This window comes from Staurois parvus, unplaced genomic scaffold, assembly GCF_062004578.1.
Source record: "Staurois parvus isolate SC_StPar_1 unplaced genomic scaffold, SC_StPar_1.0 ptg000612l, whole genome shotgun sequence".
NCBI classification, from domain to species: domain Eukaryota; kingdom Metazoa; phylum Chordata; class Amphibia; order Anura; family Ranidae; genus Staurois; species Staurois parvus.
Window position 1 is genome coordinate 1,111,337 of NW_028318408.1, and position 72,089 is coordinate 1,183,425.

Consider the following 72,089-nt stretch of genomic DNA (forward strand, 5'->3'; position numbering starts at 1 on the left):
GAGGTGGAATGAATCCTGCATAGTGTGCTGAGGGTTTGGTGGTGGTGGGGGGATGTGTGTAGATCCTTCATCCCGGGTGAGGATTGGTGTTCCCGGGGTTTGGATTTTCAGGTTTTATTGGTTCCTGTAGGATCTCAGGCCCGGCTCACACATGTGTGTCTTGTAGAAACACCCTACAGTCCATTCTACATGGCTTCCTATGGATCTAGCTCATATCGGTGCGTCTTGAGCCGGTGCATATTTTTGGAAAGGGTCATGGACTTTTTTTTTTTTTTTTTTTTTTTTTTTTCTTTCCCTCTAGCAAATTGTGTTTAGCATGTAATAGACATCACTGGCCCCGCACCAAAATACAAGTGTGGCATTTCTGATGCATTTTGCATTTTTTTTTTTTTATTTTTTTTTTTTTTTTTTTTTTTAATTTTTTGGCTAATTGGAAAGTTCTGTTCATGCGGTGTGACTTTGATGTGACTTTACACTCCCTGGCACTCAAGAAGCTCAGGAACCTTTGTGTCCAAAGTCTTTTTTTTTACTAATTAGAACGTATGCCCATTCTGTTCCTGTAGGCTGCATTCACATTTGAGCATTTTATAGCCTTGAGCTTAAAAAAAAAAAAAAAAAAAAAACCTCAAACAAAAATAACAATCAATGGTTCTCTATGATGCCGGTTTTCACCTGACCGTGCAGACTGGCACCATAGAGAGTAATTGCCTTTTTTTTTTTTTCTTTATTACGTGAGTTTTTGGAGATTTACGCTTCAGGCTACAAAACATTCCAGTGTGAACGCAGCCTTAGTGCTACTCTGATGCTATGAGTGCCAGAGAGTCGCATCAAAGTTTCACTACATGAACAGAACGCTCATACTTTCCTATTGGCCAAAAACTCCCATCATGCAAAAAGAACGCATCAACTGCAACCTGCATAGATGTGACCCTAGCCTTCATTCTGTTGTGGTCTGCAGTTCCATGGGAGATCTTTCACTGAGTCCCGGGCCTCCCCAATGGGACCCGATCTGTTCCAATCAGGTGCATCGAAGTAGAACCAGGAACCCCATTGGATGTGGAAGCCACCCAATGGTATGATGTGAGGTCCGGATTATACGAGGCTGGAGGCTCCCGCACCTCCCAATAGACCTTCCCACCCACACGTCTACCATCGGCTGATTTCTGCTCCATCTCCATCTTGTGTATCTGAGATGAGCTCCTCACACGTCTTACTGCTGCATTTTTGTTTTCTCAGATTTGCACATTGGGAGATCAGCGGCGACCGATCTTAGTCTCCAATGGCGGGCTATCAGGTGAGCGACTTTATCATTTCATCCAAATGGCCCAACAAGCCGAGCGAAGAGCTCATAGCAGCCAATCACATTGCATCCAGCACTGGTCTGGGGTCTTCAAAAAAAGAACCTTGTGCTGGTTTGGCCGTGTTGAGTTAATAAATATGACATTGATCTGTCCTCAGAATCCTGTGAGCTTGTGAAACCAGAAAACCCAGAATTGTCCATGGAACCCACATGGAAGAAAAACATTTCAAATATATTTTTAAAATATTCTTCCCAAATTGACATATATTTGAAATCCTACAATTTTGGTGCATCTATATTACAAAATATCTGAGAAATCTAATTTTATTTATATATATATATATATATATATATATATATATATATATATATATATATATATATATATATCTGCTTTCCATATATGTAGATTAAATGTATTTCGAAAAATGTCATATTTGTAAAATATGAAAAACAAATTTCAACTTTCTATGTATTTGTATGTATCTTATTTTTCTATGCTAAAATATAGTAGTATTTCAAATGTCATATTTTGGGAATGTTTTTAAAATACATTTTTTTTTTTCATGTGGGAAGCTGCATTGCAAATTTAAAAAAAAAAAAAAAAAAAAAAAAAAGCATGGGGGTTCCTCCACAACCCTACCAGGTCCTTTGTGTCTGGTATGGATTTTAAGGGGGAGGGGGGGGGGGGCAATACCAAACAGAAATTGGTGTGATGTCCCCAGAAATTCCAGGCCATGTGGCTTGGTATGGTTCAAGAGGGAAGGGCATACACTCATTTGCCCCCCTCCCCCTTTCCTGGCCTGCCAGGCTCCTGCTCAGATAAGTGCCTGGTAGGGATTTTGGGGTGAACCTCGTGCTCCTTTTTTTGGTGTTGGGGACCCCTAAAATACAGGCTAAACCCAAAGGCCCTGGTATGTGTTGTGGGGTAACCCCCATACCTTCCCTGCCATCCACTTTTATAACCAACCGAGCCATGTTCTGATTGGCTGCTGAGGTTTGCGTTCACCAAATTGATTTAGCCAAAGGATGACTACAGTGAGGTTCATCCAGTTCTGGGACGACATCCTCCCAGAAGTGCAACTCGAAGTGAACATCCCCAGTCTGATCGATGTTTATAAGGTCACATTGTTTATAAACATCGATCAGATGGATGATAGAGAGATACAATGTTACTTTTGTATCTCTGTGTGTCCTATAGACTCCTAAAATCGAATGAAATGACTGGAAAATCCCTTATGATTAAGACACCAGGTGTCTCCATATCAGGGGCGGACTGACAACTCATGGGGCCCCAGGCAACAGGGGATCATGGGGCCCCTGAGTCCTTGCCCAAACTCAAAAAAAGCCTATGAAAAAGGTACCAGGGGCATCTCATGGGGGCCCCCTACTGACCCTGGGCCCTTGGGCAGTGCCCGAATTTCCAAATGGTCAGTCCGCCCCTGCTCCATATGCACATTTTCCCCCATGGACCATAAGAAAGGAAGGAAGAAACACTGCAGAGTACAGAATTACAGGCCTATTTATTAAAAAATGTTATACTCTCAATCTGTAGTTAAAAGGCATTGAAAATGATTGGATGCCACTTTGCTCATTGCAGCAAGCATGATGACGTCAACTAATTTTTAGCTCTTTCCAAAACCTTTCGTAACAATTGACACGGTCAGGGGCCGGGGGAAGTTTTGTTTGCTTTCATGATTATTCTGGGTTCCTTTCCGTGAACGTACTGCTGGCTATTTTGTCATTCCCAATAATTTGTGGAGATAAAAAGGAGTGGAAGAAAAGCTGCCATACATGAGCCTTAAACTGTGAAATGACCCTTAGGGTCACAAGAACTTGACGTTTATTTCTGCAAAAAAAAAAATTGTGTTTTGGTTTGCATCACCAGATTGCTTCTGAACCTCACAATGTGTCATTTTTGTGTTCTCACAGGAAAATATCGACCTTGTAGACGGGTAAGTACAGTCATGGTGACTGATTTGTGTCTTCATACAGTGTGTGGCTTGTATTTGCTGTCCCTTTTGTAGACCTATATAGATAGAACCTCCACAGTCGGGGGGTGTTGGCCACACAGGTCTGTCATCCCGCAACTCAAAAATAAATCTCCGATTATTTGCAGAACGTAATCGGATTCAGAAATAATTCATTATCCTTCCAACCCGGAGATTGATCTTCTTTATAAATACTGTATAATAATATATAAAGCGCCAATAGTTCGCTCAGCGCTGTACATTAACAATACAAAACATGAGGGGATCGAGGACCCTGATCCTTGGAGCTTACAATCTAGGAGGGAGGGGATGGTGGCACAGGAGGGGATAGCTGTGGGGGATGGAGTGGTAGGAAGAGTGGAGGAGGTCGGCAATTAGCAGGGGGTGGGGTAGGCTTCCCTGAAGAGGTGGGTTTTCAGGGTGTGCCTAAAGGAGAGGAGAGTAGGTGATAATCTGATGGGTTGGGGCAGGGAGTTCCAGAGGATGGGTGACACCCTGGAGAAGTCCTGGAGGCGGGCATGGGAGGAGGAGACCAGGGAACTAGAGAGGAGGTCTTGTGAGGAGCGGAGTGTGCGTGTTGGGTGGTACTTGGATATTAGGTCAGTGATGTAGTATGGGGCAGTATGGTGGACAGCTTTGTATGTCAGTGTTAGGATTTTGAATATTTTTGTGATTGCTACAGTATAGGTGATTGAAAAGCTATTTGCAAAAAAAATCACAACCCACCAAAATCCATAAAACACATAAATCCCAATTGGTCCAAAAACTGGGAACAAGTTTAAATCCCAAAAAGATCAGGACATGAATTATAAAGGGCTTGTAGAAATGGAAGGATCCAAAGATCCGATGGAGAGCAGCTTTACAACTTATGGAGAAGACAAACAGAAATGTATAATCAGTGTAGCCCCTGTACTAATGGCACTGGGCAGGAAGGGGTGAACATGAGGGGTGATCAAAGGGCTAACTGTGTGCTGGGAGTGGTGTCTGTGTGCTTCACTGTACTCACACTGTGCAGTCATCCAGAGCAGTGTGCCTGAGTGGACAGAGGATGACTTGTTAGTACACAAAACAGTCGTCCTCCCCTTCAAAGATCCTCTGAAATCACCGGAAGAGCGCCCCCTACCCAGAAATGCAAAATCGAGTGTTCAGGATTTATATAGCGCCAACAGGTTGCTCAGCGCTTTACAATATAAAAGGAGACAATACAGCAACAATACAAGAGGGTTAGGAGGGCCTGATCCTCGGAGCTTACAATCTAAGAGATGGGTAATGATTTTGCACACCTGTGCCACCCTGTAGGGAAGCAGTTAACAAACAGGACTTACCTGCTCTGTAATGGTTTTGCACAGAGCAGGCCCGATCCTCATCTTCTCGGGTCCCCCACCAGTGTTCCTGGTCCCCCTCTTGCCGAGTTTCCCCAGAGCAACGAGCTTGGTATGGGAGCACCCAAGCAGGCTCACTCCTGAGCCACTGCTCTGTCCATTCACACAGTCGTGGCTCAGCCATTCCCTCTCTCCTCCTAATGGCTCACTGACTGTGATTGACAGCAGCGGGAACCAGAGGCTCCTGTGCACATTGCTGGATCGTGAAAGGGCTCAGGTAAGTATTGGGGGGGCTGCTGCACACCACACTGAAGGTTTTTACCCTCTCAAACAGAATGAAAGGGTAAAAAAAAAAAAAAACCCTGGAGCCTTTACAGCCACTATAATTGTAATGTGATTGATTACCCTTTACCAATATACCCTTTATATGGATAAATACCCGGGTGCTGCACCAGGGCATTGTACGTTGTAGCATATTTGGGTGGTGATATCCCTGCTATGCCCCGCCCCTGTGCTTAGGAGGTGGGGGTTCCCTGTGACATCATTGGTTCCGGGGATGCTGCGGGTACAAGCACTGATGGCAGGAAGCTGTCCTATAGAAGCAGATGAAATACCTCTTCTATAATATGTTGTCACAAGATACTTATGGGGACTTTTTTAGGCGTGTATACAGACAACTCCAGATGTATAAAATGTATTGTTATTGACTCAACCGTTTGTACCTCTGCACCACCGCCCAACAATTGCACCTCTGCACCACAGACTCTCTAGAATGTTTACCTTTTATCTAGACTGTTGCCACTGCAAAAGTTGTACCATATAATCCAAATACTCCTGTATAATGGAGAAAGTAGCGTCTATATTCCATGAACCTATCAGAAAACGTTATAGTTCAAAGAACGTTGTTAAAATGAGGGACAAACCACCCGCTTCTTCCTTGTGTAATAGAATGTACAGTATATATACACATAAAGGTCCGCTGTTTAATAGTCATGCTGGACCCTCTGAGAATCTTCTCAATGTTCAATCTTCACACCACACGAATCTTGGCCTGAATGTTCGAGCATCAAATTCTCACCTCAAATTCTCATCTCAACACTCGTTTCTTCCATATCAATTCCTGACCCACTCAGCTTTTCCGGTTCATCTCCGACTTCTCTCTACTTGACTCTGCATCTCTGGTTAGATTGGTCTGTAATATGAAATCTTCCACCTGCATATCTGACCCTATTCCCACCCATTTATTTAACTCCTGATTTTTGGTTCTCTATGCCCCTTTATTTTCAGTTTCATAACTTACTCCCTTAGCTCCGGTTTTGTACCAACGATCCTCAAAACTGCCAATATCCGTAGTATTTGGGAGGCTACCTCCAGATCTTCTATATGTCGTATATAAAGAAAACACATAAAATCCTGATGTTTAGGTAGAAGACCCCTGAGGTTCTCCATGCTTGCAATCCGAGTGTTTCTCCTGTCTGCTGGCAATGTGGCGAGGAAACTGGCACTCTCTTCCATATTTTCTGGACTTGCCAACACATTGCACCTTTCTGGAGAGAGGTCCTTAACCTTCTTGTGGCGAATCGTCCCTGTGTGATCACATTTTGCCCTTTCTGTTCTGGTTTTATCCCCTTTGTAAAGGTGGACATGTTTCACAGACGTTCTACACTGTTTGTTTAGGGAAATGTGACCTTGTAGTCTCACTTCTAATAGAGTTCATACTGTATTGTTGGGTTGTGTAGGGTTTGTTGTGGGTGGGGAAAACCCGGTGCCAGGCTGTCTGGTGGGGGTGGGGTTGAAGCTGTATATACTGAGCTGTGTTTAATAAAGAGTCAGTCATTATTCACCCTACACGAAATTCCGACTTGGGTAGAGCAAAAGGGAGTGTCTTTAGCTATAATATCTGCCTTGGGAGAGTGCTGGAAGACTTGCTGGAAAAGAGGACCATTGGGTGTGACACATAGCTCCGCAGGAGGAAGCCCAGCCGGAACGGTTCCGCCACGCTTCTGCAGCTACTTTTTACAGGCATCTATTTCATTTGAGCCCATCCACTTCTTGCTGGGCCTCTCCAAATTTTCCAGGAAACTCTCCTCCCATGTTTTAACTGCGGCCGGGAGAACCATTCCCATGCCTTGGCTTTCTACCACGCCTCCTACACGATGGGAATTGGTGAAGGTTCTAGCAGAGAATAGAAGAATGGAGCACCTCACTGCTTTGCATGCTAACTCTGTCCCCATCTTTGAAGCAGTTCGGGAACCGTGGGTTCTTTCCATTTCCAATTTGCTTTCTCAATTGTCTGAAACTGATAGCTAATCCCCTGTTATGCACTGACATTTGTACCTATATGCCTCATCGATGAGCCGATTTCATTGCCTTGTGATTGTTTTGCAATTCTATGCAGCTTTGTCTCTAAAAGTCAATAAAGTAAATTCTAAAAAAAAAAAACTGCCTATCACCCCAGTACCAAAAAAAGGCCACATGGCTCTGGAAAATTAAACAAATTTTGCCCCATATCTAACTTGCCCTTCCTTGCCAAGATCCCCAAGCAAGTTGTGATATCTGTTTAAATAAAAACATGGTTTCAACCCCTTCACGCTGAGCGTACGCAAATATGCGGCCTTTCGGTGGCTGGGCCTCGACACCAAGCTGCTGCATACTTGCATGCGCACTCCCTGCACATGTCGGTGTCCCATAGAAAGGTCCCAATCTTTTGGGATCGGGACCTTTTCTGATCATGTGACTGCTATGACCGCCAATCATGGTGGTCACATGACTGTAAACCCTGTCCTGCCTCCTGTTGTCAGAAACCCCTTAAAGGGCCGGGAGGCACCGGCATGAAGGCATTAAATAACCTATTTGAACCCTCCCATCTGGTTTTCCGCAACTGCACAATACAGAAATGGCCTTGGTCACAGTCACTAATGACCTTCTGTTAGGTTCTGATTCTGGCTCACTAACCACCTTCTACTGGATCTTGGTTTTGCCTTTTGATACTGGAGATCACAATCTTTTACTCTCTTGCCTTGAAACCATATTTGAAGTCTCAGAACTGGGTCTGAAAATGAAAAGTCATCTTGCTGATCACCGTCACTTTCTCTTGATGGATTCCAGTCTCATGTTGGTCCAGTCAAGTTCGGTGTTCCTCAGGGCTCAATCTTGGGTCCCTTTTTTAGCATTTTACATGTTTCTGCTTGGACAACTGCTTAGATGACATGGGCTCAATTATCACTTCTGTGCTCACTACACTTGGATATACATCCATATTAAAGTGGGTCTACTTTGGCTGCTTCTCCTATTGAACTGTATTTGATATAAAAACTTGGATGGCCCACTATTTCCTCTTATTTAAACTGTGACAAGACTGAAGTCCTGCTTGTTGGAACCTCCATCAATGATAGGCTACCAGGACTGGCCTTAGATGTATCAATGGCACTGTACTTGAGCTTCAGCCTAAATTGTACATGTGAACATTCCTTGCAATGGCAATAAAGCATGGCAGGTCCTCTTTAAGGAGACATTTGGGGTCTATAAGACCCCAGATCTCTCCACTATCCTTGAAAGTGTGCGATGGGGGGTGGAATCTCCTTACAGGAAAAAACATGGCTCTGCTTACTTTTGCCCTAACCGGGAGCGACAAAATGTCTCTTCCAGTCTTCTAGACCATAAGATGATTGGAGACATTCCCGTCTCCACTCAACTCTATTGCAATGGGCTGCAACCGCCGGATCAGTTCCCAGGCTCTCCATTGGGACAAAAGAGCCTAGAAAAGCACTAGAGAGAGATGGGAGGGGCCATCTCCCATCTCCTTCTCTCCTAATTAGCCACTAGGATCTATTTTACGGTTTAGAGCATCGCCAGCAGAACAAGACCAGGGGAGCACAATGGGGTGGGGGGACTGGGGGTGCACATCGGGAGGACCAGGCAGCAGAGAAGGAATAGTAACCTGGACAGGAGGGGTGGCATATACTGGGACAGATCCCTGTATTCTCCTCCTGTATCCACTGAATGCACAGGGATTGGTTATGGGAAATGCCACCACCACTCCTGTCCAGGTTCTGGGGGTCTGCATGGAAAGGGACTTTATCTACCTGTCTTCCCCCCCCAAACCCCCCCCCCCCTGCGATCAACAGGTTGCCGACACCACTTTAGACTATGCCCAGTGCATTTTAGGTATGACTTTGAGGGACTAAAGTGCCTTCACGTAAATCCAAGGGAGAAAGAGAAACAGCCTAATAATGGTAAAGAAATAAAAATAGTTCTAGCATTGTGGACCCGAGAGGTGCCTGGACAGGTGCAGGGTGACAAAATGCTCTCAAGGACCCTGGAAAGCTTAACATGCTTACAATGGCACAGAAATTTCCATGTTGTATGGGTACTCTGGGGTCCTGGCTGGCCACGGCATTCCCACCAGGAACAGCAGCCTTCTGTATATGATCTACAGTTCCCACCAAATGGGCAGTTATTCAGATGTTCATCTGAAGTCCAAAACAACCAAAGCTCTGTCCAATCCTAGGATTGAACTGCACCATCAGCTCTTTTCTAATGTCATGCATCTGGCTCTGCCAAGTGGCCTTGGCCCTAATGCGAGTTCAATTAGCCACAACTCAAGGAACCTCTAGCAACCTCTGGAGGAACCCTAGGACTCTACAGCACCCGGGTTGGGAATGGCTGCTTTAATGGGAACACTTGTTCAAGAGGGAATTTTTCCCACTTTGGAGAGATTTTATTCAATCCTTGACAGAAGTGTTTAATGACTTCCTCTATTCAGAAGGAAATTGCCTTGGCTCTAGAGGGACTTTACTGATATACTGTTTTTTTTCACTTAACAGATCAGAAGGGGAAACTGTATCCCTCAAGGCAAGGAAGAAAAAAGTAAAGAAGACACTTTATTCCCTAGGCATGACTGTTAGAGAGGTAAGTCTTTAGTTTTTATATTGTAGACCTGACTTTGAACAAACAGCAGTGTAAGTTGACAAAGTGATCTCAAACCAGCATCATCGTTCCAGATCTGCACTCCAGAAGGCGACGGAGTCCAAGGCAGGAGGTGTAAGAGGCCTCGGTAATGTTCCTGTCTTCACCAGATACCTGATGGTATAGCTGCAACCATGATGTCTCCATCCAGAAACCACCACTTAATGTGCCTCACCATGAATGGCTTGGTCATGAAGATAACCAGAAGCCTTACCCCAACTCTAACCTAACCCTTTTTTTGACCAAGCCATCCATGGTGAAATGCAGTTATACTGTTGATGATCACATAGATGTTTGGAAAAACTTTCCCTTCAACCTCACACTGAGAGCTCCACACAGACGTTGCTTTATCCTCTACTTCTATCTAGTTTTGATGCCATGTTTTATTCATTTCTTTCCACTGTCCAATCCATAATCCATCTGTGATATAACTTATACTAGTGATGAGCATTGTGTGGGGTTTTTTGTTTTTTGTTCCTCCTGAAGAATTGCGACCCTCCTGTAATCGCGGTCTTGGGATCTGGGGGAGGACTCCGTGCCATGGTTGGTTTTTTGGGAACCATTTCGAAACTGACTGAACTCAACCTTTTAGGTGCCGTGACGTACATCGGTGGGATATCTGGATCAACATGGTACATTACAACAATCTAAAAATCAATTTTGTTGAATACATAATCTAACAGCTATTGTTGCTTTTTAACCACTTCATGTTTGGGGCAATTTTTTTTTTAAACACTTTTTTTCTCCACACATTTTAAAAATCTCCCCCTCCTTTCCTCTCCCATGTCCTACTCTTACCATTCCAGGTGTATGTCGTCTCTCTATTCCAAAAAAAACTGGTACGAATTTTCACACATGGAAGATCTGGAGCTTATGTTTTGTTATCGAATGAAATCTGACACTGAGCGGGGATGGATGGATCCATGGGTGAAGATAAAGGAGAAATTTCTTGGAGACGTGTTTTCTCTTACAGATCTTTGGGCCTATACATTTGTGTTCCTAGTCGTAAATGCAGTAAGTACAAGCTGGGTCCTCTCCTTTTGGTTTGGCAGTTGTTTGGTGAACTTCAAAGAAGTGCACCTCCCCCCAAACCGTAACAGGCCACATGACCTCAACATGGGGGGGGTGTAACTTGGGAGCCCATGTTAATGAGCACAAGGGCTTCTTCCCCACCACCCTGGACAGGGGGGTTGTGGGGGTCTGACGATGGTTCACAATAAAAGATGTAAATTAAAAATAGACACCCACATGCCTGAAAAGTTGTGTGCTGTTTTTTAATATTAATATATATATATATATATATATATATATTAATAATATTATTTTCTCATGATGCCTGCTGACTCTCTGAAGAAAAAAAAAAAATACTGAGGGACCCAGTGTACACAACCTCTTGAAGGTACCATTAAGCTCAATATCTCCCCAAGTTTTCATAATTTATATAAATGAGAGCGGGGGTGATGGTGACAAATGTCCAAATGTGGTCATATGACGGTGTCACTGCTTGTGACCTGTCAAATCCAGCCATGTAAGGCAATGTGTTGGTAACCTCAGCAGTTGCTTTGGATGCAACCAATGAAAGCAGGACAATTACCTTGTGATATAACAATGACACTGAACCTTGGGGTGTAACAAAACTTATTTAATACTCCTCTTTCTTCAGATTAATGACGAAAAGCTGTCCAGTCACCAGAAGATGTGTGAGAGAGGTCAAGTCCCGTATCCCATCTACTCTGCTATGACACAGGATAGGATACACGAAAATGATTCAGGTGGTTTTATTAAAATTGGCAATTTTATTGATTCCTCAACATATGGGAGTTATGATTCCTATATACGAAAGATAAAACTAAAATTGAGGCTTGGGCTGGCCATGATCCCTCCGCTTCCACATACTGCTTTGCCCATTTCTTTACAGCCAGAACCTACAAGCTCCTTCCCTGGTAACTGATACCATCCACCTTTTTTGTGTCCTTCTGATCAGACCTTTTTGTAGCTGTCGATAAAACTGCCCATCAAGCTAGTGGAGTACTAAAGCTGGCCATACGCTAGTAGATTTTACATTTTTTTCATATGGGAAAACAACTCAACAGTATGTTTGTTCAATAAGTTTGAATATCTTATGAAAGTACTTCAGAGTTTTGTTAACCAGAACTATGCTCACCTCCAGTTGTGGTGTCCACGAGGTCACTTGCCCACCGTGTACCTCTTCGGCAGGTCTTCCAAGTTGAGCTCTTTTACCATTTTGGTTGGCAGGGTCGGGATGATGTCACTCCCACAAACATGGCAGTTTTCATCTCAACAGATACCCAAATTGTTCCCAGCTCAGTGTGCGTGTAGCTCAGTATACATTGAGGACAAGCGGGTAGGAATACTTTAATGCAGAAAAGACCTAGTAGATCCAAAGCATAGCAGGGAGAGATGGAAGCACATACCAAGTCATTCAATTGCAGATGTGACAAAGGCTTCAGATCCACACCCTCTAACATGTTTCCCCTTCCCGTCATGGATTCTGCGATTAGGCTCATGACAGGAGAAATACATTAGCGGGTGTGGTTCGGGAGGGGATGGAGTTGAAGCCTTCCTGTCACATTTTCAATTGAACGGCTCTTGGTATACACTTCCATCTTTCCCTGCTATGCTTTTGAGTATTGGGCAAAACCAACCCCATGAGAGCTGAGCTGCACCCAACAGAAGTTGCATCACCGGGTGACTCCCATTTGTTAGGACCTGTATGCCTGGGGGTGTGAAGGGTTGGACCATTACTTGACTACTTTGGCTGGATGTCAAAATGGTCTAGTGATCGGAAGCTGGTCCTGTCAACTTCTGATCATTGGTATGGTGAGAGCTGTCTTTGAAAGCTCAGTTATGGTGCTGGGAGTGAACAGTGAGCATGCTCTCGGCAAAGAAGGCTCTGCCGCCCATTCACTTTGCTGCAGCACATATGATTTATTTGGGTGGCAAGTAAAGGTCAAATTTAATCAGTTTTGAAATGAATGAAAACCATATTTAATTAGAAATTTTCCATCCTGCTCCTTTAAATTTTCTCATCACTGCAGTCAAATCTGATCATCAATTTGACCCCCGCCAACCATTCAAAAATCAGATGACTATTCCAAAAATGCCTACTGTATGGCCAGCTTTACAATTGCTCATTTTGCCTTGTCCTTGATGCCTGGAGGCTCATGGTTTTGCAGTGAATCAGGAATAGAGGTGACTCCATGGTGTGTAGAGGACACGTCTCTGGATGGACAATCACTAACTGGAGGAAAATCTTCTCATTTCAGGAGCTTGGTTTGAGTTCACTCCACACAAGTCAGGATTTCCTTCCCACAAATACTATGTAAAGACTGAGCACCTGGGGTGTAGGTTCAGAGGAGGATATTTATTGGAGGAGCTGCCTGAACATGACCTGATGTATCTTCAAGGTGAGCCCGATCAGAAATGGTCCTTCATTAACGAGGCAAAAAATCTTACCTGTGCAAATGATCATAGCACCAAATCAGATAAGTTCCATTTTTTTTTTTGTTTTTTTTTTTTCTTTGTTTTTAATTTTGAATTAAGATGGCGTACAAAAAAGCTGTACATAATGAGCTTAAAGAGACTGAGGGTTTGTTTATTTTATTAAAATGCCAAACCTGTCATTTCCCGCTCTGTAATGGTTATGCACAGAAAAGCCCCAATCCTCTTCTCAGGTCCCCCACTGATATTCTGGCCTCCACCCTCAAGCCAAGTGCCCCCACAGTAAGCCGCTTGCTATGGGGTCACTAATGCATGCTCTCTCCTGAGCCCTGCGCTGTCCATAAGACTCACACAGCTGTACTTGGCCCTGCCTCCTGCTCCTTTGTCACTGGCTCTGACAGCAGCGGAGGCCAATGGCCACAGACTGCCTCCCAGGGGATAGAGGCCCCAAGAAAGGAGCTCTGATCAGACCCTCTCAAGCATTCATCATCTTCCCAGCCAAACCTTATGAGGCTCGCTCCCAGATATTGGATGAGGTCATAACCTAGTGACTGACCCTCTCATACTGTTTCTGGAACATTGTTCCTGCATGCCTCTGGAACAATCAACCACCAGGCTTAGGGATAGACCTGACCCAATCTGAAAAATACAATTCTGCTCAAATATGTACAGCAGTGCCAAAGACTACGTTTATCCAGCCTTGGACATGGCACTACATACATATATCTTGGCTCTGTCAGATGACTTATTCAGGATTTATATGATGCCAACAGTGCTTTACAATATAAGGGAGACATTACAATACTTTCAGTACAGAAGGAATGTGAGGGCCCAGCTCATGGAGCTTACAATCTAAAGGACAGACAACTGATATCTACAACTGAAGGTGTATATGGCTATGAAACTATTAGGGCTATACGTTCATTCATTGATAATTCCTACCTGGGATCCTCATATTCAGCACTAATCCAGTCCTTCTTTTTTTTTTTTTCTTTTTTTTTCCTTCAGGATTGTGGGGCAGTGCACCTGGTGCTGACTGGATTAAGCTGTTCTTTCTTGGTAGGTGTTTAAAATGTATTGGTTAAAGTTCTTCTACAAGGATTCCCAGCCTAACAAACCTCCTCAACCACCCCAATCGAGTTAATTGATTTAACAATTCTGTAGTGCAGACACCATACCAGTCCCATTGTCTCAGGTTCTAGTCCCTATTTAGTGCACAGCAACCAAGGCATAAAGTATCTTCTAAGATTGTTTGTAGACCTGAGATGGGGATTAGGGTGAGCCTTAGGATAACTAGTGCCAACTTGGTTGAGGACACTTCTGCAGTTAAATGTTTTCAAGATAAAGGCTATCCAGGTAGAAGAATGTGAACAATTCTGCACAGGAGAATCCCACTCCAGAAATGGCCCTGTCCAGCAGAATCTGGAACAGTCTCCTCAACAAAAGAGCTCAACAGCAACAGTGTTCCTCCCAGGATTTCTTTCAGGTCTCTACTCACTGTGCCCTTGTATACATGATGCCGCCTTCTAGTATCAGCCAGTCCCTGTACTCTGAGCTTCCTGGCCAAATCCTCCAGACTTTGCTCCAACTCTTCCTGCAGCTGGGGCAGTGGTTTCCCCAGTTTTCCTTGACAGAGAACCTCCTGCAGACTTCTCTGGATCACCTAGGAGGGAATGATGGCCCCTCCAGGCTGGGTCACTCTCTAGCAGGCAAAGGATCCTGCTGTTCAGGCCTCAGACCATTTATGCCTCCATCCCCCTGCTGGTCACTCTCCTGACCAATGATTGGCTAAGGCTTTAGAAATTATCCCCCACTTCCCCCCCCCCCCCCCCCCTTCTAGCATACTGTTACAGTACTTTCTGGAATACTGTGGAAAGTATGTGAGGCTGCAGAAGCCTCAAGTAAAATGGGCCCCAGAGATTTTACTTTATCTAAATCTGTGGTTATGCAACATGCTGGTCCCAAGTCCTCCATCTTCCTCACTGCAAAGTGGAAGGTTCCTTTTTCATTTAGTGAGCAGTCCAGGTAAGGGAGCTCTCCATACAATCCAGTCCTAATAAGGCTCAGAGTAGGCAGCACTTCAGTCTAATCGGCAAGATCAACTGGAAGTTTCCACCACTGATTACTTCCACCACTACACTGAACGGCCTTGCTGTCTTCTTCAATTCGGAGAACCAATACTAGAAGTCAAGCATAAGAAGGTGCACCAGCCTAGTGCATTACCGTAGGACTCTTTATTCTTTGAGTATATTGGAATTAATTTTATTATTAATTTTATTTAATTTTTAAGTCAGGTGCATGTGACAATTTCCATCACATCACCAGACCCATGCCCAACAAATGGATGGCAGCTTATGCATTTCATGGGTGATGCCCTTTTTCTTGGAGCTCTGAGGAAGAGAGCATCACCTTGGTATACAAGGTATGACTATGGGTGTAATACCCCTCTAGATAGCCATGGGGGTGCTATTCAATTTTTAGTTAAGCTGAGTAGCAGCCTGGGGAAATAGTCAGTATGGTCAAATTTGGGTCAGGTCTGAGAGGGTCTGCAGATCAGTTCCCTAATACCTCCCCCTGACCTAGAGAAATCTCTAAAACTCAGTGGGTGGGGGTGAGGAGGGGTAGGTCTGCATACACAGGGGACTCTGGCCAATCCACAGGCAGGAGGCTTGGCATGGGACAACAGCAGCCCTAAGTATGACTGAGCCTGCTCAGCAGCAGGAGTTTGGGTAGAGAGGGATGGGAGGGGGCCCAGTGGGAAGTGGCCTCCCTACAGGTTGGATCATTCAGCATCACCAGCCCCTAGAGCAAGGACCACCCATGGAGCCAGGAAAAGAGCCAGCCTAGTGGACAGCCAGAAGTTGGCCACCTACCTGAACCAGCTCACACAACAGACTGAGTAATCCTACACCCCCTGGACCAGTTAAGGGGAAAAGAGCACTCTAGCAGGAAACCTGATTAGCTCCTTACCCAGGACTGTCATCTTAAAGTGGCAGGCATTGGATCCCCTTGCCAGGGATTTCCTCAGGCAGCTGAATACGAGAATTGTCTGGGGTGGTACACCAGGAGAGGCTGAAGAGCTCTTCAAGAAGAATTATTTGCTGTGTAAACTTGTATATAGCTGCCAGGAAGTTGGTCCTCAGTTGCTGTTCCTTTGGGTATCCCATACACCCCTCACCCCACCAAAGTTCAATTCCCTAATAATAAAACCTAAAGACCAAGCTCAAGGACTGTTTAGTCTCCAGAATACAAGTCACTGAAAAATGTGTTGCCTGGCTGTCCAGGACTATAGGGGGACCCAAATCTCCATTCCTAAGGGGATAGAGCTATATAAATAAATAAATAAAAAAAAAGAGAAAAATATTTACATTGCATTTTTGAACTGATGTGAGGGGGGTGCAGGAAGAGCAAAATATGTAGCTGGAGATGGGCTTTAATACATCTTTATATAGAAGACTCACTTTGCAAAGCTAACTTGCCAGCATTGGGATGCTTAAGTTATTTTCAGCTCACTCAAGATTTGAAAATCAGTCATGAGACTGACCTAAAGTTCATTATGCTTGGATTGTTTGAATGTGCTGAGAGACCAAAGTCAGTGGTGATCGCTGCCCTCTGCTTCTAAAAATTCTGCTTTCCTGGTTGGCACTCTAATGGCTTCAATATTTTCTCAGTCCATGATCTAGAACAGCCATTGTCAACCAGGGTTCCTCCAGAGGTTGCTAGGAAGTTCCTTGAGCTGTGGCTTGTTGACCTTCTAGTTGATGGTGCCTATGTAGTTCTAGGACTTGATGGAAAGCCAGCAGCATGGCACCGGTTAGATTTATAAGCTGTCTATCAGGGTTGCATTTTTTTTTTTTCTGATTGTCCACCAGTGTAAGGGGCCACGGACTCCTCCCCATTCATTGGTTTTAGGGTTGTTTTAACGCCTGAAAAGTATGTTTTAGGGGTTCCTCTGGGCTAAAAATGGCTAAACAAACAAGTATGCAGATTACGTAGCAAAGCACAGGGTGCCATGTGTTGTCCCATGCTGCATCTTAGTGGGCATGCCTTGGGCAGCTCTTCACAATGAATGACACCACATCACACCCAACACATGTTGAGAATCTCAAACTCTGACTTTCCTAATCTGGATTCAGGTTCCAGGACTGAAGCCAGAAACGGCCGGACAACTTTCAGGGAGGTTGGCAGTCGCAGCTTCCACAGAATTCCTTCAATTAATTGAAGTGTTAAAAAATAAAAAAATTTTTGATGAGCTGAACTGCTCTGGGTTTGGTGCCAAACCCCAACTGTGCCCTGATGATCGGCAAACAATTGTGGGGGGAGGGTCCTTCGGAACATCTGTTAAAGAATTCAATTTGTCAGACTTTTTTTTTTGGGGGGGGGGGGTTGTTTGTGTTCCTCTTAAATCTTGCAAAACCACTTCCTCCACCCCTGATGATGCCAGAGCTCTGCTTATTGGCTGCACCGCACATGGGTTCACCGCACACAGCCTCCTGGGGTATGTTATGGGTGTCTCCTGGGGAGCAGATGTGTCATGTCACAGATGGGCATCCAGGAAAAACAAAACACAGAAATGGCCCCCCAAAATAAATACTGCCTAATATTACATGAGGGGTTCCTCCAAAAAGTTTCCGCACTTTATATTTTAATTTAAAAAAAAAAAGTGTGGAAACTTTTTGAAGAACCCTCATATTACTTGCATGTTCTTTAAAGGTAATCTAAATTTGTTTATTTTACAGAAATGTGCAAAAAAATGGTCAAAGCCACTACTAGAGGTAAGAAGTCAACCACTTGGGAATTCCACTTCCTATGATCACCTTCCTGTATATTATGTATGGATTAGCTTCAAGAATCTGACATTTTAGAGGCTCGCCCTTCCAGATTTGTGTTTTTTTTTTTTTAAATACAAAGATTTGAAGGTATGCCATCACAGGGAACTTGGAGGCCTAATGAAAATTTTCCTGTTTCTCTGAAGGGGGTAAGTGCCTCAATTAACCGCATGTCGCCCAGCCACTGTAGAAATACGGCGGCAGGGCGGCACTCGCAGGCAAAACCACGTTTTAAAACGTGTGTTTTGTAAACAAATAGGGGGCGTGCGCGCCGCCGCCCTATATGTCCCGCCGATCACCGCCGCAGATGTGAGTCGCCGGGTCACAGCAGCTCCTTATCGGCTGTTTCCCGGCGATCGGCGGCAACCAGTGACAGAGCACAGCTGCAGTAGCTGTGCTGTCTGTCACTTCCCTGTCAGCTCGAGGATGAGCTGATCAAGAGAACAGTTTCTCTTTCTCGATCAGCCTTGTCCCGTCCAGTACACACCCTCGCCCCACCCCGCCCCCTAGTAAAACACTCCCCTCACTCCTATAACCCTTCCCTGCAAAATAGTTAACCCCTTCCTCCCCAGTGCCATTAGTACAGTCAGGTTTTTTTTTTTTTTTAGCACTAATCACTGTTAGTGTTTTTGGGGAGGTCAGTGACCCCAAGTCAGTACCCCCCAATGTCAGAATGTCCGCCGCAGTCCCGCCATTAGTCCCTGATCACCGCCATTATTAGTATTAAAAAAAAAAAAAAAACCTAAAAATCCCAGTATCTATACCGCCATTTGTAAACGCTATAACTTTCACGTAAAACAATTAATTTACACGTATTGGGGTTTTGTTTTTGTTTTTTTTAAGCAAAGACATGTCGCAGAATGCATTTTGGCAGAAATTTATGACTAAATTTGATTTTTGCATTTTTTTTCTACTGGACATGTTTTATAGCAAAAAGTCCAAAACATTGTTTTTTTTTTTTTTTCTTTGTTTTTTTTTTTTGTTTACAAAAAATAAAAACCGCACAGGCTATCAAATACCACCGAAAGCTCAATTTGTGGGGAAAAAAGATGTAAATTTCATTTATGTACCGTATTGCATGACCGCGCAATTGTCCGTTAAACTAGCGCAGCTCTGTATAGCAGAAAAATGGCGTAAATTGCAGTATCTCTCCCATAGTTTGTAGACGCTATAACTTCACACAAAGCAATCAATATACACTTATTGGGATTTTTTTTTTACCAAAAACATGGAGCAGAATACATTTTGGCCTAAATTTATAACCAACTTTGAGTTTATTATATTTTTTTTTTTTATAGCTGAAAGTAAAAAATGTTTTTTCAAAATTTTTGGCCTTTTTTTTTTTTTTGTTTATAGCGTGAAAAATAAAAAGCGCACAGGTGATCAAATACCACCGAAAGAAAGCTCTATTTATGTGAAAAAAGGACATAAATTTCGTTTGGGTGCAGCGTTGCATGACCGCGCAATTATCAGTTGAATTAGTGCAGCACAGAGTAGCAAAAAGAGGCGTGGTCATTAAGGGGGGTAAATCCTCAGGAGCTCAAGTGGTTAACCCCTTCCATACCGGCACTTTTATCCCCTTCCTGCCCAGGCCAGTTTTCAGCTTTCAGCGCTCTGTTTGACAACTGTGCGGTCATGCAACACTGTACCTAAACTAAGCTTTTTAAAGTGGTGTGTTTTTTTTTTTTTTTTTTTTTATTGGCCACAGCTAATCACCTGACAGATGGGCTGTAATTGGCCTAGTCTGTATCATGTGACCAATCGCAGCTAGCAACACAAATGTAAACCATGGATAGCTTCCATTCATTGTATACAATTGCCATGTGACCTGTAATTGGCCACAGCGGTCACATGGTACCGGTAACAGGCCAGTACACAGATCGGTCATCGGCTATGTCGGGATACAGCCGGTGACAGATCTTGCTGCATTATCACGGTTTTCTGAAATGGTTACATTTTTAGATTTGGCATTTAAACTGCCATGTCTGTAAAACGCGATCCCCCTTTTTGGATCCCTTTTTCAGTGATGTTTGACAGGCAGCAAGGAGGATATGAGGCCTACCCAGGGGTGGACTGACAACTCATGGGGCCCCCGGGCAATAGGGGATCATGGGGCCCCTGTGTCCTTGCCCAAACTCAAAAAAGCCTATGAAAAAGGTATCGGGGGCATCTCATGGGGCCCCTTATTGACCCCAGGCCCTCAGGCAGTGCCCGAGTTTCCAAATGGTCAGTCCACCCACTGCCAGTCTTAACCCTGTAAATACCGCAGCAATGCACCACAACCAGGTGCCCATTTTCTTGCACGGGTCACATTCAGCTGTAGTACTGCTCGCCGAACTCAAGGGAACGATCGTTTTTGCTGAAGGTGATGGAGCAAAGCTTTGCGAGTGTCGCTTGTGAACACCATCTGCTGCAGCTTCACCCCCATCCCAACACCCCTTTTTAAACAGTTCAGAATGTTCGAGGTGGTGGGGCAAGAAAAAACAGATCATGTGACTGCTATCAGTGGTCACGTGATGGGAAGCTGGTCCGCCCACTGCTGATCTTTAGCCCGGACCAAGAGGTGTCTTTGACAGCTCAGTCCTTGTCCTTTTAGAGTGGTCAGCGATCAAGATTGGCTGCCTAGTGACCCATATATGCAGCGTGCGGGTGTTTAAAGCCCACCGCACATACTGTATGTATTGGGTGGTCTTAAAGGGGGGGGGGGGGGGGTGTGCTGAAAACACAGGTCAGCCAGAAGCCGAAGCGAGCCCCTATGGACAGTTTGTTCCATAACGCATTTCACCCTCCCACTGGTTCAGTCATGGATATCCAATCCTCTATGGTGACTGGGCAGATTGCTGGTGTGTGGCTCCTTATCTTCTAGCACACCAGCAATCCGCTCAGTCACCATGTATAGAGCAACAGCTGGGCTCCTGTCAAAGCCACACCTCAGACGTTTCACCCTTCCATGGGTTCAGTCATGGAGGTCTGATCCTCAATGCATGACTGGGCTTGTTACTGGGGTTTCAGCTCCTTATCTTCTAGCACACTAGCGATCATCCCAGGAGATGGATATCTCTATCTATGTTCAGCTTGTCTTCTCAAAGCCACGTCTCCTTCCAGAGCAGCACCCTGATGCATTTCACCCTCTCATGGGCTTTATCCTACAGGTCCAATCCTCCATGTATGACTGGGCTGGTTGCTGGTGTTGCAGTGCCTTCTCTTCTAGTACCCTACTAACCAGCCCAGTCAACAGGTCTAGAGGATTGACTTCATCTGGTGTCCTCCCAAACGCGTTTCATCATGGAGGTCCAAACCTCTATACATGGTGACTGGGCCTATTGCTGGTGTGTGGCTCCTTATCTTCTAGCACACCAGCAATCCGCTCAGTCACCATGTATAGAGCAACAGCTGGGCTCCTGTCAAAGCCACACCTCAGACGTTTCACCCTTCCATGGGTTCAGTCATGGAGGTCTGATCCTCAATGCATGACTGGGCTTGTTACTGGGGTTTCAGCTCCTTATCTTCTAGCACACTAGCGATCATCCCAGGAGATAGATATCTCTATCTATGTTCAGCTTGTCTTCTCAAAGCCACGTCTCCTTCCAGAGCAGCACCCTGATGCATTTCACCCTCTCATGGGCTTTATCCTACAGGTCCAATCCTCCATGTATGACTGGGCTGGTTGCTGGTGTTGCAGTGCCTTCTCTTCTAGTACCCTACTAACCAGCCCAGTCAACAGGTCTAGAGGATTGACTTCATCTGGTGTCCTCCCAAACGCGTTTCATCATAGAGGTCCAAATCTCTATACATGGTGACTGGGCCTATTGCTGGTGTGTGGCTCTGGTCTTCCACAGTCAGTTTCAATGGGCTGGGTAAGTCCTACTGGCACAGTATTGGAGTCACCGGGTTGTTGCAAGTCAGTGCTGGGATAGGCGCTCTTCATTTTTACTTCTCCATTGTCGCCGAGTACACATCTGATGTGTGGAGTACCTCAGACTGGAGTGCTGGAAGCCCTAAAGCTGGATGTCTATAGCAGCAGATTTTTGAACGAATGTTTGAATATTTGCATGAACGTTCATACAATAATTCTCCGTGCATTCCATGACTGAGGGAAAGTCTTTCGGAAGAACTTCAAAATGTTTTTTTTTGCTTTTAACATTCGCTTTTTGTAATAAATGTCATCTACGAAGGGAGAACCACATACACCGATAGAAATTCATTGCAGAAAAAATGTTTCCATCCGTGTGTGTTTTTTTTTTTTTTTTTTTTTTTTTCCCCCCCCCCCCCCCCTTTTTAAAATGTTCTGTCACAGCAGTAAAAAAGATCATCAGAAATGGAAGGAATGTTCTTAGAATGAAACTTTAAACACCATCTCACTGGCGTACAGCCCGTCTGGCTCCTGCAGATTGGTCTCCTCTGGATCTCCTCCTCCCAGGTCTTCCACCATTCACCTCCAGATAGAAGTTGTGTGTTTGAAGCTCTGGATTTGTTCAGGTTATGCCGTTCACTGACTCATCTCTCATCTCTTATTTTTTTTTCAAACAGTGAAAGATGGAAGTGTGGGATTCTTCAAAAGTAAGTGTTTTTTGTTTGGGTGTGGTGTTTTTTTTTTTTTTTTTTTTTTTTTTTCCCCCCATAGTGTGAATGTTTGTTTACAAATTTCCAATATAACATACGTCCGTTTATAGAGCACATTACTAGTCTGATTGTTGGAGAATTCCAGATATGGATTATGATACATTGTTACTTTGTTCTAAATCACCAGATTCCAGCAATACAGGTCTGTGCTTGCAGCCAACAAGGCACCGTGGGGTTTAATTGTGCTCAAAAGTTTGCATCTCCTGGCAGAAATGTTGACATTTTTGGCATTGATATGGAAAACAGGACTGATCATGACAAACAGTCCTTGTTTTGTGTGGGAATATCCCATTGCCTCTCAGATCAGGAAGGAATGTTTCCCCTGCAGGAGGAGATTGGATCGTGCTTTGCTGGGTTTTTTGCCTTCCTCTGGATCAACTGTGGGTGTAGGATTAGAACATTTAAAAAACTAGTGCAAACATTTTTAAAGTAGCTTCCACTGCAATACTTCTCTGCAGCATTGTGCCCTGTAGTAATATATTTTCCCCACTAGATGCCCCCAGAGGATTCCCAGCATCAGTCAAGCTGACACTGAGGGTATTCTGTGAATACAGGGTGTCATGTACCCGCCCCCTGAGGAGGAGTTTCCATGACCTGCTCCAGTCAGTGTATTGGTGTGGAGAGAGGCGCTGACATCTCATTAGCATTGCACCCTTCCTTCCTGAATAGATATTTATTTTAAAACTGGTTATGATGAAGAATCTTAAAACTGGTTTGCTCATTTTCTAGCAAGGATGGGAATGAAGGATCTGTCATTTCAATGTCACCCTGCGACTATACTGCGTTTTTAATACCGTCATTTGTAGCAAACATGACGTGGTCTGCTTATCAGAAGTTCAATCAACAAAGGTGACCAACATCCACACCGTTCCAGCAAAACATGCCACATTCTGTCATAGAACTATCTCCTATGGTCAATGTTACCTAGTGGCCAAAATGTATCCCCCACCCAAATACCACATTCTGTCCACTAGATGGCGCATATCACCACTGATCTGTCTCCGACTACAACGCGTTTCATTGGCGCGGTGTGGATCTGAGTCATGAACTGTTTATACATAAACCTCAGATGTATAGCAGAAACACAGAATTTTCAAATTGATATTGAAATAATTTCATGACCTTTTTAAAAATCAGACCTTGATACTACCATACCATGAGATGTCACACACGGGCAGATCTCATCCTTGTGTCGGTGGTATGTACACGGCTCACACTGGTTGTCTTCATTCATTTTATCCAGGAGCCTGGAGAAAACTCAGTCGATTGATTTTTGTTATAAAGGAAGGTAAGGAGACGTCACTTTCTTCCCTACACTGATCAACCAAGGGACTTGGAATCCATGGACATAATGGATGCATACTTGTGTATTCATGTCTTCAGTGATTACTTCATTTTGGTGACAAATACTGCAGCCTAGCCTCTGTTCTGAGAGTCTTCACAAAAGTCCTTGCTCTGGTTCTGGGCCTTCTTCATCTGAGAGGTAATTTGGTCATTGGAAATCTAAACTATCTACTGCTACCAGAGTAGACATCTCTGACCTTCTTGGACTTGTGGTAATCACACTGAGGACCTTGGAGAACTTCAGATGGTTTCTGAACACCAAGAATCCCATTCTGTCATCACCATTACATTTAAAGCATTGAATTGATCTTGGGCTTTTAATAATCAGACCTCTCTATCTCAGATCTGGAAGGCTAAGATCCTTCCTCTTTATCCCCCCCCCCCCCCCGGAACAATCATTCTCAAGGTTTATGTATCTGCTATTGCAGATGCTAATCTTATCTCACATGTTCTGCAAGAAGCTGTTTAATGATCCTGGTTTCCCCTTGTTGGTGTGTTATCCACCTCTTTTCAATGTTTCACTATTCCCCCCCCCCCCCAACCCCACTGTGGCCCTCTTGAGCAAAAAGCCTCCCTTGCTTGACTTTATGCCAAATTCAACTACTCCTGCTGGTCACTATGAAGAAATCTTTGAAATCCCCCACCTTTGTGTGCTAGCAGTCATACATAAAGTGACCCAAGCTATGAAAAAAATAGAGGAGACTATACAGGACAGAGGCAACAAAGCTGTCATACTACATCTTATTGAGTGTGTGTAAATCTGATAGGCTGACCAGGGGCAGACTGACAACTCATGGGGCCCCCGGGCAATTGGGGATCATGGGGCCCCTGTGTCCTTGCCCAAACTCAAAAAAGCCTATGAAAAAGGTACCAGGGGCATCTCATGGGGTCACCTACTGACCCTGGGCCCTCCCGGCAGTGCCCGAGTTTCCAAATGGTCAGTCCACCCCTGAGGCTGACTGTCAGGCAGAAATGATCCAATAGCTGTTAAGCCTCCAGATTACTTTCACACCCCCGATGTGCCCTGCCATGCTTCCCGGGCTCCGCGTTCCCATCAGCAGACCTGGGACCTGCATAGTGGGTGCCACCGGTAGAAGGGAGGGGGATCAGCGAACATCTGTTCACTGATCTCCCCTTCCCGTTAGAGACACCAGGACTCAGAAGTGCCATTTACTTCCGGGTCATTGTCCCCAGACTGGCTTGGGTGATATTGGCTAGAGATGAAGCTGCCGCCTGCAAACTGCAACCGGTCCGTGAAGAAGAGGAAGCCAACGAATATAGTGCTGCGCAAGCTGTACTGCACAACATCACTTCCTCCCAGCTCCCTAGTCAGTCTCCACAGCTAACATCGGCAAGGATTTTTTTTTTTTTTTTTCCAGGAGAGGGGGGTGCAAGTAGCTGGTCTTGCCTAGGGTGCAAAATAGTCCACTGACCCTGCCTGTAGGCATCCATGTCACCCTAAGTTGCTTAATACCATCAAGCTGGTTGTTTTTTTTTTTTTTTTTTTTTTTTTTTTTTTTTTTTTTCCCCCCCCCCAGGTGGTTTTAGTAGAAATTGGGGATAAGCTTTGGGTTGGCCGTAAGTTCAACCCAAGCTGTTAGCCGATTGCTGAACGGGAGAACTAAATGTCAGCGGGCCCCCCAAGTGAAATCATTGACAGTCTATGGCTATGACCAGATTTCATCAGTGATGCCAGCCAGGTTTCTGGGCACTACGATTTACGATCCTGAAGGGTCGGGGAACTGTCAGTTGCAGTGAAATGGGTGGGAGAGGAGCATTGTGTTGATGGGCCATTGGAGCGTTGTTCATCCTGATTGGCTATGGATTTATTCATGGTACATTGTGGATGAAATGGCATTTACATGTTTAATTTTGTGGTGTGTGTGTGTGGTTTATTTTAATTCTTGAGTAAGAAGTGGTACTAAGAGTTCCTTGTTCATGTGGGGGGCCTACAGCTAGTAATTACCCCCCCCCCATACTTCCACATCCAATGCAATTGTTTTTATAAGCGACCCCTATGTGGATGATTTACTAAATGGTATCTCTGGTGAAACAAAGAAGCTCCCCTTGCAGTGGGACGGCCACAACACTTCAAGGGTTAAATGCTCATCTATGCCTAGACTGGATTGAGGACTTGGTGACCTTGTACCTCGCTCCCCCACTGGTGGGCGCTTAAATCCTCACCGTGATTTTTCCAGCTTGTGGGCGGTCCCTCCACATTCTCACATACAATGCAGGGTTAATGGTCTTGTATTTGATGTCAAATGCTTGCAAATGCCAAGTGTGAGGGAGAAGAGACCGCCAGACCTGGACCTATAGGAGTGGAGGATCAGGTAAGCAAAAGTTCCTAGTAAGTCACCCTCAGCATAAATCGGCATTAACCTCCTGCAGTACCGGGGGCAGCCTCACAGCAAGGGGGGCGTCTCTGCAGAGTTCAGCTTTTAAGGGGGTATTAGTAAATAAGGGAAACCTGGGATTGGACACCCAATCATAACAAAGGAATGAACTTTGTCTTGAAACGTTTATTAATCGATATGAACAACTTGTATATTCTGCTTAGTTCATGGATGGATACAAACATGGATGAATGGATACAAAGATGGATAGATAAATGAATGGACACACGGATGGATGAACAGATACAAACATGGATGGATGGATACAAACATGGATGGATGAATGGATACAAACATGGATGGATGAATGGATACAAACATGGATGGATACAAACTAAATGTTCATCTGCAATAACTGTCAATTATTTTGCTACATTCTGTGTACTCTCCAATATTTGTCCATCCTGTAAATGTTATCTGTGTTTCACTTTACAGAAGCGCCATTTATACCGATCGTTCCGATACCAGGTATGTACCCCGTGGGGTGTGAATGGAAGAAAAATGTGACTAGTTTTGTGGATCTCTCACGGCTTCTCAACAATGAGATGACAGAGCGATCCCAGCTCAGTGCTACCCCGGGGCAGGTACATGGGGGATGGGGTGTTATTCTAGAGAACTAACAGCCGGCACACCGATCCTGCCAATCAAATCGTACAAAAATGTTTTTCATGCTGGTATGTTGGTATTTCTGAGCACACGTGAAGCCTTTTGTTTGGTTGAGAGAAGTGTATCCTGACTACACTTTTTTTTATTTTTTTATTTTAATATTAAGCCAACAAATGTGAAAAATATGCAATTTTAGTTTAGGACACGGGACTGCCTACACCCCCCCAAGTTTATAAACCTCCAATCAGACAGAAGATGGAGAGATACAATGTTACCTTGGGATCTCTCTATCTCCCGTCTGATGGATGTTTTATAAACATCCAACAGATGTGAGATGGAGAGATCCAAAGTCACATTGTCTTCTGTCTAATCGATGTTTTAACTTTGTCTTCCATCTGATCGATGTTACTATGGGTCTGTCTCCGGTCTGATCGATGTTACGATGGGTCTGTCTCCGGTCTGATCGATGTTACGATGGGTCTGTCTCCGGTCTGATCGACGGGTCGGTCTCCGGTCTGATCGACGGGTCGGTCTCCGGTCTGATCGACGGGTCGGTCTCCGGTCTGATCGACGGGTCGGTCTCCGGTCTGATCGACGGGTCGGTCTCCGGTCTGATCGACGGGTCGGTCTCCGGTCTGATCGACGGGTCGGTCTCCGGTCTGATCGACGGGTCGGTCTCCGGTCTGATCGACGGGTCGGTCTCCGGTCTGATCGACGGGTCGGTCTCCGGTCTGTTCGACGTTACTAAACATTGATCAGACAGGAGGTGGAGAGATACAAACAATATTACTTTTGAATCGCTCCTGTGAACAACATTTATAAACAGTCAGAAGGTCCATTTTTGTTTTAAAAACCCTTCAAAACATCTGGAGTTACTGTGTAAATACAAAAGTTGTAGAATTGTCGGAGGGGGTGGGGGAAGGGCGATAGGAGCTTTATTAGGTGTGTAGCCTTCCCAGTGTTCACGTACAGAACAGAGATCTTCTTAGATCGGCACAAAGTCAGTTGAAGCAACTAAACAAGTTGTAATGAAACTTTAAATAACAATTGATCCTCGTAACCTCTTTATTATATTTGGCCATAATTAATGTGTTCTTCCCCTTAGATCATATTTCATAGCAGCAGAGATTTCCTTTTTTGTACCATTCATCCGTAAACATTTTGTTTGTCTTGATTGTAATGCTGGTCTACAGTTCGGACATAACCTCATGTTAGAGATTTGTTCCAGACTGTTTCGGGCCATTTGGCCATCATTGTGCCGTGTATGGAGATCTCAGTTTCTATGGAGTCGGGCTTCTGGACACAATGGTACAACCATGCAGGTCATGGAGGGATAAAAGGAACCCAAGTCCCCCACCGATGACCAACTGGAAGCTTTGTGACTAAATCTGTGTGAGGACCATTTAACGCTGGATATTGATCTGCTTAGATCTTGCCTTCCCTGGTTCCTCCCACTCCGGCTGATTGATGTAGAAAAGGCCATAAATATCATTTAATGGTCAGGATCCATGGCATGGAGGATTACTCCACCTCCTTGCGAAAATTGGTTTAACTGTTTGCTCTGTCCCCGGACCCTTCTGCCTATTAAATGGGGCCCGGGGAACCTTTAGTCACTAGGAGCCATGACCCCTGGGAGCACTATGCATGTGCCCACAGGTATGTAAAGAGTCCTATTCCCCCCCCCCCCCCACACCTCAAGACTCCTTGCTGTACTATTGGGGCCCAGTATAAGATGGCAATCTCTACTTTCCTACTAGCCCTGCTGTTGACCACTAAAAACCAAGACAGAGGGCCCCCTCCAGGCAAAACTCTGGTATTACAAGAATTGGCAGATAAATGTTGGGAGAGATGAACAAGAATCTTCAGGGCCCCAGTGCAAGAAACTATGAAGGGCTCCCCCTGGCCGGGGCCCTTCCTGTTGATTCTAGAGCTCTTTACTCCAGTTGTGGGACCCTTTCTATTTTGTTCCCATGGCGGGCCCCCTTCCTGCCATCTTGAGGTCCCCTTATTGGGGCAGAACGCAACCTTTGCAATGCCGAATGTTCTGCCACTGGTGTCAGTAGTTTTTGTAGTGGTTTAATTTTTTTTTTTCTCTGTTGTGGTTGGTTGTTGTGGTCCCCCCCCCCCCCCCCCATTGAAGGGCCTTGGTGAAATATCAGAAGTCTGTATAGATCACTAATGTTTCACCTTTAAGACAGAGAAAGGAAATTGAGGACACAGCCCTCAACTCCATCTCTGCAGCACAGAATGAATGGATAGGAATAGCTCTATACAGAACCCCCCCCCCCCCCCCCCTCCCCCCATTCACAAATTAATGTATAGTAAGTGTTGCACATACGGTTAATAATTCCACTGTGCGAAGGATGGGTCGGGTGAAACCAGAAGTGCTTTATTATGAATGGCTGTAATAAACGCAGAACACTCTTAATGGTGTGAGACCGGATGTTCACTGTAATCATGGTCCTGCCAGAAACGGTGTTAGACTTTCAGTTCCCCCCCTTCTGTGTCTTTCTATTATAAACAGGGTGTAGTTCTGTCATCTTGTGGTGATGCAATCACTAGTATTTTGTACTGACAAAGATAGATTACGGTTATATTGGGTATTAGGCTTTGGATTTTATTTTTATGGGGCTGCCTATTGTGACGGGAGTGACTTTTGGGGGTGGGGGATCCCTATGTCGGCTCCCCATGTTCCTTCATTATGTTTAACCCACCCTGTGCCTGTTAAGAGGTAGGGGGTGTGAATGTCCTAGTATTGTGTATTGGTGTGGGGATTGTCCATTGTTCACTGCTCCCGTGGGGATTGTCCATTGTTCACTGCTCCCGTGGGGATTGTCCATTGTTCACTGCTCCCGTGGGGATTGTCCATTGTTCACTGCTCCCGTGGGGATTGTCCATTGTTCACTGCTCCCGTGGGGATTGTCCATTGTTCACTGCTCCCGTGGGGATTGTCCATTGTTCACTGCTCCCGTGGGGATTGTCCATTGTTCACTGCTCCCGTGGGGATTGTCCATTGTTCACTGCCACGTGCTGTTTCCTATTCTATTGTGTCCTGGTTTGGTGGGGGTGTTTCCTGCAGCCCTCCCCCCTGATGGGAGGGCCTGTTGATGTGTTTTCCTGGTTGTATTTCCCCGCCCTGTGTATATATTTTGGGTTGTGTTTAAAATAAAGCAGTTGACTTCCTGTCTTAAGAGTCTGGTCCTGTCTATTTCCTGCATGACCAGCGGTGGTGTCCGGGGATTTGTGTTCGGACAGGGAAGCTGGAGTATAACGGAAATACCCAAGTGCGGTCTGGGTTCAGTTCCGTTACACCTATTTTCTACTCCTCTTACACTAGCGCACACCAAAAAGAGTCAGTAGTGGGTACCAATATTCAGACAAGGAAGGGGCTGGTAAATTGCACATTTACCGGCCCCTTCCCTGGTCTCCATTCTATCTGTATCCCCCACTGCAGCCGGTGGGAGAAGGAGCTGGGGAGACAGGGAGCACACGGGGTCCCAGGGCAGCAGAACAGATAGCTATGAGGTGGGGGCGGCATGTAGAATAACCAATGCCCTCCCATTTTGCAGCCTCTGAATGTCTGCAGGAGGGAAAGTTGGAGAAGCGAGCATGCGGTATTGGGGATGCAACAGCATGTACTATATACAGTATTGTGTGTTAATATCACTTGACCAGTAGATGGCACTGTATACTAAGGTTACCAGTTGTGCATATCTGTAGAACTTGTTGGTTTTCTCTCCTCTCTCTCTTCATAACCAAGATGTCTGCTGTTAGTTTGTTGAAATGTTTTGTATGTCTGCAACTTAAGCCACACAAGTAAACCAAGTTCTGCCTCATCACAAGCTACTAGTGTCTTCTCTAACGCATAACCAACATACAGGAGGGATGGGTTCCACTACATGCCGCCACCCCCGCTTCCCCTTCTATCTTTGTGTACAGGGAGGCCACACAGGCTCCCTGGGGCATGGAGCCAGGTAGCAATCATGACCCCTGTATTTAGGCCCCTGCCTGGAGCTCATAAGGGAGTAGAATCTCTTCTATCGGAACAGAGTCTAGGGCCCTGCTGCCCAACCTGTGCTTCTGGGGCCACATGCAGTCCTGCAATTTTTTTGGTGTGGTCCTTGGGGCATGTGCAGGCACTAATCTGTGTTTCCCTATTGCCCTGTTTAAATGATTTCATAGACTGCGGACATGATACAAGAGATGTTCAAAGACTATTTACTGTATCAAGTCATTGATGTTTCACTCTTTTTGGTGTCTGCTGTATTACATTGAATAGTTGCAGAATTTTATGTGCACCCTTTGATGAGGGTTGCACATGAGGCCTGCCATATCAAGATGGTTCACCACCATTAATCTGGGATATGTCTGAGGCGTATGTATTTATTTATAGCTATCTCTTTAGAGGTAGGGTCAAAGTTTTGTAGTGTTGAACAAGGTACTTGGTCTTTGCCTTCAAACAGATGACCAATAGTGGACAGTCCCGAGGATAGCCAGTTACTAAGCCATTGGTTGTCTGTAAATGGTTCCAGAGATCATACAGGTAGGGAGAAGATGTTGGAAGTGGCAGGTTTAGTTTGGTACTTTTGGACAGATGTCCATACTGTAATGGCTGCTTTTAAAAGTGGGGTATGGAATACCACACATGTGGGACATTCTCGGCTGGCGTGCGTGTAAGATGAGCAAGCTAGTAACAAAGCCGGTAAGTATCACACAGAAGCGTAGCCCATAAACCAGCCGAAGGTCAGTAACAAGTAGTTGCAGGTTGGGATCAGGCAGAAGCGTAGGCGAGGAACGAGTCGGAGGTCGGTAACGAGCGGTAGCAAAAGTACGGACGTCAGCAGGAGAGAGCAGAGTGAGATATTGGCTGAAGAAGGCACAATAATCGGGCAGTAGAGAGACCTGACTTGGATCAGGAAGTTCTTGGGAAGAGTGAGGTTCAGCAAAAGGCAGGATTGTCCAGTGGATCAGCCAGAGCACTGTTCAGCATCTCAGGTGGCTCAGTGAGAAGAATTGCTGCCAGACAAAGCAGATGTCCCGGGTTCAAATCCAGGTCTGGACAGTAGTTGTTGTGCCTATCGGTCCTTCCCTCCACGTGTTTAATCTTGGGGTAGAGACATCTTTGCACAGGTCGGCCTGTAGATCCTGAATCACTTCCAGCCCGGGACAATTCTGACATTTCTCATATATATATATATATATATATATATATATATATATATATATATATATATATATATATATATATATATATATATATATATATTCTGCATTAATTGGCTAAAACATTTTTTTTTTTTTTTTTAATAAATCAAAATGTATTTCTTTTTTACATGAGAAACATCCCCTGTTATGGAGTTACCTGGGGTCTATTGAGACCCCAGATCTCACGTCTGCCTTCCAAAGCAGCCAATAAAGCAGAGATCAATTTTATAAGCTGCTTTACAAACTAAAACTAGAAGTGACTAAATCCTAATTGCTTCCAGTTTCTGATGTCACACAGAAGGAGGAACAATGGAAGTTCCTCTGTCTAGTGCATCCAATGTGACAAGTCACCTCAGTACCAGGCTCCCCGATGGGACATGAGAGCCTGGTAAAAGCAGTGGGCGGTGGGGCCCCTTTTTGTCACTTGTAAAAGTGACTGGGTGGCTGTATAGCCACTCAATCACTCTTAACTTTTTTTTTTTTTTAAACAATTTTGTGCAATCAGAATCACGGCTGCAGCCATAGCCCTGATATCAATGCTCCCATCTGAAAGAGTTTACTGGAACTTAACCACTTCCTGTCCTTGGGATGTACATCCTCCGTTTTCTAAAAGGCAGTGAGTGCATCTTCCAGGGAGACTTTTTTTTTTTTTTTTTTGGGGGGGAGAGTTAACTTCCAGAGCCCTTGGAAAGAGTAGATGCTGTAAGAGAGGCTGCAGGTCTCTTCTGTATATTCTTGGGCTCCCTATTTTGGGTCTGAAGTGGAGCTGCCAGGTGCCGAGGAAGGATGGATGTCTGCAGCAGATTGAGGAGAGGTGTACTCTGTGCTATCTTGTTCTTCTCCCCTGCCGGAGGCAGGGGAGGAATCTGTCTCTTGGGCTGTACAAGGCCAGGTTGGTGGTGAGCGGTTGTGCCCTTTCTCATCACTGCTGCCAGGCACACAGTGTTAGAGGGCCATTATCGCGTACCTGGTGAATACAGGAGTATTGTGGAGGTCTCTCTTGCCCGACATTCCTGAAGGTGGAAATGGAGTGAGGGCACGGAGTGGCTGGTGATGTTCACTCCATAGGTGGGTGGAGCTGGTCATCGCAGTCCTTGGAACAGGATATAGGAGCAGCTTCCGGCCAGGAGACTTGGCCGGGGCCAGGAGACTTGGCCGGGGCCAGGAGACTTGGCCGGGGCCAGGAGACTTGGCCGGGGCCAGGAGACTTGGCCGGGGCCAGGAGACTTGGCCGGGGCCAGGAGACTTGGCCGGGGCCAGGAGACTTGGCCGGGGCCAGGAGACTTGGCCGGGGCCAGGAGACTTGGCCGGGGCCAGGAGACTTGGCCGGGGCCAGGAGACTTGGCCGGGGCCAGGAGACTTGGCCGGGGCCAGGAGACTTGGCCGGGGCCAGGAGACTTGGCCGGGGCCAGGAGACTTGGCCGGGGCCAGGAGACTTGGCCGGGGCCAGGAGACTTGGCCGGGGCCAGGAGACTTGGCCGGGGCCAGGAGACTTGGCCGGGGCCAGGAGACTTGGCCGGGGCCAGGAGACTTGGCCGGGGCCAGGAGACTTGGCCGGGGCCAGGAGACTTGGCCGGGGCCAGGAGACTTGGCCGGGGCCAGGAGACTTGGCCGGGGCCAGGAGACTTGGCCGGGGCCAGGAGACTTGGCCGGGGCCAGGAGACTTGGCCGGGGCCAGGAGACTTGGCCGGGGCCAGGAGACTTGGCCGGGGCCAGGAGACTTGGCCGGGGCCAGGAGACTTGGCCGGGGCCAGGAGACTTGGCCGGGGCCAGGAGACTTGGCCGGGGCCAGGAGACTTGGCCGGGGCCAGGAGACTTGGCCGGGGCCAGGAGACTTGGCAACGAGGGACTAAATCAACTGGCAGAGAAAGTCCAATAAATAGGCTGAGGTCACCGTAGTCAGGTAAATGGAGTTAGATCAGAAGTGAAGGTCAAAGGCAAGCCGGGTCATGCGCAGGTGCAGCGGGTCACGGGGACAAGCTGAAGACTATTCAACTGCTCATAGTGACAGACCAATTTAAAAAAGGTGAATGGGCACCAAATGTACACGGTAATTGATATGTGCACATGACAGACTGACGTCATACATCTAATATTGCCATAATCATGGATGACCACGAGCCAAAGTCCGCACTGATTTTCTGCTAGGAAATCCAGAATCCGGCTTGCCTTACAGCTATAAAGACTTGGAGGTTGCTGGAAAGTGCTGATCCCGGACGGAGCTCCAGGATTAGGTGGCCATTCACATTTGTGGTTAGACCACACCCCCAACATTACATCATTCTTCATGTGACATTTGATAAATGTTCCACCCATTCAGGAATACTTTTGCTGAGAATTTTCTTCCTTACTTGTTATGCCTGGGGTGACACTGACATTTTTTGTTTTTACTTTCTAGCAACCCCAGCAAAATCCTGGTCTGAATATATACAAGGTATGTAATGCGGGGGATCCGACTTTATAACATGAGGTGGTTCTGATGTTACCGTGTTCTATCCAAAAATAACACAGCAATTCCTAAATGACCTGGATTAACCTTTATTACATCTAATCCAATGCCATGGATGAGATCTACAGCCAGGATCTCCAATCACTGTCCAGGACAGCCATGTAATCCCTACATACAGTAGTGTGTGTGCTTGTACCACGGACAGTTTTTTTTTTTTTTTTTTTTTTTGCTGCTGAATCAATAGCAAACCGATAAAATATGTACTTTAGGATTGAAAATGTATTAAAACCCCTCAAAGAATCCTAATATACAGGATGCATATAGCACCAGCGACTCGCTCAAGGCTTTACAATATCCAGCAAATGGAGACCGTGACCAAACAATTCAATACCAGGGGGCAGGAGGGCCCTGATCCCAAGAGCTTACCATTTAAAGGAGAGTACAAGCTAGAGGGCAGAGCTTTGTCAAGGTAGAGAATGTGGAATGAAAAAATGGCGCACAAACTCTACAAATATATTTTTCAAGTCCTATATATTTAGTGGAGTTACACACAATATATAGTTACGTAGGATGGGGAAAAAAACACAAGTCCAGCTATTCCATAGAAAAATTCAATCCATGCAAAGCGTCCATATGCACATTCCTTTACCTGCAGTTGATGCAATCGTTTAAAAAAAAAAAAAAAACAGAATAAAGCAACTGACTCCCAGTGGGCAGAAAATGAACTCCTCCGTGATCCTCCCAGGAGACAATGGGATATTCTCTGGATCAATACCTCCTGGTGTTACCTCCTAGATGTTATATTCTGTGTATCCAGGAAAGAATCCAGGACTGTCCTACAGCAATCCACTGAGCTGGCCACAACCAACTCTGGAGGGAGTCTATTCCACATTCTCACAGCTCTTACAGTGAAGAAACCTTTCCGTGTTTGGAGATTACATTTCTTTTCCTCCAGATGTAAAGAGAGCCCCCTTGTCCTCTGTGTAGCACTATTTAGAGTTCACTATATGAACCCCTGATGTATTATACATGGAGATCATATCCCCCCTATGTATTATACATGGTGATCATATCCCCCCTTATGTATTATACATGGAGATCATATCCCCCCTTATGTATTATACATGGAGATCATATCCCCCCTTATGTATTATACATGGAGATCATATCCCCCCTTATGTATTATACATGGTGATCATATCCCCCCTTATGTATTATACATGGAGATTATATCCCCCTTATGTATTATACATGGAGATCATATCCCCCCTTATGTATTATACATGGAGATCATATCCCCCCCTTATGTATTATACATGGAGATCATATCCCCCCCTTATGTATTATACATGGAGATCATATCCCCCCCATATGTATTATACATGGAGATCATATCCCCCCCATATGTATTATACATGGAGATCATATCCCCCCCTTATGTATTATACATGGAGATCATATCCCCCCCTTATGTATTATACATGGAGATCATATCCCCCCCTTATGTATTATACATGGAGATCATATCCCCCCCTTATGTATTATACATGGAGATCATATCCCCCCCTTATGTATTATACATGGAGATCATATCCCCCCCCCTTATGTATTATACATGGAGATCATATCCCCCCCCCCTTATGTATTATACATGGAGATCATATCCCCCCCCCTTATGTATTATACATGGAGATCATATCCCCCCCCCCTTATGTATTGTACATGGAGATCATATCCCCCCCCCTTATGTATTATACATGGAGATCATATCCCCCCCCTTATGTATTATACATGGAGATCATATCCCCCCCCTTATGTATTATACATGGAGATCATATCCCCCCCCCTTATGTATTATACATGGAGATCATATCCCCCCCCCCTTATGTATTATACATGGAGATCATATCCCCCCCCCTTATGTATTATACATGGAGATCATATCCCCCCCCCCCTTATGTATTATACATGGAGATCATATCCCCCCCCCCCTTATGTATTATACATGGAGATCATATCCCCCCCCCCTTATGTATTATACATGGAGATCATATCCCCCCCCCCCCTTATGTATTATACATGGAGATCATATCCCCCCCCCCCCTTATGTATTATACATAGTTTAGGATGGCAATACCAATAACTTGAGAAGATCGGACAGAACACCGGACCCATAAAGATCAAATATTGGACATGACCTCCATTGCACAAGTGTGGGAAAAGATGGCGCGTCCCAGTAAATTATTTTGGGGGAACATATACATGTGGATCACTTGTTAATACTGCAGACCTTTTTTCTCTTGTCTGACAACTCACATGTTCATCAAAATATTTCTCTTCTCTAGATGTCTATGAAATTGCTAAAGTGTTGAAGAACATCGCATCTTGTGTCTTGACGTGGAAATGGGGAACGACCAACAATTTCCTCTACAAATGCAAACGTGAGCATCTGTGTGACATTGTAACAAACCTTCTCTAAATCAGAAACTGTTTTTAGGACAAGATCGCTATCGCTGTAAGCCTCTCTCCTGACAGTGTAATCAAGAACTTCATAATCAATGGCAGTGGGGTGAAATCGTATCCCAGGTAACAAGCCCAAGGGTGAGTGAGAGCGTCCACTCCCTATGCTAGTGGGTGAGGATACCAAGAGGAACCTTGGACTTGGGATGTTCCACAATTGAACCAGTTTTCTCCCAAGTGATCTGAACAAAGAATCCTTGATGAAGGAATCATTCACTGGGATCTGGGAAGCACCCAGAAAGGTTTGGGCACCCGGAAGATATGCTGCCCATATGTCCTGCAAATGTTCTTTGGCCAGAGCTAGGTTCTACTTCCCTGAGTAAGGCTCTACTGTGGGTCCCACTTTGCCTCTGAATGTGTGACACTGCTGCTGTGTTGTCCATGCTTGGGGTCACTGGACAACCCTGAATGTGAGGCAACAACACAGCTAGTGCCATAAACGACACCTAGACTTCTAGAACATTGGACACCCACCATCCTTGCCTTGCACTTTGAGATGGTTGTAGGTGACCTCCCAACCTGTGGCACTGGCTTCGGTAGTAACAGTGGTCCAAGGTAATAGACCTTGTGGACGTGAGGGCCTCCTGCTGTACTCCCCCCACCAGAGACTTTTGTTTATCTGTGAGAAGATTCTGATGCGACCAGGGTAGACAATGACGACATCCCCAGGAGACTCCTTACCAATGAAGAAATTTACCCCTATGGGATCCCTTCCTGGTTACTGGTAACGTCTGTTGAAACTTGTAATGGTAGCCACCTGGTTTTCACACTGAGCCCTTAGATACTCTGTGGGATTGGCTTCAACTGGCTCTTCTTGGTGTTCACTGTCCAGCCAAAGCTCCTCAGATTTGCCAGAAGAGTCTCTATTTTAACTAAGAGTTATCCATCCTTCTGTGCCAACAGGATGTCATCCAAGTAGTGATGGACCTGAAGGCCCTGTTCCCTGGGACTGGCCACAACTGAAATCAGCACTTCTGTAAAATGCTTCAGCAAACCAGAAAGCTCCAGAATGAGAAGGATACAAATGTGAAAGTGGTCTTGTAGATGCACCAAAACCATTCAATCACCTAGCTGGATTGCTTGGATGATTGTTTTTAAAGATTTGAGCTTGAACTTTTTCTACTCAAATTAAAACTTTGAATTTATTTTAGGTATTTCACAGGCCTTTAGCCCTTTTTCTTCCGTATGAGAAACACAGCAGAGTAAAATCCTATAAACCTATACTGAGTGCTGGAACTATTGCAGCCACAGAACACTGATGTACCATTGAAGGATATCCCTCTTTTGACTGGATTGACATTTCTTGGTAGGGATGAAAATCTCAGACAACCCTCAAGGAAAGTAATGGTATGAAAAAAAAGTACACAAACCGAAGAGGAAAATGTAGACACAGCTCTGTACACCAAACCATTACAGCACCATGAAAAGCACCACCTGAGGTATACCAATGCTAGTTGAAGTCCTCTGTCCAAAAGACCTCCAGAAGAAACCTCACCTTGTTGGTGCATTTTAGCAACCTAAGATGTGGGACTGCACATGAGAGAAGCTGAACCCAGGTGGACATGTCCTGTCCTGATCATAACTATGGAATAGGTCTGAGCCAACTCTTCGGACCAAACTTTGGCTGTTCAGGGAAAACACCTATATTTTTGTCCATGTGGCCACATTTTCATCAGGAGCATCATCTATAGAAGCAATATTTCTACCGCTCCTATATATATCCACCTCCGACTGTGAATGGTTGCTAAGGAAGTATCCACAGAATCAGCTAATGTCACCACCTGGACCATTGACTTACACTGCCAGGAATCTCCAACCATGTACGTAAAGGGGCAGGGATGGTGGTGACATCACTGATATCACAGATGGCCATATTTGGCCAGTGGAATTCAGCAAATATTTGGTCAATGATGTCACCACTATCATTGACCCTTCCTTATGCTGTCATTTGGCAAGCAGTATCTTCAGGATCGGTTATGCACCCAATACTCATTCACATGAGGGGTGGTATTTGGGGGCCCCTTATTTTATAAAGGGACTTCCAGATTCCAAACCCCCCCCCCCCGCCACAGATCCCCACAACTAGTGGGCCAGGGTTGTAGGGAGGAGGCGCTTGTATTCATCAACATGGGGACAAGGTGCTTTGCTGGGGGGGGGGGGGTGTTCCCCTGACATGGTATGCCACATGTTGAGGGCATGTGGCATGGTATGGTTTAGGAGGGGTACATGCTTGTCCCCCTGCTTCCCTTAGAATCCAGGCTGTATGGTTGGGTTAAGGGTCTGCTCTGTCTGTCATATATTTTATTTATTTTGTAGATAAAATCCCGGAAGGCTCCGACCTCTTTAATAAAAAGCAGATCTCTCTGGTGGATGCCGGGCTGGAAATTAATACTCCGTACCCGTTGGTGTTGCCTCCTCATCGCAAAGTAGATTTGATTTTGTCTTTTGACTTCAGTCAAGGAGATCCATTTGAGGTAATCTAATTTCATGGTCATTCGTTGCATCGCACCACCCACATATATAAAACTGATCGGAAAAACACAAAAGTGCCGAAATAATTGGGGACGATCAGAACTTCCCTGGGTTTGGTTGAAGAGTTGTTCAGGGAACTTCAAAGAAGTTGGGATTCCAAACGATAATCCCACTGAAATCAATGGAAGCCAAGCTAAAAGTTCCAAGTTTTACATGCTAATAGGCTAGGGGGGGGGGGGGTGTGATGGTGGGGGGGGGGGGACTAGCATGGGGAGTTGGCACTGCCCTAGGGAACATGAACAAATACAAAAAAGTAGAAATTCCATTCAGTTGGAAACAGATGTATGTTTGGTTTTTTTGTGCGTTTTTTTTGTTTTTTAAAGAATTGATTTTTAAAAACAAATTTTGTGTACCAATTCTCTCAATCTATTCCAGACTCGGGATCTGGTGTATATTTAAGGGGATACCTCATGCAAAATTCCTATCTGACTCTTAATATCTGGCTGGTCCAGAAAGGGGGGGGGGGATCTCATGTGTCCCCTCTCACCTGAACCATACCAGTGCACATGACTTCAACATGGGGAGGGGAATTTCATGTTGATGAGGATAAGGGCATCTTCCCCACAACCCTGACCGGTTGTTGTGGGGGTGTATGGGCAGGTAATCTGGAAGCCACCTTTTTAACCCCTCGCCTACCGGCACTCGTACCCCCTTCTTTACCAGGCCAATTTTCAGCTTTCAGCGCTGTCGCACTTTGACAATTGTGCGGTCATGCAAGATTGTACCCATATGAAATTTTTCTTTTTTTTTTCTCACAAATAGAGCTTTATTTTGGTGGTATTTAATCGACACTGGGCCCTTTACTTTTTGCGCTATAAACAAAAAAAAATTGCAAAAAATTTGAAGAAAATTTTTCTATTATAAAATTTTTCAAACAGGTAATTTTTCTCCTTCACTGATGTGCGTTGATGAGGCGGCACTGATAGGCACGGTAAGGCGGCACTAATGAGGTGGCACGGATAGGCGACACTGATGATGGGTACTGATAGACAGCTTTGGTAGGTTGCACTGACTGGCACAACCGCTGGGCACTGACTGGTGCCACTGACTGGCAGCACTGCTGGGCTGCACAGGTGGGTGGCACACTTGGGTGGAGTTAGTGGGCGCACTGCTGGGGTGCGGTGGGGGGCACACTTGGGTGGAGTTAGTGGGCGCACTGCTGGGGTGCGGTGGGGGGCACACTTGGGTGGAGTTAGTGGGCGCACTGCTGGGGTGCGGTGGGGGGCACACTTGGGTGGAGTTAGTGGGCGCACTGCTGGGGTGCGGTGGGGGGCACACTTGGGTGGAGTTAGTGGGCGCACTGCTGGGGTGCGGTGGGGGGCACACTTGGGTGGAGTTAGTGGGCGCACTGCTGGGGTGCGGTGGGGGGCACACTTGGGTGGAGTTAGTGGGCGCACTGCTGGGGTGCGGTGGGGGGCACACTTGGGTGGAGTTAGTGGGCGCACTGCTGGGGTGCGGTGGGGGGCACACTTGGGTGGAGTTAGTGGGCGCACTGCTGGGGTGCGGTGGGGGGCACACTTGGGTGGAGTTAGTGGGCGCACTGCTGGGGTGCGGTGGGGGGCACACTTGGGTGGAGTTAGTGGGCGCACTGCTGGGAACAGGTGGGCGTAACTAGTGGGTGGCACTGCTGGGAACAGGTGGGCGTAACTAGTGGGTGGCACTGCTAGATACCGATCATCAGTGTCCTGATCGGTGCCGATCCCCGCTCTAACAACTGCCGGTTATCGACAGTACTTTCCTCACAATCTGACAGTGTGAGGAAAGTGCAGGCGAGAACCGGCAATTGCATTTCCCGGTGATCAGCGTGCCATTGGACATGGCTGATCACGTGGTAAAAGGCCGCTGTGATTGGCCTTTTACCACATCGCGTGATCAGCTGTGTCCGTAGGTGCGTGCCCCCAGGGGAGCGCAGGAGCACGTTCTGGGAGGACGTCGTATGACGCCCACCCAGAACTGGCCGGCCACAGTGCAGCCATCATTCAGCTATCTGCGGTCGGCAAGTAGTTAATAGGAAGCCCCAAGGTACCCCCCATGTGAGTAAATAATGGGTACGTAGTACCCCTACTCATTCACAAAACCATATGTAACCTGGAAATGGACAACTAAACATCCCCAAAAGTCCTTTATACATTTTATCTAAATCATGATGTCCACTGACTTGTCAAACAAAAAAAAAACCTGATCTGTGCAAATATTGATTGCTAAAGGAGGAGACCTCCTTGCCCGGATGTGGTCATATCTGGGCATTGATGTTGTTGCTATCCCCATCCTTTCAGCTTACATGGCTGGGGTTCTCGGTGTCCTCAGCGGTTCCTAGTAATGTTGATATTCCTTAGTTCTGTGACTGGTCACAATGTTGCCGGTTCTAGAACAGCGCAGATCTTCATAATTCATGATCACAGCCACCAATGGAGAGGTCTTGCTGCCTTATTTACAATGCAAGCATTGTGTGGTTTCAGTATCGGGCTCAATTCCCAAAGCAAACACCAGGATACAAATGTGTAAAAAGGGGAAAAAAAATAAAGTGAAACTGCAGCTACACAGCTAAAAGACACTTCTTGTGTTTCTATTCTTTGCGAATAGAGCCCATTATTGGTCAACCTGAACCCAAAGCTCATCCCTGCTATTTGACACAAGCTGTTCAGTTCGCCTAATGGGCAAATGAAATGTCTAGATTTAGTCAGGTCACCCCCCCCCCCCTCCCAAGCCTCCAGCCGCTGCTGCCAAAAGTCCTTCATTTAGTGGTAGTAAATGACCGCCTCCTGCTACCCACTATGAAACCCCATTACATGGGGGCGAAGGCAGTATCTGGGGGCTCCAATTATTAATAAACTGGGCTTCCATATTCTAATAAGCCCCCCAGACCCAAACACCCACCAGCCAGAGTTGTGGGGAAGAGGTCCTTGTCAACGTGGGGATCCCACGATCGAGATGCGCCGCCCCCCCCCCCCCCCCCCATGCTGAGGTCATGTGATCTGATACGGGGGAAGAAAAATATAAAGTGTGTGCGTCTTTTTTTTTTTTTACCTTTTTTTAAAAAATAAAGATTATGGACAGGCCTAAAATGAGCACCATTTTTTTGAACCTTTCAAGAAGCACAGCTCTATTAAATGGGGTCTCAAACTATTACTAAATGACATCCGAATACGCACGGTCACAGGACTCCATCCTAGAAATCATGCTGTTCCAGATCACCAATTTTTACCATCTCCCTTCAAGACACATAAAAAGGCCTATTAAATGCTGGGGGGGGGGGGGGGTGTTCTGTCCTTGGCACATATCCCTGGTCCGTGTCGGCTCTCCATGCCTTGTGTTTGATGATCGCTTGCTTATTAGTCCTACAAATTGAGAATAACCCCCCCAAAGAGATCAGTGGGATTCACCTCCAAGTTGGGGGTTCCTTGAATTCTGAGTGTGATTGGTGACGCTGTTCATGAACTGAGCCCAGGCTTGTTCCATCAGCACTGTTGTACAATACACACATTTTTTAATATTTTGTTTTTCTTTAGACTGTGAAAAGAACAGTTGAATACTGCAATGACCACGATGTTCCTTTTCCAAACGTCCCTGAAGAAAGTTATGAGTGCCCTCCAACTAAAAGTGTCTACATCTATGAAGGGGATGGAAATGAGACTCCCGATGTGATGCACTTTCCTCTGTTCAACACCCAGACCTGTGGAGGTGAGTCTACTGAGGAGTCCTGTAATACGGCTCGTGTGTTCATGATGGAGCCTCATGGTTACATAGTTAGTCTGGCTGAGAAAAGAAAAGTCCATCCATTAAAAAAAGTTATAATCCTACACCCACAGTTAATACAGAGAGTGAGCAAATCAGATCATGCTTTGCCTTCCTCTGGATCATGTGATTGGTGGACACTAAAGGCTGAATTCCAGGTATGGATATTGTTACATATTTCCAGCTTGGACCAATGTAACTCCATATATACTATACATGTGGGGTCCCTCTAGAAGCTGGAAATCACGTAGCAGCCACCACTACTATGATCACCGCCAGCTCCTGGACCCCGTGATGAGAGGTGGTCCTGCTGCATTGTGAACACAAGATTGGCCAGTCGGCACATGCACCATTCAGAATTCATTTTATATCCTCTCAAAAAAATGCAAAACATTCTCTGATTGGACGAGGTGGAGCACATCTCCAATCAGGCTAGAAGAAAATGTAACCCCTTCCTATCCCCCTGAACACACAGCTGGGTCCCCCTACCCCCTGCAGATCTGTTCTTCCTCCAATGGCTGCAGGCCCCACTGATGTCTGCAACTCGGCCAGCAAAAATCTTGTGTTTGGCTACCAGCACCTACCAATGTCTTATAGACTTGAATAGGACACTGCTCTTGCTCTATGGGTAAGTCCAGGTCTATGATGGGTTACTGTGCAGGCACTGGAAGTCCGACACAAGATTTTCACCAGCCAGACCTCAGAGGGGGTAGGTACAGGACTGGGGAGGGGATACCTTCTTTTTGACACCTCTACCTGACATCGGCCCCAGTGGTTTACTGATTAAAACATTTTATAAATTCCAGTAAGTAGACAGGTGGCAGCAGCACCTTAATGACAAGACCCACCACTGGTTACATGACAGTAAATTATAGATCACTTTATTCACCCAGATATCTGCAGCTGCTTCTGATATCTTTGTTCTCAGATCCTGAGGGGTGTTCTCTCAGTCCCCAGGTCAACACAGGCAGCCAGGGCTGACATCGCTTCTTCCATAGTGGGGTTCCCACTGGACCCTGGACATTCCACCCCTAAATCCAAGCTTTTCTGCCCTACACATTGGTGATACTGTCATACAAGGGTCTAGGGCAGGGGTGTCAAGCTGGCGGCACTCCAGCTGTTGCAAAACAAGTCCCATCATGCCTCTGCCTTTGGGAGTCATGCTGGACGGCTGCCAGTTTGACACCCATGTTCTAGAGGCTTTGCCACCCCTTCCTGTGGATGAAGAACCATTTTTTTTCAAACTTTTTTTTTTTTTTTTTTTTTTTTTTTCCTCTAGAGGCCTCCAGAGGTGGGACACAACATATCCATAGATTAGTGGCGATTCCTTGTATCAGTGTTGCTGGGTATAGGGTCCAGGAAAGTTCTCATTTCAAAAGATGGTTTCGTAGCTGAAGTCAGGAGTTCCTTTTTGAATTTTCAGCATGGACTGAACTAGCAAAGGAGGGAGAATAGGAAGTGCAGACCTTACCGTAGTTCAGCCTTTTAATGAAGAATAAAGATACAAAATGTGTATAATTTTATTACAAGAGTTTACAGGCATATCCGTAGTAGGTGGACACCATGAAGCAAGGAAGTCCTCTGTATATTTATTTATTTATTTATCGTGTTTATATAGCGCCAAAGGGTTTGCTCAGCGCTGTACAATGGGGGGGGACAATACATGAAACAGAACAGTAACATCAAACAGTACACAAGGGGTTAGAGGGCCCTACTCTTTCGAGCTTACAATCTAGGAGGGAGGGGGTAGAGGCACCGGAGGAAGCGGCTGTGGGGGATGAAGTGGTAGGAGGAGGGAAGGGCAGCGGCTGTTAGGTGAGGGTGGGGTAGGCTTCCCTGAAGAGGTGGGTTTTCAGGGAGCGCCTGAAGGTGAGGAGGGACGGTGACAGTCTGATGGATTGGGGTAGTGAGTTCCAGAGGATGGGGGAGGACCTGGAGAAGTCTTGCAGTCGTGCGTGGGAGGAGGAGACCAGGGAGCAAGATAGAAGAAGGTCCTGTGAAGAGCGAAGGGTACGGGTAGGGTGGTAACTGGGGATCAGATCGGTGAGGTAGTTAGGGGCAGTGTTGTGAATGGCCTTATAGGTCAGGGTGAGCAATTTGAATTTAATGCGTTGGGCAATGGGGAGCCAGTGGAGGGAGAGGCAGAGGGGGGTGGCAGAGGTGGAGCGGCTGGTGAGGTGGATGAGTCTGGCCGCTGAGTTCAGGATGGTCTGAAGCGGGGAGAGCCTGCACTGGGGTAGGCCGGTGAGGAGGGAGTTGCAGTAGTCCATAGTCCGGTGTTCCATGTGCTAGTCATCAATGATCTAGGATAGAGCCGCCCATGCTCCCACGACTGTCGGGGCAGGATCTCCACTGGGATAACAATGGTCACCACTCTGATGGAGCTTTATCCCGTCATAGATCTCCTGCCTATGCAGAGTACATGCTACTCTCAGGGTGGACTGGATGGATCCTGGTGGCTAAGGGAAAGCAAGTGGCTACTAAAGGAACAAACACAGAGCTGCCGACAGCCACAGAGCACAGCTTGGTCTGTATCATTTACTGCAATGACAACATGTTTTTGGGGGTGTATCCTCTATCAAGCCTTGATAAAGGGGATGCACCCCTGAAATGCGTTTGTCCTCGTGGATAATAGTGCAGCACTATATAGTTCAGCTCATGTCAACAGAACAAAATTGAAGTACAGAAATTTTTTCTTTTCAATAAACTCTAAATATTTCATAAAAACAGAAGGTTGTCAGACATCATGCAGACCTGAATGAAAGATACCAGAGAAGTTTTATAAATATAATCTTGTTTCTGTGGTAATGATCATTTAATTCCTACAATCTGATACACTCGTTTCTTTCAGAGGATGAAATGGAGACATTAAGCAGGCAGTACTCAACACTGTTTTTTTCCTATAACGGATCTGTGATGAAAAACCTGCTAAACATCGCTAAGAAGAATGTGGTGAGCAGCCTGGACCAGATCCAGGGCAAGATACATCAATGTGTCCAGAGGTGTAACAGGAGGCGGGAGGTCTCCGGTATACCAGGCCGGGATGAATGAAAATGGCGCCAACTTGGCTCCAATGTTTATAGAGGACCATCCAGACAAACTGTCATTCTCAAGGACAGTCGGCAATGGAATCTTCCTTTAACCATCTGAGGATATTGAACATACGAGATCAGTCCTAAAAAAACTAATTTTGCAAAGTTGTATAAATGTGATGTTTGGATGTGACCAACTACCGCTAGATAGACATTTTCTGAATGCAACTGCAAGACGGACATCTTGGGTTCTGACACTGGTGGTTGGGGATATCATGCTTTTCTACCTGTTTTTCCTGCAAACTTCAAGGCAAGGTTCTTTGGGGAGGGGGGGGGGGGGGGGGAATCCAATGTTCCCGATCTTAACTTATTCTAATATCACATAATCATGCATTTTTGTATCTGGTAATAAAATTGTTACTTTGACTAAATTCAGTGTTTTTGTCTTCTTGGACATTGGATAGGAATTTACACTCACCGGCCTCTATTAGGTCCACCTGTTCAATGGCTTGGTACCATATATTTCCAATCGACCAATCGCATGGCAGTGACTCGATGCTTTCAGGCATCTAGATGTGGTGAAGACTACTTGCTGAAGTTCAAACCGAGTATCAGGGGATTTAAGTGACTTTGAACATGGCATGGTTGTTGGTGCCAGACGAGCTGGTCTGAGTATTTCAAAAATTGCTGATCATCTGGGATTTTCAGGCACAACCATCTCTAGAGTTTACAGAGAATGGTCCAAAAAAGAAAATATCCAGTGAGCGGCAGTTGTGTGGAGGAAAATGCCTTGTTTGATGTCAGGAGAATGGCCATCCCATCATGACTACAGTGCACACATCTCCGGATAGCTCCTTCCAGCAGGGTAATGCTTATAATTCCTTTTTGAATCTATGCCTTGAAGAATGAAGGCAAAAGTGGGTCCAACCCAGGACCAGCTAGTTGGGCCTAATAACGTGGCCGGTGAGTGTGCTGTAGTAGTAATGTTTGGCTGTAGGAGCAACAGAACATTATGGCTGTCCCAATGGAGTTTTGGTCCTCCTAGAATGTATCTTTTTGGGACGACTTTGTTTACAACTGCTGTAATCTGATTTGACACATCAATAACTTTTTTTTTTAGTTATGTGAAGGTCATGAAACAAAATACAGCCAAGGGGTTTTTAAAGGAACTTTTTTTTTTTTTTTTTTTTTTTTTTTTTCTTAGAATAAATGTTATGCTTACCTGCTCTGTGTAATAGTATTGCACAGAGCAGCCCCTTGTTCCCTCTTCTGGGGTCCACCACCATCTGTGCCCCCATAGCAAGCTGTGTGCCATGGGGACTTTCTACCAAACTGGGCTATGTGTGTACATAGACAGTGTGGTTGGGCCCTGCCCCTTACGCTCTCCATACAGGATTTCAGGATTTGATTGACTGAAGCAGGAGCCAATGGCTCACACTGTTGCCTCTGTGTCCTGTGTGAAGAGGGGGAGAGAGAGAAGCACTACTGCAGATGGGCACGGCGCTGCATCAAAAGAGGAGCCAGGTAATTGGGATGGGGGTGAGGGGAGTTGATCATGGAAGGTGTTTTGGTTGGTTTACTATAATGCAGAGAATGCCTTCGTGTTGCTAAACCCCGGACTGCGCGTGTGCTGTCTCCGGCCTCCCCCGCGTGTGCTGTATCCGGCCTCCCCCCGCACCCCGCGTGTGCTGTATCCGGCCTCCCCCGCACCCCGCGTGTGCTGTATCCGGCCTCCCCCGCACCCCGCGTGTGCTGTATCCGGCCTCCCCCAGTACACAGAACATGGAAATTACATTATTTTAGTAAATTATAAACTGCTAAATACTTTTCTCATCAGCAGTATCTAGCGGCAGAACACTGGTTGAAGGTTGTAGAAGTTTTTTCTTTCTGCTCTAGGAGGGTATAAAACCCCTGACCTCTTTTTTCCTTTGTCTGGACAGTGCTGATCACATGCACTCTCTAAGTCTCTCTAGCAATACATACTAATCTGAGCATGTGACTACGGGTTCAGTCTGTCTTATCAGGTGGACATTTTGAACAAGAGGGGCAGAGAAAATAGGACCTAACAGCCTTTTTACACAATGCGGAGGATTAACCCCTTAGGTTCCACAGTGAGTATAACAAGCACGCTTTCCTGCATCTACAGACTGATTGTACTGTTGGGGGTTTAGTAACAGTTTAAGGTGAAAGAAACCTTATGCCTGTAGCGTCACTTTAGGATGGAATCAAAGTGACCCTTTAAAAACAATAAAATCCGTGCTCTAACATTACAATTATTTATAAATTATTTATTGTTTTTATAGTATTCACATCCTATGAGTGAGAAATTCCAGCGATCTAATATATAGATTTCTAACTCCAGTGGCTCACAAGTTCATCCCAATAATATTTGTCCAAAGTGACCCTTTGCTCCAAAAACCTCAATCTTTAGTAACCATTTTTCATAAAATTGGGTATAAAATAAGTGCCCATTACAGTTCCCTTCATCTGCAAAAAAATGCGTATAATCAAAAGTACAAAGGCATTAAAATAAACTGAACAGAGATGAGAAATATTTAGAGGGGCCATGAGGTTTGGCTACCAAAGTCAATGGCCATCTAAGTGTGCTTCTAGGTGGCTCTAAGCCCCGGCTCCCTGAAAAGACACTGCCTACACTTATGGAGGGGAGGGAGTTCATGGGCAGTCCAAGGGAGGAGAGAGAGACGCATGGTGCTGAGGGAAGCAGGAGAAGTTCAGGTGTCAGAAATGAGACCATACTGCTTGGTGGGGAAAGAGTCTCTAAATGGTGCAAATCTCTACAGCGGGAGCCGCTCTCTGGCATTGAGAACCAGAACCAACGATAAGATTCTTACTATAGCCACAGCAAATAAAGAGATCTCCAGCTTCCAAAGGTCATAGTGTAAAAAAAAAAAAAAACCCTAACACTTGCCTACAGGAGAAGATGTTACAGAATCACTTGTTCAATACCGGCCTCTCAAGTCCTTTTTTAAAGATTTTTGTTTTTGTGTTTTTTTTCTCAAATATTCACCATGGAAAGGTCTTCTTAGTACACTCTGCGCTCTATCATCAACAATTGACCAGACTGGTAGATCCATTCACCACCCTGAGAAAAAAAAATGGAAAAATTGGCTGTAATGCTTAATGAGTTGCTTGATTTGCATAATGAGCTGGCTGAAGATATGAAATGGGTAAAGGGAAAATAAAAAAAATTAAAATTAATGAATATCTTGGAATTGTTTGATCTGCATGTACCTTGGATTGATGGTTGAGGTTTTGAAGTCTGATCCAAATTTTGGAAAATGTTTTGTCTCCAGGAGGTGAGCGTGGTGTTTTTTGTATGGCAATATAATGTAGATGTATACAGTAATACTTAGGGGCTGGTTCACATGGGCAGTGCCCTCTGAAGAGTGAGCTGTAGTGGAGCACTTTTCAAAGGAAATTTAATGGGCTATGAGCAGGACCCTATAAATGCTGCACTACTGTACTTGTGTTGCACACATTTGCAGTGCCTAATTTATCTAACATTTATTGTAAAAAAAAAAATGATGGATGGTAAATAATTGTATTGTCTGTATGTGGTACATGTGCAATCCCACCTTGTTCACCCTCAGCCATATATCAGATTAAGGTGTCAAAGTCACCCCCTTGGTTCAAAAACATCAATTTGAATCACCATGGGTCACTTTCACATAACTGGGTACAAAACAGTGCCCATTACCGTTCCCTTTTTCTGCACAAAAACAATCATCAAATGTATAAAAGTGTTAAAATAAACTGAATAGACATGAAATAAAATATTTTGAGGGGGGAATGTGATTTGGCTGGCAAAATGAATGGCCATCTAAATGAGCAGCTCTGCTTATAGTTGGCACTAAGCCCTACTGACTGCTCCCTGAGAACCCATTACCTGCACTTGTGGAAGGAGAAGGTGTATGGGTCTGAGAGGAAGACATTCTGACCTCCGATATTAAGCCCTTCATTTCTGCTCAGTGAGAGAGTCTCTAAATACTGCAGACCTCTAAAGCCGGAGCCATGCTCTGGTATTGAGTCAATTTCAGAATCCTGAAGGGAACCAAAGATCAGAGTCTACTATATAATAGAGACCTGGAATAGTTTCTTAGACGGCCTAACCAGCCTCAAAAGTAGAAAAAAAAGACAAAACAAAAAAAAACCCCATCCCTATCATTCCCCCCAATAGGAATCACATATGAGATTTGCCTCTGAAGTCATTTTTAAAGCAGAGGTTTATTTTTCTTTAATATTCACTATGAAGAGATGTTTCCAGTATGGCGGGTCATGCAATATCACAAATCAGACCAGACTGACACATTCACTCACTTTCCTGAGAAAAAAAAAAATGGGAGAATTTTCTGCAGTATATAGTTACATAGTCTGGCTGAAAAAAGACAAAAGTCCATCCAGTTCAACCAGTTTAACTAATTTTTAGATTTTATTATATTTTTGTGTTTTATTGTGATTAGTGGTAATATATATCTTATCCACAAGATGGCACTCTCTTTGGTAAATTTTTGGGAGGTGCAATATTCTCTGTCACCATGAGATGGCGCACATATATTAGGTTTCTATGGATCAATAGATTTGGTTTTATGTACTTTTTTTATTATTATTATTATTATACAGGATTTATATAGCGACACCAGTTTGTGCTATATGATTTACGAAATGAAGGCAGACATTAGTTACAATAGAATTTGGTACAAGAGGAAACAGAGGGCCCGGCTCCTGGGGGCTTACAATCTAGGAGGAAGGGTTGACTGATACAAAAGGTAATAGCTGTGTGGGGAGGAGCTGATGGAGGAAATAAATGATGGTTTACTAGGTAGAAGCAGGATAGGCTTCTTTAAAGAGAGGTTTTCCGAGATTGTCTAAAAGTGGATAGATTAGGAGCAGGGGCGGACTGACCATTTGGAAACACGGGCATTGCCCGAGGGCCCAGGGTCAGTAGGGGGCCCCATGAGATGCCCCTGGTACCTTTTTCATAGGCTTTTTTGAGTTTGGGCAAGGACACAGGGGCCCCATGATCCCCTATTGCCCAAGTGCCCCATGAGTTGTCAGTCTGCCCCTGATTAGGAGACAGCTGGACAGATTGGGGTAGGGAGTGCCATAGGATAGGAGAAGCATGGGAGAAGTCCTGGAGGTGAGTAGGGAAGGAGGAGGTGACACGGGAACTAGAGAGCAGAAGGTCTTGGGAGGATCCAAGAGAATGGTTTGATATTTTGAGAGTTTTAGGAGAGCTGTTTCTGTGGAGTGTTTTGGGAGAAATCCAGACTGAAGGGGATCGAGAAGGTTATTCTCTATAAGGTCGCAGCTCAGCCGGCAGTAGACTAGACATACAAGGAGTTTGGAGGCAAAAGGGAGAAAGGAGATGGGTCTTAGATTGCTAAGATTGGTGGGGTCCAGTGAGGCTTTTTTAAGTATGGGGGTGACTAGCGCATGTTTTAGAGAGTTGGGGAAGATGCCAGTAGAAAGGGAGAGATTGAAGATATGAGTTAAATAATGGACAGAGCCAGAGGATGACCATAGTATTTGCGAGGGAACAGGGTCCAGGGGGCAGGTGGTTAGGTGGGCTTTAGAAAACTGTTTACCAACCTTCTCTATAGTAGCTGGGTTACACAAGGGAAGTATAGATTGTGCAGGTGGACGAGGAGTGTAGGGTAAGGGAGATGTCTGGTGGACGAGGAGTGTAGGGCGAGGGAGATGTCTGGTGGACGAGGAGTGTAGGGTGAGGGAGATGTCTGGTGGACGAGGAGTGTAGGGTGAGGGAGATGTCTGGTGGGCAAGGAGCGTAGGGAGAGGGAGATATCTGGTGGACAAGGAGTGTAGGGTGAGGGAGAAGCCTGGTGGACAAGGAGTGTAGGGAGAGGGAGATGTCTGGTGGACAAGGAGTGTAGGGAGAGGGAGATGTCTGGTGGACAAAGAGTGTAGGGTGAGGGAGATGTCTGGTGGACAAGGAGTGTAGGGAGAGGGAGATGTCTGGTGGACAAAGAGTGTAGGGTGAGGGAGATGTCTGGTGGACAAGGAGTGTAGGGTGAGGGAGATGTCTGGTGGACAAGGAGTGTAGGGTGACGGAGTTATCTGCACAGTAGAGATCTTGTCACAAATTGTATCAATCTTCTTTTTGAAGTGATTAGTGATCTCCTGGACAGCGAGTCAGTTAGTGAGTGAAGGTAAAGGACAAAGAAGAGAGTTAAAGGTAGAAAACAGTTGACAGGGATTGTATGAGAGGGTGTTAACCACTTCCAGTCCAGACTTTTTTACCCCCTTCCAGTCCAGGCCAATTTTCAGCTTTCAGCGCTGTCATACTTTGAATGACAATTGAGCGGTCATGCAACACTGTACCCATATGAATTTTTTAGCATTTTTTTGAGGCAGATAAAGCTTTTATTTTGGTGGTATTTATTTTTTGCTATGTAAATAAAAAAGTCCAAAAATTTTGAAAAAAAGTGTTTTTCTTATAACATTTTGCAAATAAATATTTCATCATAAATCTTGGCCAAAATGTATTCCGTTATCTTTTTAGTAAAAAAAAACAAAAAAAAAAAAACCCAGATTTTTAAACACTTTTTTTACATTTATTTTAGTTTTTATACTATTTATTTTTTACATACTGTCACCCTAGCAGTACAGTGTCACCATAGTGACACTGTACTACTTGTGGGGGGCGATGAAGATTTATTTTTTCACTGATTGCTTTTACACCCATAAAGGCTGTAAAAGCAATCATTTCTTCTTCTCTCTGGCTGCATACTGTGTGAGCTGTGATTGGTCACAGCTTGTCACATGGTACAAGGCTGTTGTGAATAGCCCTGTACCATGTGACCTCTGTGATCATTCACAGATTTCAGACGTAGTAAGCAATGATGTTACAAATGATGTCACAAGTGAGACCGACCGTATAAAATATAAAAAGGCTGGAAGGGAAGTGGTTAATGAGAGTGATAAAATAGGTCTGTTTGGCAGTGTGGAGACAAGAATTGTATATTTGAAGGGCAGATTTATATTGGTCGATGTCTTGCTGGGTCTTAGTCTTGCACCATAAACATTCAAGAGCACGGCTACGTATTTTGAGGCATCTGGTATTGTCTGTTTGCCAGGGCTGTAGTGGTTGGGGCCTAATTCTGTGTGTAGTGAGGGGGGCCAATGTGTCCAGGATGGATGACAGTGAACTGTTGTAGACAGAAGTGGCCAGGTTGGGGCAGGACAGGGCTGAGATTTTGTTATAGAGACAATCTGTTGCCAAAAAAAGAAGAAAAGGGTTAAGATAGTGAAGGTTTCTACAGGTAACTGGTATTTGGAAGACAAGGAGGAGGAAGCCAAGGAGAGAGGGAAGCTAATAAGGGAGTGATCAGAGAGAGGAAGAGGAAAGTTGGTGAGGTTGCAAGGAGTGCATAGGCAGGAGAATACAAGGTCCAGGCAGTTACCATTCGAGTGAGTAGAAGCATGCGTCCATTGTTTTCGGTTAAAAGATGGATAGGCTCAGAAGTTTAGAGGTAGCAGTTGTGTTAAGATTGACGGGGATGTTAAAGTCACCAAGAATGATTGTGGGAATTTCAGAAGAGAGAAAGTAAGGCAGCCAGGCAGAGAATTCATCAAGGAAGCTTGTTACCGGTCCAGGAGGCCGATAGATCACAGCAATTCTTAAAGAAAATGGAGGGAACAGATGAGCAGAGGGACAGAGAGGGAGGTGAATGAAGGACCTGAAAAGTGCTTTGAATGGATAGGAGGATTCCAGCTTCACCCCCTTTCCGTCCACTAGTTCGTCCTTGAGTCCAGAGGAGACCACCATGGGAGAGGGCAGCAGGAGAGGGAGAGTCAGATTCATGAAGCCAGGCTTCCATAATTGCAAGCAAGTTAAAGGAGTTTGTGATAAGAAGGTCATGGACAGAGGAGAGTTTGTTACAGACAGAGCGGGCATTCCGGAGGACCCAGATTGTGTGGATTGCGACTACTATTGGAGGATATAGGGGTGCAGGGTGTGTTGATCAAAGGAAAAAGATGGCGGCAAAGGATTTGCGGAAATGTCTTCAGATGTTAGGAGAAGCAGAAGGGTAAGGGAGGTAAAATGGGAGTATGACTTATATGGAGGGACAGGGCCCAGTGTCCTGGAGGTTTTATTATTATGTGAGCTCAGAATTAGTAGGAGTTGATGAGTACAGTAATAACTCCCAGCATGTTCTGGAACTAGGTTCCTTCCTCAGGGAACAAGTGGGTATAGTAGTTAGTCAATGCATGTGTGACATCCAATAATGATAAAAACTGCCCAAGAAAAGGAGCCGGCAGGGGCGGACTGACCATTTGGAAACTCGGGCACTGCCCTAGGGCCCGGGGTCAGTAGGGGGCCCCATGAGATGCCCCTGGTACCTTTTTTATAGGCTTTTTTGAGTTTGGGCAAGGACACAGGGGCCCCATGATCCCCTATTGCCCGGGGGCCCCATGAGTTGTCAGTCCGCCCCTGGGAGCCGGTATTTGGTTATACTGACACATAGACTCACTAGCTACTATACCCACCTCCCCCCGAAGAAGGAACCTAGTTCTGAAACATGTTGGGAGTTAATGGATGACTAGACCAAGATATATTCACCTTGGAAGTCTATATCGTTGTATTTTATCCCACAAGGGTAAATGTTCAGTGTCCAGGTTTTTTTTCTTGCTGTACGTGTAACTCCAGTTGAACCATTGAAAGATTTTATAGGCCCTTGGGCCAAATCTTTATTAACAAGTGTGTTAACAAATAAAGATGGACAATTGGTCTTTTAGACAATTTTTCCTATTTTGTTTCTGCCATTGAAAGTCCCAAGGGGATTTATACTTACCTTTTCGGTCCTATATTTGCATGTTCCATTATTGGAATGGTAGTGAAATGGGAGTGATATCCTACTGCTCAAGGTCCTCGCCGAGGTCTGATTTTTCACGATTCAAATAATGTCAACCTCAGGGATAGATGGGTTAAGCTGTAACCAGTATCTGTACTTTTGTAGCAACAGCTGTCTCCTAGAGCTACTAAAAAATGGACTCACAAGGAAAATGCAGGAATTCTCTGGATGAGGCCATCCTGGCTGTTTCCTAGGCTCTCCACAGTTCCCTGGTCTATGGCAGTCACCTTTAGTTTTTCATCTCAGGCCCCCATCCTTTCCTTCATGCTTCAAGACAACAAAGAGACTCTGGCCGTGATTTACTAAGAATTGAGTCTACCAGCAGACGCTGAACATTCAGGCAGACTCAATTCAATCAAGACCTGTCAGTCTTCTGAAAGGCGTCCAGCAAACTCATTGAAAAGCGTCTACTTGTACACTCTTTCCTGTTAGTAAATGTGGAATCGTGTCTGGCACATTTTTAGGTGCAAATATGTTCGTTACGTGGCGCACAACCACAGGCTTTGTTGGCGTTTTTCTGTTTGCATATGAGAATACTTAAAATTTAAGGTAAAAGTACACCTATATATATATATTTTTTTTTTGGTTGCTGTTTCTCCAAAATGATCAGACAACTAATGCATTTCCTAATGAAGGTCATACATTCTATTTTCAAATGTCAAACATTTCCACACTTATATCTCAAATAATTGGGAATGTCTAGTTCTATTTTCCCAATATAATGATATATCTTCCTTCTCTTTAATCACGTAACTATTCTATGTTAAAGTCATAGTGCAGCGCTATAAATGCATGTGATCAATCATAAACGCATGTAAAATCAAAAACGTGCAAATAAGTACCACACGTGCCATTCATAGGCACTCTCTGAGTTGGTACTCTCACACCAAGGACATTCCATTATTCAGGAATGATTAGATGAACTTTTTTAGCACCATTTACCAGTTTACATCATTATTTGCACTTTTTTGATTTTACATGCGTTGATGATTGATAACATGCATTTATAGCGCTGCACTATTACTGTAACATATTTCTATTCTGGGACTGTTGCCAATACCCTGAGTGCTGCTACCTTCATATCTATACCTAGATTTATATTCATCTTGTGTAATACTATTTTAGAAGTCTATATAATTTTATCAGCGCTCGCTTTATCATTATTTGTAAACAATGTAACTATTCTACATTGCAGCTCAAACTGTGTCTCCTACAGTGGCTGAGTGGTTAGAACTCAGAACTTACAGCATGTGGGTCATGGGTTCTAATCCCAGTCATGGCTGCACCTCAGTTTGCATGCTTTCTCTGCACGGGTGTGTTTCTGCCAACACTCCAAAGACATGCTGTTAGGTTAATTGGACCTAGTATATGTCTGAGTTTCTGGTCTTATGCAGGCCGTAGATGGGTCAAAAACAGCCATTTTTTTAAAGCAAAAAATCGATCGTTCAATAAAAAAATTGGCCGAATTTTGTCCCGTCTACGGACGGCATTTTTACTTCTGTCCCTTGCAGAGAGCTCCGCTATTATATTTTACATGAAAAGTCTTGCGGTTGCAACAATGTATCCATTTGTATCCATTTCGGATACAGATGGTTTTATTCGGATTCAAATAGATACATTGTTGCAACCGCAAGATTTTTCATGTAAAATATAATAGCGAACTGGAATTCTTCTTCTTTTTCTTCTTCTTGCAGGACACAGCTCATGCGCATATTTTTATCAGTAAAACGATCGGCCGATTTGTCTATCATTGCCGGAAAAATCGGACGATAGTCAAAATCGTCCGCGTCCTGTTCTTCTGACAAGTTTGAAACTTTCAATTTTCCTTCTGTTTATATTTCATTACAATTTTATCTTCTCTAAGGCTGCGTTCACACTAGCTTTGTCAGCAGGCGTCAGACAGGCATTTGGGAAGTGTTTTTTACGCTTTTCAAACACCTATGAAAATTCTGCACATGGCAGCACACAGTGCTGTTCACACTGAAGCGTTGGCATTGAGTCACGGCAAAACTGGTGCCTCATGTCCAGTCAGGAGGAGTTGAAGCCTCCCATTCAAGTCTATGGTGCCGCTCCTCAAATGCCTGGCAGACGTTTGCGGTGTGGTTGCGAGGCGTTTTTGGAGCGTTAATACCATTTAACGTCATTACAGGCATTTGTGGTGCAGTTTTAATGCTCGGTAAATGCTTCTCACATGCCTCAAAACCACTCATAGGGCATTTGGCGAGCTTTTGAGGAGCATTAAAAACGCTTCCCAAACACCTGTCAGATGCTATTGGGGCGTATGGTGAGAGTTAGAAATAAAGTCACGTGTGAACGAGCCCTTAAACCTCTCTCCTTATACAACTTGACCCCCTCCCCCCCCCTGTCATCACCTGTCCCCTCCCCCACCCCACCTGTCATCACCTGTCCCCTCCCCCACCCCACCTGTCATCACCTGTTCCCTCCCCCACCCCACCTGTCATCACCTGTCCCCTCCCCCACCCCACCTGTCATCACCTGTTCCCTCCCCCCGTCATCACCTGCCCCCTCCCCCACCCCCCTGTCATCACCTGTCCCCTCCCCCACCCCACCTGTCATCACCTGTTCCCTCCCCCACCCACCCCCCTGTCATCACCTGTCCCCTCCCCCACCCCACCTGTCATCACCTGTCCCCTCCCCCACCCCACCTGTCATCACCTGTCCCCTCCCCCACCCCCTGTCATCACCTGTTCCATCTGCCAATCTATGTATCCCCGCCCCACTCTTTTTATGTAACTATCTATTTCCTGATCTTGTTGTTGTGTCTCATTTCCTATCACCTCCAGCTCAGATCTCACATTATTATAGGATTCCTGATTGTATCTCACCTCTAGTCTGACTGAATTCACATTCCCTGGTCAGTCCCGTTCCCTGACCTATAATAACCTTTAGGGCCAGTTCACACTACATGTGTTTCAGTTGCTTTTTTTGCATTCAAAACGCACAGAAAGAAGGTTATATGGTTGTCAATGTCATAGTTCACATCAGCGCTTGCCGTTCCAGTGCGTTGCAGGTGATGCCAAAAAAGTCGAATAGGCTGCATTGTTTATGCATAGAACTGTACTGGAACGAGGAAAAACGCACATGTCCCTAATTACATTTAAGAAAAAGAGGGGGAAAAAATTAACTGGAATGCATAAAAAAATGCACTGGAACACGTCAAAAACGCATCCAAAATGCACTGGAACACGCTAAACATGCATCAAAAAAGTGCATGCAAAAACATCAGGAACACATCTAGACTGTTTCTATAGTGTGAACTGGCCCTTAGGACTTGTTCACACCATTGGTGGTGCAGAACGCATGCAAGAACACGCATTGTCCTGCACAGCAAAGAAATGCAATGCCCTCTGCACATGTGCGCAAGTACCATGATGAAAACTTAATTGCACCTCCACATGTCTAGTAAACACAGAGGCATTCACAGCCACCAAAACGCATGGCACCATACTACTACTGTGCGGTTAGGTGTAACACACTTTTACAATAACATGCCTGCAGTATCTCTGCATGTTCCCACATGTTAGGCAGCCCATTGAAATTACTGAGCTGAGGAAAAGAAAAAGTAAAAAATGCCCCATTCACACGGGTCCTCTGTCCTGTACAGCATGAATGAGGGGGTTGTTCATGTGGCTGGAAACACAGGTTTTAATATGTGACACAATAGAAATGCTGCAGATCCTAATTTGACAAGCATATGGGTGCAGGTGTGAAGGAAGGGGAAGTGGCCCTGAATGCTCACTGTCTGTGTTCAGGGCTGTACACCTGCACCCATATGCCTGTCAGATTAGGACCTGCAGCAATACCATAATGTAACATAGGTTGCCTGCAAACGGCGACAGCCACAAAAACCAACCACTGATTCCCACTCTACAGGCCACAGCACCCATGTGAATGAGCCCCAACACTTCCATTACACACACAGCTTGATTTATGAACTCAGTACAGTTTTATCATTTAGATTTCACAGGAATATGGTTGGGATTATGTCCATTAATAATGTTTTTAGTGTATTTTTACCATAAATATAATTTGGATATTTTCTCTGGCGGTGGGGGGCTGTCAGGTATGCTGTACGGGGCCCCGTGATATCTAACAGTGGCCCTGGGTGTATGCTTGTGTCTGTGCCACCTGTATAGTTAGGAAGAACCTTGAACCTCTGCTATGTACCTCAATGGATCTAGGAATTGGACATGTTTCCTCCTGAAGATACAACAATTATTAGTAATGTTTCCCCGGCCAATGAGGATCAGCTCCTCGGTGGAGAACAGCGATCTCGCCATGTCCAGATGTGGTCTGGAATTCCACAAAAGAACAATTCATAAAACTAAAACATAGACTTGTAAATGACCACTAAACTCTCCTAACTACACTCCCATCCACTCACACTCCCCACTACCACTTCCGGGTGTGTGCAAACGTCCTGCCGCCAACGTCATGACGTATTTCCGGTATGACAGCTGCTCTAGCGCCTCCTCCAACAGCCGTCTTGGCATTTATTTGTGCACCATAGCAATTTTACATGCGGCTCCAGTGTGTATATGACATTGGTGAATGTATGTTTGCAGCTATACTGTGTATATGACATTGGTGAATGTATGCTTGCAGCTATACTGTGTATATGACATTGGTGAATGTATGCTTGCAGCTATACTGTGTATATGACATTGGTGAATGTATGCTTGCAGCTATACTGTGTATATGACATTGGTGAATGTATGCTTGCAGCTATACTGTGTATATGACATTGGTGAATGTATGCTTGCGGCTATACTGTGTATATGACATTGGTGAATGTATGCTTGCAGCTATACTGTGTATATGACATTGGTGAATGTATGCTTGCAGCTATACTGTGTATATGACATTGGTGAATGTATGCTTGCGGCTATACTGTGTATATGACATTGGTGAATGTATGCTTGCGGCTATACTGTGTATATGACATTGGTGAATGTATGCTTGCAGCTATACTGTGTATATGACATTGGTGAATGTATGCTTGCGGCTATTCTATGTATATTACATTGGTGAATGTATGCTTGCGGCTATACTGTGTATGACATTGGTGAATGTATGTTTGTGGCTATATTGTGTATATGACATTGGTGAATGTATGCTTGTGGCTATACTGTGTATATGACATTGGTGAATGTATGCTTGTGGCTATACTGTGTATATGACATTGGTGAATGTATGCTTGCAGCTCTACTGTGTATATGACATTGGTGAATGTATGCTTGCAGCTATACTGTGTATATGACATTGGTGAATGTATGCTTGCAGCTATACTGTGTATATGACATTGGTGAATGTATGCTTGCAGCTATACTGTGTATATGACATTGGTGAATGTATGCATGCAGCTATACTGTGTATATGACATTGGCGAATATGTATTTGCCAGTAAAGGCCCAAAGTCAACTTAAATTGGGGGCCCAATTTATTACTGTTAAGAGGATTGTAGAAGAAGAATAGCTAGCTGCACATTGAACACAACCTATTCATTGGTACATAACATGGTCTTGTGGTGCAATAGGGGGCTTTTGGTTGGTTAGTTTGGACATACTTGCACATGTGCACTCTAACAAGGAAGATTTGGGCATATTATATAGCTAGTAAAAATAAGTGTTAGGGGTGCGAGTAAATTTATTTATGGTACTTCTATAGGGCTGTCAATTTACGCAGCGCTTTACATATATATGTTGTAAATTCACATCAGTCCCTAACTCTCAAGGGACATACAATCTAAAGGTCCCTAACTTACATTCATATATATACTAGGGCCAATTTTGACAATTGTGACCACGGTGTAAGTCCCATGATGTGACCACGGTGTAAGTCCCATGATGTGACCGCGGTGTAAGTCACATGATGTGACCGTGGTGTAAGTCCCATGATGTGACCGTGGTGTTGAAAAAAAAAAACAGTTATATTTGAAAGTTGAAAAATGACAGTTTTTTAAAGTGGCAATAAAATGCAGATAATTTTTGACAATGAAAAAAAATTACATTTTAAAAAAGAGGGGTTTTTTTGACAGTTGAAAAATGACAGTTTTTTGTCATTTGAAAAATGATAGTTTTGTTAATTGAAATAGTACAGGTTTTTTTGACAGAGGCAAAAAATTAGTTATTTTTGTCAGTTAAAAAACAACATTTATTTTTGACAGTAGAAAAAATGATAGTTGCAAACATTGACAGTTATTTTTGATGGTTAAAAAAATTATGTTTTTGTTGTCACTTAAAAAAAATTGTTATTTTTTGTCAGTAGAAAAATGAGTTATATTTGACATTTGAAAATTACAGTTAATTTTTTACAGTGGAAAAAATGGCAATTAAAAAATTAGTGTTTTTGACAGTTGAAAAATGACAGCTAATTTCTTGTAAAAAAAAAAACATTTTTTTTATAATTAAAAATTACAGTTATGTTTTTATTTTGGCAAGAAATGACAGGTAATTTTTGACTGTGGAAAAAATGGCAATTGAAAAATGAGGGGTTTTGACAGTTGAAAAAAGACAGTTATTTTTTGTCATAAAATTTTTTTTTTTTTTTCACAGTTGAAAAACAACAGTTATGTTTGACAGTTGGAAAATGATAGGTTTTTTTTACAGTGGCAATAAAATGCAGATAATTTTTGACAGTGAAAAAAAAAAATCACATTTAAAAACAGAGGGTTTTTTGACAGGTGAAAATGACAGTTAATTTTTGACAGTGGAAAAAATGGCAATTGAAAAATTAGGGTTTTTTTAAAGTTGAAAAATTACATTTATTTTTAACAGTCGAAAAACAGTTATAGTTGACAGTTGAAAAATGACAGTTTTTTTTACAGTGGCAATAAAATGTAGATAATTTGACAGTGAAAAAAAAAATCTAATTCAAAAAAGAGGTTTTTTTTGACAGTTGAAAAATGATAGTTTTTTTGACAGTGGCAAAAAATGAGTTATTTTTTTGTCAATTGAAAATTGACATTCATTTTAGCCAGTTGAAAAATGACAGTAGCAAAAATGACAGTTATTTTTGTGATTTAAAAAAATGAGTTATTTTTTGTCAGTTAAAAAATGACAGTTATTGTTGTTGTTTTTTTCAGCAAATTTTCCAACTGTCAAAAAAAACCTCATTTTTCAATTGCCATTTTTTCCACTGTCAAAAATAACTAATTGTTCTACTCTCAAATATAACTGTTGTTTTTCAAAAATAAAATTTTAACTCACAAAAAATCATTTTTAAAAAGTAAAAAAAAAAGAATAATTTTTCAGTTGTCATTTTTGCCACTGTCAAAAATAACTGTCATTTTTCAACTGACAAAAAACCCTCATTTTTAATTGTCAAAAATAAGTCATATTTTGTCTCTGTCAAAAAATGAACTAATTTTTCAATGGTCAAAAATAATTATCAACTGACAAAATAACTGTCATTTTTCAACTGTAAAAAATCTCATTTTCAATTGGAAGAAATAACTGTCATTTTTTAAATGACCAAAAAAATACTATTTTTTCAACTGTCTTTTTTGCCACTGTCAAAAAAACCTGTCATTTTACAATTTAATAAAAATAACTCATTTTGAAACTGCCAATATACCTGTCATCTTTTAATTGTCATAAAAACTCTCATTTTTCAACTGTCATTTTATTGCCACTGTCAAAAATAAGTGTGACAAGCATGCAGCCAGTGAAGGCGGAACACTCGGACCTCCTGCATGCTTGTTCCTGGTCAGTGACACACTAGGGAGTGAAGTGAAGTTTAGGATGAAGATGACGGCCCTGGAACCTGCAGCTTTCTCCACAAATCACTCCTGTTTCCTGCCCTTCCTCCTATTGGCTGAGTATTGCCCCAATCACCAATCAGATCATCCGCCTTGTGATGTCTCTGGGTGGATCTCTCACTTCTGGCTCCTCCCACATATCTTTATACAACCTACAAATACAAATACTGCAACATGGAGGGGCTGAGTGAAGGTGGTGGTGAAGGTGTGGAGGTGTCGGATCGGGTCACACAGATCATAGAAGGAGATCCGCCCGGCCTCATAATCCAGATCTATCCTGACTCTGGTACTGGAGACACCGCCGGGGAATGGGGTCCAATTACTGTCATGTCTCACTGAGCACTGATTACCCCCCAACCTCTCCAACACCCAGGACTTCTTATTATCTCCAATCCCTGACTGACCTCCTCTCCTGTCTATATTGGGGTAACACATCCCGACTCTCCAGGACCGTGACCCCCCGACATCCACGTCCCAGTAATGTCTCCCGGAGGAGAAGCTCTGACTGCTCATCACCTGATAATCCTGGAACCTCTCTGGTGTTTCTGGCCGATTCTGATGTGATGATGATGAGGATGCAGTTTTCCCATCATCTGATATATGTAGATCATTAGCAGCTGTCCTCACATCCAGTAATATGTCTGTAACTCCCGACACCCCCCGGGTTTGCTGTACAGCCCCAATATTTGGTCCTTCAGTGGGGGAGGGTTGGGGGTCTGGCCTGGATGGTGGACCATTGATGGGACCTATGCCCTTTGTAGTAGAATGTGGAGAGACATGTGTGCCTGTACATTTCTGTACATTGACCCCAGACATGATATCAGATAAACCCGTGTGTAATGTGTGTGAGATCCCCCCCACATCCCCATCCCCTCCATCATGGAGGAGGTTCTCATGTCTCTCTCTGTCCTCATCATCTCCATCCTCAGTATTACACAAGTCACCTGTGTCTGATTCCTGTAGGACAGTCAGTGGATTCGTCATGTTACACAGCTCCTCAATGTCCCTCATCTTCCTGGACAGCTCCTCCTTCTTTATTTCCAGATCACGAATATAATCCAACATGGGACAGGAGACCCGCTCTGCCCACCCAGAGATGTCCCTCAGGACTCTCTTCTCCAGGTCTTCCAGACGTCTCCTGAGGTCTCTGAACAGAGCAGTGACTCTCTTGGTTTCATCATCTGCTTTTCCTTGTACTTTCCTCCTGCATTCCTGCAGACTCTGGACTCTTTTCTCCATCTCCTCTCTCTCTGTCATCAGTTTCTGCAGAACATTCCTCAGTTTCTTCTTCTTCATCTCAGAGGCCTCCTCCAGAGTCTCCACCTGGTGTCCCCGATGTTCTCCGGCCAAACTGCAGGACACACAGATACAGATGGAGTCCTCGGTGCAGTAATACTCCAGGATCTTCTTATGGATGGAGCATTTCCTGTCCTTCAGGGAAGTGGTGGGGTCACATAGGACGTGTTCTGGTGACTTGCTGTGGACTCTCAGGTGGTTGTCACACAGAGAAGCTTCACAATGCAGACAGGATTTCACAGCCGGTACAGGAGTGTGAATACAGTAAGTACAGAAGACCCCGGACTCCTCCTGCTCTGGATGGGTAGACTGGAAGTTCTCCACTATGTTACGTAGTGTTATGTTCCTCCTCAGTGCAGGACGTTCCTGGAACTCTTCTCTGCATTCAGGACAGGAATAACCTCTAGACCCCTCCTGTGTATCCAACACACGGCCAATACAGTCCCGGCAGAAGTTGTGTCCACATCTCAGGGTTACAGGATCTGTATAAATGTTCAGACAGACGGAACATTCCAGCTCCTTCCTCAGATCAGAAGACGCCATCGCTGAGAGCAGAAGACAGAATGACGGGGAAAGTCTCTGACACTCCGTATCCAGTGTGACCCGTTCTGAACCCTCCTACAGGGGGGAGGTGTACATTCCTACACAGGGAGAGGCTGGGACTGAGACACGTAGCTAGAAGAATTCTTCTACAGAAGGACACAGACATGTAATAAGTAGTGACGGGTCCAACACCCCCCTGTTCGGTTCGCGGTCCAACATTCCAACTTGACGAAAGTTCAACCGCAAACTTCAAACTCAATGCAAGTCTATGGGACTGGAACTTGTAAATGGAAAAGTGACCATTCTGAAGGCTTTTATGCCAGTTATTGGCCCCAGAAGTGGTATGGGGACTCGGGGACGGCCCTGAGGGACAGGAATCAGTGGGGGGAAAAAAAGTACAGTTTTTAAAGGGGCCGTCATTTTTCATTGCTAAAAGGAAAAAAAAAAAATGGTAACATGCAATTATCATGCCTGGGGGGTCCCCATAAACTCCCTGCAAAGTTGCACATCTGTACAATGTATAGAACCTGCTGCACCATGACTCACATTTATATTAATAAAAAAAAAAGGATGTGTGGGGTCCCCCCTAATCCATACAGACCCATTAGGTCCGGTGGGAAGGTTAGGAGGGGCCCTACAGTGACATTTTTTTTAAAGTGCGTGGGGTTCCCCCTAAAAGCCGAACCAGGTCCTTTAGACCTGATAGGACTTCTAAGAAGAACCCCACCCTCCAAAAATAGGTGGAAAAAGTGTGGGGTCCCTCCTAACTTCCTACCAGACCCTTGATCCGAGCACAGACCTATCAGGCCAGGAAGGGGGGGATGAACGAGCGGCCCTCCCCTCCCTGGGCCTTACCAGGACACATGCCCTCAGCATGGAGACAAGGGCCTCTTTCCCCAAAACCCTGGTTGTGGGGGTCTGCGGGCAGGGGGCTCATTAGCATCAGGGTACCCGTTTAAATAAGGAGGCACCCTGATGCTGCCCCCCTTGTGAATGAGTAAGGGGTAAAAAATAAATAAAATTGGGCCTTGTGTGTTGGTGGGGCCCTAAACCAAACAAATAGTTGGAAGCGACCATAATCAGGATTGAGGAATAGGATAGGCAGCATAGGCAGTCTTCAAGGGATCCCAGATCCCTAACAAATGGGATCAGTTACATCAGCATCAGGGACAAGATAGTTGCTGTTGATCCAGGACTGATTCTTGTTGATAAATGTCAGCTGGTCAGCGGAGTCTGTGGACAGACGCACTCTTTTATCAGCCACAAAACCTCCAGCAGCACTGAATGTCCGTTCGGAAAGCACGCTGGGTGCAGGACAGGTCAGTAGCTCGATGGCATATTGAGCGAGTTCTGGACAGTGATCCATCCTCAAGACCCAGTAACCCAGTGGATGTTCAGTTGGAAAGGTCTCCAAGTCTGCTCTTGCCCCTAGATAATCCTGCACCATATGATGCAGACCCTGCCGATGGGTGCTTAAACCTAACATCCCTGGGCACTGAGGACTAAAGAACTGTTTGAAGGCATCGGTCAGCAGGCCACCTTCTCCACCGCTCTTCCTTTGACAGAACGAAGCCTCAGAAACACGTTGTCCAGGAAATAGTAACCTCCCATTGTCTGGAAAGGTGCTACACAAATGTTTTTTCAAGGCGTCCTCAAGATGTTTCATCCTCTGCTCCCTCTGTGAAGACTGGATGAGCTCTGCAACGTCACCCTTGTAACGTGGATCAAGAGGGGTTGTCAACTAGTATTGATCCCTCTCCTTGATACCCCGAATCCTCGGGCTCTTACACAGGCTTTGCAGAATCAGGGAGCCCATGCAGTGTAAGTTTGAGAAGGCAGGAGATTCTGAGTCCTCTGGGTCACTGAGGATGACATTGTCAGGAACTACCTCCTCCCAGCCACGTACTACTCCTGGCTGGGTTTCTGGGGACTGAAAACCACCCCTTGAAGACTGCTGTATGTGATCCTCTACTTCCATGGTGCTGCGATCCTCCTCCTTCTCTTCCTCCTCCTGCTGTGTGTTTTGTGGCCCCTCAGGAATGGTTTCTGCATAAAGGAGGCCTTGAGAGGACAGGAAATCCTCCTCTTCCTCCCTCTGTTCTTTCTCAAGTGCCCTGTCCATGATTCCACGCAGCGTGTGCTCCAGCAGGAAGACTAGAGGGATAATGTCACTGATACATGCATTGTCACGGCTCACCATCCCTGTGGCCCCTCAAATGGTGACAGGACAGTGCATGCATCCTTTTCAGCAGCCACTGGTGTGGTGAAAAGAAGCCAAGTTCCCCTGAGCCTGTCCTTGTGCCATATTCACACAGGTACTCATTGTTGGCCCTCTGCTGTGTGTGCAGCCGCTGCAGCATTGCCAATGTTGACTTCCACCTGGTGGACATGTCACAAATGAGGTGGATGGTGGGCAGGTTGAATTCCCGTTGAATGTCAGCCAGCCGAACACTGACCGTGTATGACCGCCGGAAATGGCCACAGACTTTTCTGGCCTGCCTCAGAAGATCTTGAAAGCCTGGGTACCTGTTCAAGAAACACTGCACCACCAAATTCAGGACGTGTGCCATGCATGGACCATGTGCCAAGTGTCCCTGTTGGAGGGTGGAGAGAAGGGTGGTGCCATAGTCATACAACCAATCATGGCTCAATCTGCCGTGGTGTCAACCATCTCTGAGCCGGCCCCTGCAGAGCTGACAGAATCTCTGGCCCGGGGAGACTCCTGTCCCCTAGACAGACCAGCTGAAGCACCACGTGGCATCTCTTAGCCTGACTGCTTGTGTAGCCCCTTGAATGCTTACGGAGCACTGCTGGTTCAGAGGACAATTCAGAAGAAGAGGCCATAGAGGCAGAGGAAGAGGAGGGGGTGGGGCAGACACATGTGGCAGAATCCCCACTAGATTTTTGGAGGCGTGGTGGTGGAACAAACTCCAGCACTGAACCCTGTCCTGCATCCTTCCCAGCAGCTAGTAGAGTCACCCAGTGTGCCGTGAAGGATATGTAACGTCCCTGACCACGCCTGCTGGACCACGTGTCAGTAATGTGGACCTTGCTGCTGACCGCCCTGTCCAACGAGGCCAAAACATTGCCTTCCACATGATGGTACAGAGCTGGAATGGTCTTACGTGATAATTGTCATCTTTTGAGAACCTGCCACTGTGGTACAGCACATTCTGCAAATTCACGGAAGGGGGCGGAGTCCACCAGATGGAAAGGCAGAAGTTGTAATGAAGTAATTGGCCAGGCTAGCATTTAGATGCTGAGAATGTGGATGGGTGGGACATGGGGACGGGTGGGACATGTGGATGGGTGGGAGATGTGGATGGATAGGACATGTGGATGGGCGGGACATGTGGATGGGCGGGAGCTGTGGATGGGTGGGACATATGGATGGGTGGAACCTGTGGATGAGTGGGACCTGGGAATGGGCGGGACCTGTGGATGGGCGGAACATGTGGATGGGCTGGACATGTGGACGGGTGGGACACGTGGACGGGTGGGACATGTGGACGGGTGGGATATATGGATGGGTGGGACCTGTGGATGGGCGGGACATGTGGATGGGTGGGACCTGTGGATGGGTGGGACATGTGTATGTGTGGGACATGTGGATGGGTGGGACATGGGGACGGGTGGGACATGTGGATGGGCGGGGCATGTGGATGGGCGGGACATGTGGATGGGTGGGACATGTGGATGGGCGGGACATGTGGATGGGTGGGACAGTATTTTTTCACGGTTCAGCAAATGGGGTAGTGAAATGTTCCTGCTGAAATGATCAGGTGGTGTACTGCTATCAGATGGGGTGCAGGACCTGTGGCCCCCATTGCTGTACCATCACTCCTCTCAGTGGAGGCTGTTGAGAAGACCGGATTTATTACAGAGGAGGTAGAGATCCCAGATGAGGACCAAGAAGAAGTCTGCACTGTTTTCGGATGTGGGCCTTTCAGGTGCTGTTGCTAGAGATGAGCGAATTATTCAAAAATTTGGTTCGGCTGATTCGCCGAATAAATTCGCTTCGAGCCGAATATATTCGCTGCGAATTTAACTTATAAAAAGGGTTTCTAGGCTTCAGAGAGCCTTTATATTAGTGCAGAACACTGTACCTTTAATTTAAATGCCCTTGGAGTCTACTGGGGAAGAGAAATAATACTGTCAGTCAGTATGACATGCAGATGAGTGCCGTCGATCTTAGAATCACCGCACACTTCACTCATTTGGGCAGTCACGGGGCCAAAACCAGAGTGTGGAGCCACAGTGTGGCGGTGGAGGCAGCAGCAATGGGAGGCCATACAGCACCCTATGACAAAATGGAACCCACCAGCAGTGTGAGGAGACCTGAAAGTGGCACATGGCAGAGTGTGGCGATGGAGACAGCAGCAATGGGAGGCCGTACAGGGACCCATGACACACTCTGGACCTTGCAGCAGCATGAGGAGGCGGTACAGGGGCCCATGACAGATTACGGGCCTGGCAGCAGCATGAGGAGGCGGTACAGGGGCCCATGACAGATTACGGGCCTGGCAGCAGCATGAGGAGGCGGTACAGGGGCCCATGACAGATTACGGGCCTGGCAGCAGCATGAGGAGGCGGTACAGGGACCCATGACACACTCTGGACCTGGCAGCAGCATGAGGAGTCGGTACGGGGGCCCATGGCAGATTACGGGCCTGGCAGCAGCATGAGGAGGCGGTACAGGGGCCCATGGCAGAGTGGCGGAGCATAAGCAGCTTCAATTGAAGGCCATACACATGTCATGAATGCATTATGGGTCAGCGCGCCTTGTCTGCGCGCCTTCCCAGAGATCCCCGCCCCATCTTCTCTGTCCATTTTCTCCGTCGCCACACATGTCGCCGCCATTTTTGGGAAAATTCGATTCGTGCATCCAAAGTTTGCTAATCTTCGGATTTGTCGCGAATAGAATTTTTCCAAATCTTCGGAACGAATTCCACTTCGTCATGTTCGATTCGCTCATCTCTAGCTGTTGCCAATGGGTTGCATGGCGGCTCGTCATATGTCTGGTCCAGCATGTGGTGCCCAAGCGGCTGGTGTTTTGGCCACGCTTGGTCTGCTTCAGACAGAGACTGCAAATAGCAATGCTGCGATCTGCTGCACATGTGTTGGAATAAGCCCACACCAGAGAACTTGTGGAAGTCTGCATGGAGTCAGCAGTGCCCCGCCCCTGAGGAGCTCTGTCATGTGATGCCATCGGTTGGCTGTCCTTACGCCTGTCCCTGGAGGACATCCTGCCTCGTTGGAGTTCTGCCTCCTCCTCACTGTCCTCCTCTGTTCTCTCACCCAAGTACAGTCAGTGACCTCATCATCCCCATCCTCCTCATCACTGGACCCAACTTGGCAGTGTGCTGCGGCTGGGGGAACATGACTGCCAATTTCTTTTCCCTCACTGGCGCCCCCTCTCTCTAGGCTCACGTCACTCCTTTCCTCATCCTGGGAACCAACATCGGAGCATTCAGATTGCTGCCCATCCTCCAGCAGCATGGGACTGACACCAGGATCACATGACTGAGGTGACTCCTCCATGCATGATGGTGGGGCTACGGAAGGAGCAGCTGTGGTGGACAAGGAGCCTGTGGAACAGGCCGCTTTGGCAGCTGCGGTGGAAGGCAAAATAGTATGATCCTGGGTGACAGAGGATGAGGAGGATGAGGATGACTGAGTTATCCCCTCCCCCACCTCTTCTGCATGTTGTGGCTCAATAATACGGCCAGCACCAGAAACAAAGGACAAGCGTGCCCTGCCTGCAGAGGATCCACCATGTCCACGGCCACCACTGGTCACTGTGGACACAGAGGCTGCTTGCCCTCTCTTAGCTGCCTGTGAGAATCTGCCTCTCCTTCTTGGCCTTTCCGACATGATGGGGATTTTAGGGGATTCCCCCTTTATTTTCTGTGGGGGATGGGATTTTGGTGCTGGGGTGCAATATGTTGTGCTTGGCGCACTATAGACTGGGGGGGGTTATTGTTTTTACAGAAAATTGGGGTTCAGTAACTATGGATACTTTCATGTGTTTTGGCCGCGGCAGTAAAAAAATGTAACAAAATTAAGAAAGAGAAGAAAAGAATTGTGATGTAGAAGGAGGAACACCTGCGGCTGAGAAGGGGGACAGCAATGACACCCCAATATTTCAGCTGCTGTGACAACAAAAGGGATCTACTGCTGATACAGAAGGAGGAACACAGACGGGGCAGCAATTATGCCGCAAATGGTTTTAGTTCTGCAGCCAAAAAATAAAATACAATACAAAAAGAAAAGGAAACCAGTGCTGACGCAGGAGGAACACCGGCAACAAAAAGGGGAACACTAAAGATGCAGCAACAGAAAGAAAATCACAAAGAAAAAAAATGGGAAGAGCAGTGATGCAGAGGCATTGTAAAAACAACACACTGACACCACAACACTGACACCATGACACTGACACCACGACACTGACACCACGACACTGACACCACAACACTGACATCACAACACTGACACCACAACACTGACACCACATCACTGACACCACGACACTGACACCACATCACTGACACCACGACACTGACACCACAACACTGACACCACAGCACTGACACCACAACACTGACACCACGACACTGACACCACAACACTGACACCACGACACTGACACCACGACACTGACACCACGACACTGACACCACAGCACTGACACCACAACACTGACACCACGACACTGACACCACAGCACTGACACCACGACACTGACACCACAACACTGACACCACAGCACTGACACCACAACACTGACACCACAACACTGACACCACAACACTGACACCAGGACACTGACACCACAACACTGACACCACAACACTGACACCACGACACTGACACCACGACACTGACACCATGACACTGACACCACAACACTGATGCCACAATAATTGACACCACGACACTGACACCACGACACTGACACCACGACACTGACACCACGACACTGACACCACAACACTGACACCACGACACTGACACCACGACACTGACACCATAACACTGACACCACAACAGTGACATCACAACACTGACACCTCAGCACTGACACCACAGCACTGACACCAGGACACTGACACCAGGACATTGACACCACAGCACTGATAGTACAACACTGACACCACAACACTGACACCACACCACTGACACCATGACACTGACACCAGGACACTGACACCACAACACTGACACCACAACACTGACACCACGACACTGACACCACAACACTG

The 72,089-nt window shown here is 45.4% G+C and overlaps 2 protein-coding genes across 2 annotated transcripts; one reads left to right on the forward strand and one right to left on the reverse strand.

Moving 5' to 3' along the window:
• The first annotated feature begins 1,279 nt into the window (after nucleotides 1–1,279).
• LOC149449571 (cytosolic phospholipase A2 gamma-like) lies at nucleotides 1,280–46,620 on the forward strand. The gene is made up of 12 exons (XM_089693068.1): nucleotides 1,280–1,294; nucleotides 3,233–3,255; nucleotides 9,440–9,524; nucleotides 10,068–10,213; nucleotides 10,388–10,595; nucleotides 11,245–11,353; nucleotides 12,869–13,009; nucleotides 14,052–14,102; nucleotides 36,841–36,936; nucleotides 39,332–39,489; nucleotides 43,057–43,228; nucleotides 46,134–46,620. Exons 1-12 carry the CDS (start codon nucleotides 1,280–1,282, stop codon nucleotides 46,331–46,333), a joined length of 1,404 nt encoding a protein of 467 aa, XP_089549194.1. The 3' UTR covers nucleotides 46,334–46,620.
• Nucleotides 46,621–60,857: 14,237 nt separating this feature from the next.
• On the reverse strand, nucleotides 60,858–64,833 carry LOC149449572 (E3 ubiquitin/ISG15 ligase TRIM25-like). The gene has a single exon (XM_089693058.1). The coding sequence runs from the start codon at nucleotides 64,825–64,827 to the stop codon at nucleotides 63,106–63,108; it is 1,722 nt and encodes a 573-aa protein (XP_089549184.1). The 5' UTR covers nucleotides 64,828–64,833; the 3' UTR covers nucleotides 60,858–63,105.
• Nucleotides 64,834–72,089: the final 7,256 nt, after the last annotated feature.

Coding starts and splice junctions, on each gene's coding strand:
- LOC149449571 (XM_089693068.1), top strand. Junction 36,937..39,331: donor TTTCCTCTACAAATGCAAAC/GTGAGCATCTGT, acceptor TTTATTTTGTAG/ATAAAATCCCGGAAGGCTCC. Junction 39,490..43,056: donor GTCAAGGAGATCCATTTGAG/GTAATCTAATTT, acceptor GTTTTTCTTTAG/ACTGTGAAAAGAACAGTTGA.
- LOC149449572 (XM_089693058.1), bottom strand. CDS start 64,827: ATGGCGTCTTCTGATCTGAGGAAGGAGCTGGAATGTTCCGTCTGTCTG.